General features: G+C 38.3%; 2 protein-coding genes and 1 pseudogene across 4 annotated transcripts; all 3 read right to left on the bottom strand.

Annotated features, from left to right (window-relative positions):
- Window positions 1–23,023: 23,023 nt before the first annotated feature.
- LOC123935012 (transcription elongation factor A protein-like 3) lies at window positions 23,024–26,431 on the bottom strand. Of its 3 annotated transcripts, none has more exons than XM_045995407.1 (3): window positions 26,410–26,431; window positions 25,444–25,513; window positions 23,024–25,082 (listed from the first exon to the last, which is right to left on the bottom strand). In XM_045995407.1, the coding sequence occupies exon 3, from the start codon at window positions 25,052–25,054 to the stop codon at window positions 24,452–24,454; it is 603 nt and encodes a 200-aa protein (XP_045851363.1). In that variant the 5' UTR covers window positions 25,055–25,082; window positions 25,444–25,513; window positions 26,410–26,431; the 3' UTR covers window positions 23,024–24,451. The 3 variants fall into 3 exon arrangements, with proteins under 3 accessions (XP_045851363.1, XP_045851361.1, XP_045851362.1); XM_045995405.1 differs by lacking the exon at window positions 26,410–26,431 and adding an exon at window positions 26,061–26,234; XM_045995406.1 differs by lacking the exon at window positions 26,410–26,431 and adding an exon at window positions 26,049–26,234.
- A 14,680-nt stretch (window positions 26,432–41,111) lies between these two features.
- Window positions 41,112–43,354, bottom strand: BEX5 (brain expressed X-linked 5). Its single transcript, XM_045995542.1, has 3 exons — window positions 43,190–43,354; window positions 42,016–42,082; window positions 41,112–41,735 (listed from the first exon to the last, which is right to left on the bottom strand). Exon 3 carries the CDS (start codon window positions 41,704–41,706, stop codon window positions 41,365–41,367), a length of 342 nt encoding a protein of 113 aa, XP_045851498.1. The 5' UTR covers window positions 41,707–41,735; window positions 42,016–42,082; window positions 43,190–43,354; the 3' UTR covers window positions 41,112–41,364.
- A 12,680-nt stretch (window positions 43,355–56,034) lies between these two features.
- LOC123934537 lies at window positions 56,035–56,422 on the bottom strand (annotated as a pseudogene).
- Between the last annotated feature and the right edge of the window lie 15,667 nt (window positions 56,423–72,089).

Consider the following 72,089-nt stretch of genomic DNA (forward strand, 5'->3'; position numbering starts at 1 on the left):
CTGGAGGTTGTCTTTTAGTTTTGTTGACTGTTTCCTTTGCTGTGCAGAAGCTTCATCTTTCAATAGTTCATTTTTACTTTCATTTCCCTTGCCTCTGGAGACGTGTCTAGCAAGTAGTGCTGCATCTAAGGTCAAAGAGGTTGTTGCCTGTGTTCTCCTCTAGAATTCTGATGGATTTCTGTTTCACATTTAGGTCTTTCATCCATTTTGAGTTTATTTTTGTATATGATGTAAAAAAGTGGTCCAGTTTCATTATTCTGCATGTGGTTGCCCAATTTTCCCAGCACCATTTGTGGTAGAGACTGTCTTTTTTCCACTTGATGTCTTTTCCGGCTTTGTCAAAGATTAGTTGACCATAGATTTGAGGGTCCATTCAGGGTTCTCTATTCTGTTCCATTGATCTATGTGTCTGTTTTGTGCCAGTACCATACTGACTTGATGATTACAGCTTTGTAATACAGCTTAATACAGCTTGGAGCTGGAATTATGATGCTTCCCACTTTGCCTTTCTTTTCAACATTTCCTTGGCTATTTGGGGTCTTTTCTGGTTCCATACAAATTTTGGGATTGTTTGTTGCAGCTCTGTGAAAAATGATGGTATTTTGATAGGGATTGCATTGAATGTGTAGATTGCTCTAGGTGGCATAGAATTTTAACAATATTTATTCTGCCAATCCATTAGCATGGAATGTTTTTCCATTTCTTTTTGTCTTCCTTAATTTCTTTCATAAGTGTTCTATAGTTTTCAGAGTACAGATCCCTTACCTCTTTGGTTAGGTTCATTCCTAGGTATCTTATTGTTTTTGGTGCAATTGTAAATGGGATTGATTCCTTGATTTCTCTTCTTCTCTCTCATTGTTAGTGTATAGAAATGCAGCTGACTTCTGTGCATTGATTTTATATCCTGCTACCTTGCTGAATTCTTGTTCTAGCAATTTTTGGTGCAGTCCTTTGGGTTTTCAACACAGATTATCATGTCGTGTGAGAAGAGTGAGAGTTTGACTTCTTCTTTGCCAATTTGGATGCCTTTTATTTCTTTTTTTTGTCTGATTGCCAAGGCTAAGATTTCCAGTACTGTGTTGAACAACAGTGGTGAGAGTGGACATCCTTGTCATGTTCCTGACCTTGGGAGGAAAAGCTCTAAGTTTTTCCCTTGAGGATGATATTTGCCACGAGTTTTTCATATATGGCTTTTATCATATTGAGGTATATTCCCTCTATCCATACACTGCAGAGAGTTTTTACTAAAGCTGGTTCTTCAGAAAGGTTCATAAAATTGACAAACTGTTTACCAAATTTACCAAAGCAAAAGGAGAGACTTGAATAACTAGAATCAGAAGTGAAAGAGGGAACATTACTATCAACTTTACAGAACTAAAAAACAAGAATATAAAGCAATACTAGAACAATTGTGTGCCAAAAAATTAGATAATTTAAATGAAATAGGAAAACTCCTAGAAGGACACAAACTTCTAAAACTAACTCAAGAAGAAAGAGAGACTTCCACAAGATGGCACTCTAGGAAGATCCTAAACTTACCTTTTCACATAGACACATCAATATACAGCTACATATAGATAGACCTTTTTCCTCTGAAGAAGATCTGAAAGCTAGATGAATTGCTTTTTCACCAAAAGGCATGATACAAAGACCATATTGAAATAGGCAGGAGAGGCAGAGAGACTCACCAAAAACCCTACCCCCAGTATAGTGATACACAATAGGGAGAGATATCACCAGTCCTGTATATCTCCTGCATATCTCCCACATCAGGCACCCTAACCTCTGGGATGTGCACCAGAGACAAACTCCCAAAGTGTTTGGTTTATCAAACAAATGGGGCTGATGCCCACAGGACCCAATGGGCTATAGGAAACTGAGATTCTCCTTTTAAAGGGCTCACATGTTTTCTCATTCATCCTGAGACCCATCAGAAAAGCAGCAGTTTGAAAAGCTCCTAAACTGTATGTGAAGAAGATTCATTTGCTTATCTAAAAGCATCTGCTGAAGTGGCAGGGGAAAGTTGAAGCACTTCACAGAGATGGAAGCACTGGGAGATGCCATTTTTTGCACTGTCCATCTACCCTGCTAGCACAGGTGGGTAAACTCAGGTGCAGAACCCTCCTGCCACCTTGATAAGACAGGTAGGGGTGAGCAGTTGAGGCAATATCCCACTGCTTTGCTGAAGCTGGAGAGCATGGGTGATTACGACACTCCCCCTACTACCTGGCTTGTGCTAGGGAGTGAAGGCAATCATGGCATTCTTGTACTCTCAGCTTAAAGTTGGCACATGAATACAGAAAAGGCACTGTCCTGATGTATTCCTAAAGGCAAAGACATGCACAGTCAAGACATTTTCCCACTGCCTTTCTGAAGCCAGCAAACATATCCCACCCCTGTACACCCCAGCTGCCCTGCTAAAGTCAAAGGGTGAATGCAATTCACACAGTGGATGCTTCTTGAATACCTTGTCCTGGTGGCCAATGGGACTGGTGTTCCTGAACTCCATGTTTTTTTTTTTTTTTAAGATTTTATTTATTTATTTGACAGACAGAGATCACAAGTAGACAGGCAGGCAGAGAGAGAGAGAGGGAAGCAGGCCCGCTGCTAAGCAGAGAGCCCGATGCGGGACTCGATCCCAGGACCCTGAGATCATGACCTGAGCCGAAGGCAGCAGCTTAACCCACTGAGCCACCAGGGAATGTAACAATCAGAAAGACAGTTTCTGGCTGGTCCCTTTGCCCAGGGCACAGCACAGAAAGCAGACTGAAACACAACCCATACTTCCTATGAAAAAAGCCTATTTGCTTAGCCTGGAGCTTAGCTTGAAGGACAGGCTTCAGGTTTGCCACACATCTAGGGACTGAGGAGGTGCTCCCAGGAAATGTAAGCAGAGAAACTATCTTTGCACACCCTCCTGGCCTAGTTTCCACGTGATGAGACCTCTCAGAAAGGAGTCTATCTACATATCTGAAACCCTGATTTTTGCAACTCTTGCCCAAGGGAAATTTCCAGATTTCCTGGTATGGAAGACAGGGGGATTATAATTACAGCGTGACATAACTGTATATGTTTCCATAATTTAAAAGCTGCTGCTTGCCTCTGGTTTCCATTCAGTCTGAACTAGGTGCTAAGTGAGATTCCCTCTTTTGGAGCACTGACAAGTCTTGACACACTTCCAAAAGCAGGGACACTTCAAGACTAAATCAGGCAGTTTAGATAATCACAAAGATTCAAGAGAAAAACAAGAACTCGTGCAAAGTTGAACTAGAACTTTCATCAACTACACAAAGCTAAGAGGCTCCTTCAAGACTAAGAGGGGTAGATATTTTGCCTAATACATAGAAATAAACACAAACTCAGGAAAAATGAAGAAATGGAGAAATATATTTCAAATGAAAGAACAAGAAAAACCCTCAGGGGAAAAAAACACCTTAATGTACTGAGATAAGATAAAGAATTTAAAGTAATTGTCATAAGGAAACACTTGGGCTCAGGAGAAGAGTGAATGAACACAGTGAGAACTTTAACAAAGATACAGAAAATATAAAGTAAGTGCCAGAGTCATACAACTGAAGAATATAATAACTGAACTAAGAAAAATACACTCAAAGTATACAATAGCAGACTAGATGAAGCAGAAGAACCAACCAGTGAGCTGGAAGACAAAGCAATGGAACTCATCTAGACAGAACATCAAAAAGAAGGACAAATTTTAAAAATGAAGGTAGCTTAAGGGACCAATAGGACAACATCAGTCAGAAGAACATTTACATTGTAGGGGTACCGAAAGGAGAAAAGAGAGAAAGGGACAGAGAATTTATTTGAAGAAATGATGGCTGAAAACATCCTCGCATAGGAAATGAAACATACATTCAGGTCCAGAAAGCCCAGAGTGTTCCAAATAATGTGAACTCAAAGAGATCCATGCCAAGACACATTAAAATTAAAATCTCAAAAGTTAAGGATAAAGAGAATCTTAAAAACAACAAGAGATATACAACTTGTTATATAAAAGGGAAGCCCCATAAGGCTGTCAGAAGATTTCTCTGCAGAAACTTTGTGGGTCAGTGTGTAGTGGCAAGACATATTCAAAGTGTTAAAAGGAATAATTTCTACCTGGAATAATACTCTACCTGGAAATGTTATCATTCATAATTGAAAGGGAGATAGAGAATTTTTTTTTTTACACAGGCAAGAGCTAATGGAGTTCATCATTACTAAACCAGCCTTCTAAGAAATTAGGGGTACTTGGGTGGCTCAGTCGGTTGAATGTCTGCCTTTGCCTCAAGTCATGATCCCAGGGTCCTGCAGTTGAGCCCCACATTGGGCTCCCTGCTCAGTGAGGAGCCTAATTCTCCCTTTCCCTCTGCTGCTCCCCCTACTTGTGCACATGCACTCTTTCTCTCTGTCAAGTAAATAAATAAAATCTTTAAAAAAAACAAGAAATGTTAAGGAATTTCCTTAAGCTGAAAAAAATGACACTAATTAATGACAAAAAAATGAAAGTAAAAATCTTACTGAAAAGGTAAATATATAATAAATATACATCAGTCACTTAGAAAGCTACTGTAAAGGCTGGAAACAAGAGCCCAGCACCTGATGGATTCCCTGGGGGAATTCTATCAAACGTTCAAAGAAGAAATAACACCTATTCTCCTGAAGCTGTTTCAAAAAACTGAAGCAGAAGGAAAACTTCCAGACTCTTTTTATGAAGCCAGCATTACCCTGATCCCCAAACCAGGCAAAGACCCTACCAAAAAGGAAAATTTCAGACCAATATCACTGATGAATATGGATACTAAGATTCTCAATATGATCCTAGCAAACAGGATCCAACAGCACATTAAAAAGATTATCCACCATGACCAGGTGGGATTCAGTCTTGGATTACAAGGATGGCTCAACATCTGCAAATCAATCAATGTGATAGAACAAATCAATAAGAGAAGAGAGAAGAACCACATGGTCCTCTCAATGGATGCAGAAAAAGCATTTGACAAAGTCCAGCATCCGTTCCTGATTAAAATGCTTCAAAGTATAGGGATAGAGGGAACATTCCTGAACATCATAAAATCTATCTATGAAAGACCCACAGCAAATAACATCCTCGATGGGAAAAAACTGACAGCCTTCCTGCTGAGATCAGGAACACGACAAGGATGCCCACTCTCACCACTCTTGTTCAACAGAGTATTAGAAGTCCTAGCAATAGCAATCAGACTACAAAGAGAAATAAAAGGTATCCAAATTGGCAATGAAGAAGTCAAACTCTCTCTTCGCAGATTCTTTATATGGAAAACCCAAAAGACTCGGCCACCAAACTACTAGAACTCATACAGCAATTCAGTAACCTGGCAAGATACAAGTCAATGTACAGAAATCAGTGGCTTTCTTATACACTCACAATGAAAATACAGAAAGGGAAATTAGAGAATCAATTCCATTTACTATAGCACCAAGAGCCATAAGATACCTTGGAATAAACCTAGCCAAAGAGGTAAATGATCTGTACTCGAGGAACTACAGAACACTCATGAAAGAAATTGAAGAAGACACAAAAAGATGGAAGACCATTCCATGCTCTTGGATTGGAAGAATAAACATTGTTAAAATGTCTATACTGCCTAGAGCAATCTATACTTTTAATGCCATTCTGATCAAAATTCCACCAATATTTTTCAAAGAGCTGGAGCAAATAATCCTAAAATGTGTATGGAATAGAAGATACCTCAAATTTCTAAGGAAATTTTGAAAAACAAAAATAAAACTGGCGACATCACGTTACCTGATTTCAAGATTTACTACAAAGCTGTGATCACCAAGACAGCATGGTACTGGCATAAAAACAGACACATAGACCAGTGGAACAGAGTAGAGAGCCCAGATATGGACCCTCAACTCTATGGTCAAAAAATCTTCGACAAAACAGGAAAAAATATACAGTGGAAAAAAGACAATTCTCTTCAACTAATGGTGCTGGGAAAACTGGACAGCTCTATGTAGAAGAATGAAACTCGACCATTCTCTTACACCGTACACAAAGATAAACTCGAAATGGATAAAAGACCTCAACGTGAGACAAGAATCCATCAGAATCCTAGAGGACAACACAGGCAGTAACCTCTTTGATATCAGCCACAGCAACTTCTTTCAAGATATGTCTCCAAAGGCAAAGGAAACAAAAGCAAAAATGAACTTTTGGGACTTCATCAAGATCAAAACCTTCTGCACAGCAAAGGAAACAGTCAACAAAACAAAGAGGCAGCCCATGGAATGGGAGAAGATATTTGCAAATGACAGTACAGACAAGTACAGACAGTACAGACAAAAGGATGATATCCAGGATCTATAAAGAACTTCTCAAATTCAACAGACACAAAACAGATAATCATATCAAAAAATGGGCAGAATATATGAATAGACACTTCTCCAATGAAGACATACAAATGGCTATAAGGGACATGAAAAAATGTTCATCATCACTAGCCATCAGGGAGATTCAAATCAAAACCACATCAAGATATCACCTTACACCAGTTAGAGTGGCCAAAATTAGCAAGACAGGAAACAACGTGTGTTGGAGAGGATGTGGAGAAAGGGGAGCCCTCTTACACTGTTGGTGGGAATGCAAATTGGTACAGCCACTTTGGAGAACAGTGTGGAGATTCCTCAAGAAATTAAAAATAGAGCTTTCCTATGACCCTGCAATTGCACTACTGGGTATTTACCCCAAAGATACAGATGTAGTGAAAAGAAGGGCCATCTGTACCCCTATGTTTATAGCAGCAATGGCTATGGTCGCCAAACTGTGGAACGAATCAAGATGCCCTTCAACTGACGAATGGATAAGGAAGATGTGGTCCATATACACGATGGAGTATTATTCCTCTATCAGAAAGGATGAATATCCAACTTTTGTAGCAACATGGACGGGACTGGAAGAGATTATGCTGAGTGAAATAAGTCAAGCAGAGAGAGCCAATTATCATATGGTTTCCCTTATTTGTGGAGCATAACAAATAACATGGAGGACATTGGGAGATGGAGAGGAGAAGGGAGTTGAGGGAAATTGGAAGGGGAGATGAACCACGAGAGACTATGGACTCTGAAAAACAACCTGAGGGTCTTGAAGGGGCGGAGGGTGGGAGGTTGGGGGAACAAGGTGGTGGGTATTAGGGAGGGCACATATTGCATGGAGCCCTGGGTGTGGTGCAAAACCAATGAATACTATTACACTGAAAAGAAATAAAAAAAGAAGTGAAAAAAATCTGTAAAATGTGACATCAAAAACAAAACATGGGGAGGGGACAAAGGTGTAGTATTTTGGAATGTGTTCAAATTTAAGTTTCTATCAAATAGAATGTTATTTACATAGGATGATCTATGTGAAACTTATAGTAAATTCAGAGCAAAAGCTTAAATACACAAAAGAAAATGTGAGAAAATTTAAACATAACACTAACGGAAGTCATCAAACCACAAGACAAAAGAGTGAGAAAAAAAAAGGAACAGGGATGAACTACAAAAACAGCTAGAAAACAATTAACAAAATGGCAATCAGTAAAACCTTGTAATAATTATTTGAATGTAAATGGACTAAATCCTCTAATTAAAAGACTTAGAGACTATGGACTCTGAAAAACAACCTGAGGGTTTTGAAGGGTCAGGGGTGGGAGGTTGGGGCAACCTGAGGGTTTTGAAGGGTCAGGGGTGGGAGGTTGGGGGAACAGGTGGTGGGTAATGGGGAGGGCACGTTTTGCATGGAGCACTGGGTGTTGTGCAAAAAGAATGAATACTGTTACACTGAAAAAATAAATAAAATGAAAAAAAAATAAAAGACTTAGAGTGGCTGGATCGATTAAGAAGAAAGAAAAAACTTATCTATGTGCTGCCTAAAGAGACTCACTTCAGAAGTAAGAACACACACAGATTGAAAGTGAAGGGATAAAAAAAGATATTCCATGCAAATGGAAACCAAAAGAAAGTGGGTGTACCTATACTCATATCAGACAAAATAGACTTTAAAACAAAAACTGTAACAAGCTGGAGGAGGGAAGATGGTGGAAGAGTAGGGGACCCTCACTTCATCTGGTCCTTTGAATTGAGCTAGATATCTATCAAATCATTCTGAACCCCAGATTGAATTCAATCTGAGATCTAAGAAAGGAATTTCTATAATTCTACAAATAGAAAAGTGACTACTTTTCACGCAGTAGGAGGTGAGGAGAAGTGATTCTGAGGGAATGTATTGGAAGATAAACTCCGGGGGGAGGGATCTGCTGTTAACTGGCTACCAGAAAGTGATATAACACTGGAGTACAAAATCAAAACTTTCAAAAGTCTGCTTCAGTGAGGGATGTCCCTGCCTGAAAGGTTCTCAAGATGTGAAGTGGGGCAGAATCCCAAGTGCTACAGTGTGGTCTCAGGATCCCTGGTGTCAGAGTTAGAACAGGGTTGCCTGAGTGTGCCAGAGTTCCCAAGCATTGGAGTGGGGACAGCAGCTATAATCAGCAAGGCCAGGAGTGGGATCTCAGCTTGGTGTTGCCATAAACTGTGAACCATGACATGATCAGGTGACCACTCTCCAAGCTGGGGCCCAGCAAACAGCATCTCTGTGGCAAGACCCTCCTCCTTCCTTCAGGAGGAGTGGTGTGGGTGTACACACAATCAGGGAACCACTCACTGAGCAAGATCTAACAATTATAAATATTTATGCTCCTAACGTGGGAGCAGTCAAATATATAAACCAATTAAAAACAGAACTAAAGAAACACATTGATAATAATACAATAATAGTAGGGGACTTTAATACCCAACTCAAAGCAATGGACAGACCATCTGGACAGAAGATTAACAAGGAAATAAAGGCTTAATAAGGAAATAATGACACATTGAACCAGATGGACTTCATAGATATATACAGAGCATTCCATCTTAAAGCAACAGAATACACATTCTTCTCAAGTGCACATGGAACATTCTCCAAAATAGATCACAGAGTGGGTCACAAATCAGGTATCAACCAGTACAAAAGATTGGGATTATCCCCTGTATAATTTCAAGCCATAATACTTTGAAACTTGAGCTCAATAAGAAGAGGAAATTTGGAAGGAACTTCAACACTTGGAGGTTAAAGAGCATCCTATTAAAGAACAAATGGATCAACCAGGAAATTAAAGAAGAATTTTAAAAATTCATGGAAACTAATGAGAATGAAAACACAACTGTTCAAAACCTTTGGGATGCAGCAAAGTTTGTCCTAAGAGGACTTTTTCAAGAAACAAAAAAGTATCAAATAACATCTGAACCATACACCTAAAGGAGCTGGAGAGAAAACAGTAAATAAGGCCTAAAACAAGCAGAAGACAAGAAATAATAAAGATCAGTGCAGAAATCAATGAAATAGACACCAAAAGAACAGTAGAACAGATCAATGAATCTAACATCTGGTTTTTTTTTAAATTAGTATTTTTTTAATAGCAACAGGCAGCAGGGATGCTCATAAACAGTTTTCTAAATGTTAATCTTCCCGAGGGATATATTCTGGAGTGTCTCCACTTCACAAATTCTCTATAGGAACCTGATCCCATACATTCCCAGAGAATTTCTGTATTAGTTTTCTCTGTTTTTCTTCTTTTAATTTGTTTTCTTTATTTCTTTTCAGTGTTCTAGACATCATTGTTTATGCACCACACCCAGTGTTCCATGACATACATGCCCTCCATAATACCCACCACCAGGCTCAGCCAACCTCCCACCCCCTGCCCCTCCAAAACCCTCAGATTGTTTTTCAGAGTCCACAGTCTCTCATGGTTCGTCTCCCCCTCCAATTTCCCCCAACTCCCTACTCCTCTCCATCTCCCCATGTCCTCTGTGTTATTTCTTATGCTCCACAAATAAGCAAAACCATATGATAATTGACTCTCTCTGCTTGACTTAATTCAATCAGCATAATCTCTTCCACTGCTGTCCATGTTGATACAAAAGTTGGATATTCATCCTTTCTGATGGAGGTATAATATTCGATTGTCTGTATGGACCATATCTTCTTTATTCATTTGTCTGCTGAAAAGCATCTTGCTTCTTTCCACAGTTTGGCGACCGTGGCCATTGCTGCTATGAACATTGGGGTACAGATGGCCCTTCTTCTCACTACATCTGTATCTTTGGGGTAAATACCCAGCAGTGCAATTGCAGGGTCATAGGGAAGCTCTATTTTTAATTTCTTAAGGAATCTCCACACTGTTTTCCAATGTACCAACTTGCATTCCTAACAACAGTGTAAGAGGGTTCCCCTTTCTCCACATCCCCTCCAACACACGTTGTTTACTCTCTTGTTAATTTTGGCAATTCTAACTGGTGTAAAGTGGTATCTCAATGTGGTTTTGATTTGAATCTCCCTGATGGCTAGTGATGATGAACATTTTTCCATGTGTCTGATAGCCATTTGTATGTCTTCATTGGAGAATTATCTGTTCATGTCTTCTGTCCATTTTTTGACATGATTATCTGTTTTGTGTGTGTTGAGTTTGAAGAGTTCTTTATAGATCCTGGATATCAATCTTTTGTCTGTACTGTCATTTGCAAATATCTTCTCCCATTCCATGGGTTGCCTCTTTGTTTTGTAGACTGTTTCCTTTGCTGTGCAGAAACTTTTGATCTTAATGAAGTCCCAAAATTTCATTTTCACTTTAGTTTCCTTTGCCTTTGGAGACACCTTGAAAGAAGTTGCTGTGGCGGATGAAGTCCTAGCAACAGCAATCAGACAACAAAGAGAAATAAAAGGTATCCAAATTGGCAATGAAGAAGTCAAACTGTCTCTCTTGGACAATGACATGATTCTTTATATGGAAAACCCAAAGGACTCTACCCCCAAACTACTAGAACTCATACAGCAATTCAGTAACGTGGCAGGTTACAAAGTCAAGGTACAGAAATCAGTGGCTTTCTTATACACTAACAATGAAAATACGGAAAGGGAAATTAGAGAATCGATTCCATTTACTATAGCACCAAGAACCAGAAGATACCTGGGAATAAACCTAACCAAAGAAGTAAAGGACCTGTACTCGAGGAACTACAGAACACTCATGAAAGAAATTGAAGAAGACACGAAAAGATGGAAGACCATTCCATGCTCATGGATCAGAAGAATAAACATTGTTAAAATGTCTATACTGCTTAGAGCAATCTATACTTTCAATGCCATTCCAATCAAAATTCCATTCCAATAAAAACTCCACTGGGAGGGGAGGAGTCAAGATGGCGGAGAAGTAGCAGCCTGAGACTACATCAGGTAGCAGGAGATCAGCTTGATAGCTTATCTAAACATTGCAAACACCTACAAATCCAACGGGAGAGCGAAGAGAAGAAGAACAGCAACTCTAGAAACAGAAAATCAACCACTTTCTGAAAGGTAGGACTGGCGGAGATGTGAATCTAAAACGACGGGAAGATAGACCGCGGGGGGAGGGGCCGGCTCCCGGCAAGCGGCGGAGCAACGGAGCACAAAATCAGGACTTTTAAAAGTCTGTTCCACTGAGGGACATTGCTCCAGAGGCTAAACCAGGGTGAAGCCCACGCGGGGTCACAGAAGGATCGGGGGTGTCAGAGTGTCGGAGAGCTCGCAGGTATTAGAACAGAGAAGCCGGCTGCAGAGACAGAGCTGAGGACTGAACTCTCAGCTCGGGGTTACCTTGAACTGGTCGCGGGCTGGGTGAGCTCAGAGCGCGGCTACAGGCTGGGGATACGGGAGTGATTGGGTGCTGTCCTCTGGGGGCGCACTGAGGAGTGGGGCCCCAGGCTCTCGGCTCCTCTGGGCCTGGGACTGGGAGGCCGCCATTTTCATTCCCGTCCTCCGGAACTCTACGGAAAGCGTTCAGGGAACAGAAGCTCCCAAAAGCGAACCGAGCCGATTACTTAGTCCGGCCGCAGGTAAGGGCGGTGCAATCCCGCCTCGGGCAAAGACACTTGAGAGTCACTACAACAGGCCCCTCCCCCAGAAGATCAACAAAATATCCAGCCAGGACGAAGTTCATCTATCAAGGAGAAAGCAGGTTCAATTCCTAAGACAGCAGAGCAATTCCAGAGGAGGAGAAAGCAAAGCACGGAACTCATGGCTTTCTCCCCATGATTCTTTAGTCTTGCAGCTACTTCAATTTTTTTTTCTTTTTTCAATTTTTTTTTCTTTCTTCTTTTTTCTTCTTCTGCTAAATTTTTTAAAACTTTTACCCTTTTCTTTTTTAACATTTTTTGACTAGTTCATCTAAATATATATATTTTTTCTTTCTTTTTTATATTTTTTTATTTGTTTTACTTTTTAAATTTTTTCTTTTTTTTTCCTTTTTTTTTCTTTTTCTTTTTTTTTTTCAGAACCTGTTTTTATCCCCTTTCTCCCCCTCACAATTAGGGGTCTCTTCTGATTTGGTTACAGCGCATTTTTCTGGGGTCTTTGCCACCCTTTTAGTAGTTTATTTCCTCCTTCATATCCTCTTATCTGGACAAAATGACAAGGCGGAAAAATTCACCACAAACAAAAGAACAAGAGACAGTACCAAAGGCTAGGGACCTAATCAACACAGACATGGGTAATATGTCAGATCAAGAGTTCAGAATGACGATTCTGAACATCCTAGCCGGGCTCGAAAAAGGCATGGAAGATATTAGAGAAACCCTCTCTGGAGATATTAAAGCCATTTCTGGAGAAATTAAAGAACTAAAATCTAACCAAGTTGAAATAAAAAAAGCTATTAATGAGGTGCAATCAAAAATGGAGGCTCTCACTGCTAGGATCAATGAGGCAGAAGAAAGAATTAGTGATATAGAAGACCAAATGACAGAGAATAAGGAAGCCGAGCAAAAGAGGGACAAACAGCTACTGGACCATGAGGGGAGAATTCGAGAAATAAGTGACACCATAAGACGAAACAACATTAGAATAATTGGGATTCCAGAAGAAGAAGAAACAGAGAGGGGAGCAGAAGGTCTATTGGAGAGAATCATTGGAGAGAATTTCCCTAATATGGCAAAGGGAACAAGCATCAAAATCCAGGAGCTGCAGAGAACCCCCCTCAAAGTCAACAAGAATAGGTCCACACCCCGTCACCTAATAGTAAAATTTACAAGTCTTAGTGACAAAGAGAAAATCCTGAAAGCACCCCGAGAAAAGAAGTCTGTAGCATACAATGGTAAAAATATTAGATTGGCGGCAGACTTATCCACAGAGACCTGGCAGGCCAGAAAGAGCTGGCATGATATATTCAGAGCACTCAACGAGAAAAACATGCAGCCAAGAATACTCTATCCAGCTAGGCTATCATTGAAAATAGAAGGAGAGATCAAAAGCTTCCAGGACAAACAAAAACTGAAAGAATTTGCAAACACCAAACCAGCTCTACAGGAAATATTGAAAGGGGTCCTCTAAGCAAAGAGAGAGCCTAAAAGTAGTAGATCAGAAAGGTACAGAGACAATATACAGTAACAGTCACCTTACAGGCTAATAATGGCACTAAATTCATATCTCTCAATAGTTACCCTGAATGTTAATGGGCTAAATGCCCCAATCAAAAGACACAGGGTATCAGAATGGATAAAAAAACAAAACCCATCTATATGTTGCCTACAAGAAACTCATTTTAGACGCGAAGACACCTCCAGATTTAAAGTGAGGGGGTGGAAAACAATTTACCATGCTAATGGGCATCAGAAGAAAGCTGGGGTGGCAATCCTTATATCAGATCAATTAGATTTCAAGCCAAAGACTATAATAAGAGATGAGGAAGGACACTATATCCTACTCAAAGGGTCTGTCCAACAAGAAGATCTAACCATTTTAAATATCTATGCCCCTAACGTGGGAGCAGCCAACTATATCAACCAATTAATAACAAAATCAAAGAAACACATCAATAATAATACAATAATAGTAGGGGACTTTAACACTCCCCTCACTGAAATGGACAGATCATCCAAGCCAAAGATCAACAAGGAAATAAAGGCCTTAAATGACACACTGGACCAGATGGACATCACAGATATATTCAGAACATTTCATCCCAAAGCAACAGAATACACATTCTTCTCTAGTGCACATGGAACCTTCTCCAGAATAGATCACATCCTGGGTCACAAATCAGGTCTCAACCGGTATCAAAAGATTAGGATTATTCCCTGCATATTTTCAGACCACAATGCTCTGAAGCTAGAACTCAATCACAAGACGAAAGCTGGAAAGAACCCAAATACATGGAGACTAAACAGCATCCTTCTAAAGAATGAATGGGTTAACCAGGAAATTAAAGAAGAATTGAAAAAATTCATGGAAACAAATGATAATGAAAACACAACAGTTCAAAATCTGTGGGACACAGCAAAGGCAGTCCTGAGAGGAAAATATATAGCGGTACAAGCCTTTCTCAAGAAACAAGAAAGGTCTCAAGTACACAACCTAACCCTACACGTAAAGGAGCTGGAGAAAGAACGAGAAAGAAACCCTAAACCCGGCAGGAGAAGAGAAATCATAAAGATCAGAGCAGAAATCAATGAAATAGAAACCAAAAAAACAATAGAAAAAATCAATGAAACTAGGAGCTGGTTCTTTGAAAGAATCAATAAGATTGATAAACCCCTGGCCAGACTCATCAAAAAGAAAAGAGAAAGGACCCAAATAAATAAAATCATGAAGGAAAGAGGAGAGATCACAACTAACACCAAAGAAATACAGACAATTATAAGAACACACTATGAGCAACTCTACGCCAACAAATTGGACAATCTGGAAGAAATGGATGCATTTCTAGAGACATATAAACTACCACAACTGAACCAGGAAGAAATAGAAAACCTGAACAGGCCCATAACCAGTAAGGAGATTGAAACAGTCATCAAAAATCTCCAAACAAACAAAAGCCCAGGGCCAGACGGCTTCCCAGGGGAATTCTACCAAACATTTAAAGAAGAACTCATTCCTATTCTCCTGAAACTGTTCCAAAAAATAGAAATGGAAGGAAAACTTCCAAACTCATTTTATGAGGCCAGCATCACCTTGATCCCAAAACCAGACAAGGATCCCACCAAAAAAGAGAACTACAGACCAATATCTTTGATGAACACAGACGCAAAAATTCTCGCCAAAATACTAGCCAATAGGATTCAACAGTACATTAAAAGGATTATTCACCACGATCAAGTGGGATTTATTCCAGGGCTGCAGGGTTGGTTCAACATCTGCAAATCAATCAATGAGATAGAACACATTAATAAAAGAAAGAACAAGAACCATATGATACTCTCAATAGATGCTGAAAAAGCATTTGACAAAGTACAGCATCCCTTCCTGATCAAAACTCTTCAAAGTGTGGGGATAGAGGGCACATACCTCAATATTATCAAAGCCATCTATGCAAAACCCACTGCAAATATCATTCTCAATGCAGAAAAACTGAAAGCTTTTCCGTTAAGGTCAGGAACACGGCAGGGATGTCCATTATCACCACTGCTATTCAACATAGTACTAGAAGTCCTAGCCTCAGCAATCAGACAACAAAAAGACATTAAAGGCATCCAAATTGGTAAAGAAGAAGTCAAACTATCACTCTTTGCAGATGATATGATACTATATGTGGAAAACCCAAAAGACTCCACTCCAAAACTGCTAGAACTTGTACAGGAATTCAGTAAAGTGTCAGGATATAAAATCAATGCACAGAAATCAGTTGCATTTCTGTACACCAACAACAAGACTGAAGAAAGAGAAATTAAGGAGTCAATCCCATTTACAATTGTACCCAAAACTATAAGATACCTAGGAATAAACCTAACCAAAGAGACTAAGAATCTATACACAGAAAATTATAAAGTACTCATGAAAGAAATTGAGGAAGACACAAAAAAATGGAAAAATGTTCCATGCTCCTGGATTGGAAGAATAAATATTGTGAAAATGTCCATGCTACCTAAAGCAATCTACATATTTAATGCAATCCCTATCAAAATACCATCCATTTTTTTCAAAGAAATGGAACAAATAATCCTAAAATTTATATGGAACCAGAAAAGACCTCGAATAGCCAAAGGAATATTGAAAAAGAAAGCCAAAGTGGGTGGCATCACAATTCCGGACTTCAAGCTCTATTACAAAGCTGTCATCATCAAGACAGCATGGTACTGGCACAAAAACAGACACATAGATCAGTGGAACAGAATAGAGAGCCCAGAAATCGACCCTCAACTCTATGGTCAACTCATCTTCGACAAAGCAGGAAAGAATGTCCAATGGAAAAAAGACAGCCTCTTCAATAAATGGTGCTGGGAAAATTGGACAGCCACATGCAGAAACATGAAATTGGGCCACTTCCTTACACCACACACGAAAATAGACTCCAAATGGATGAAGGACCTCAATGTGAGAAAGGAATCCATCAAAATCCTTGAGGAGAATGCAGGCAGCAACCTCTTCCACCTCAGCCATAGCAACATCTTCCTAGGAACAACGGCAAAGGCAAGGGAAGCAAGGGCAAAAATGAACTATTGGGATTTCATCAAGATCAAAAGCTTTTGCATAGCAAAGGAAACAGTTAACAAAACCAAAAGACAACTGACAGAATGGGAGAAGATATTTGCAAACGACATATCAGATAAAGGGCTAGTATCCAAAATCTATAAGGAACTTAGCAAACTCAACACCCAAAGAACAAACAATCCAATCAAGAAATGGGCAGAGGACATGAACAGACATTTCTGCAAAGAAGACATCCAGATGGCCAACAGACACATGAAAAAGTGCTCCACGTCACTCGGCATCAGGGAAATACACATCAAAACCACAATGAGATATCACCTCACACCAGTCAGAATGGCTAAAATTAACAAGTCAGGAAATGACAGATGCTGGAGAGGATGTGGAGAAAGGGGAACCCTCCTCCACTGTTGGTGGGAATGCAAGCTGGTGCAACCACTCTGGAAAACAGCATGGAGGTTCCTCAAAATGTTGAAAATAGAACTACCATATGACCCAGCAATTGCACTACTGGGTATTTACCCTAAAGATACAAACATAGTGATCCGAAGGGGCACGTGTACCCGAATGTTTATAGCAGCAATGTCTACAATAGCCAAACTATAGAAAGAACCTAGATGTCCATCAACAGATGAATGGATAAAGAAGAAGTGGTATATATACACAATGGAATACTATGCAGCCATCAAAAGAAATGAAATCATGCCATATGCGACGACATGGATGGAACTAGAGCGTATCATGCTTAGTGAAATAAGTCAATCGGAGAAAGACAACTATCATATGACCTCCCTGATATGAGGACATGGAGAAGCAACATGGGGGGTTAGGGGGATAGGAGAAGAATAAATGAAACAAGATGGGATTGGGAGGGAGACAAACCATAAATGACTCTTAATCTCACAAAACAAACTGGGGGTTGCTGGGGGGAGGTGGGATTGGGAGAGGGGGAGGGGGCTATGGACATTGAGGAGGGTAAGTGCTATGGTGAGTGCTGTGAAGTGTGTAAACCTGGCGATTCACAGACCTGTACCCCTGGGGATAAAAATACATTATATGTTTATTAAAAAAAAAATTTGGAAGGGGAGGCAAACCATAAGAGACTATGGACTCTGAAAAACAACCTGAGGGTTTTGAAGGGTCAGGGGTGGGAGGTTGGGGGAACAGGTGGTGGGTAATGGGGAGGGCACGTTTTGCATGGAGCACTGGGTGTTGTGCAAAAAGAATGAATACTGTTACGCTTAAAAAATAAATAAAATGGAAAAAAGTAAAAAAAAAACAGAAAAAAAAGAACACAGAAGATAAATTTGTTCTCACAGTATTGAGAAATGAAGTAACTCAATAGAAAAATAAATAGATCCAAAAGCTAAAAAAAAAAAAAAAAAATTCCACTGGCATTTTTCAAAGAGCTGGAGCAAACAATCCTAAAATTTGTATGGAATCAGAAGAGACTGTGAATTGCTAAGGAAATGTTGAAAAAGAAAAAGAGAACTGGGGGCATCATAGTGCCTGATTTTAAGCTTTACTACAAAGGTGTGATCACCAAGACAGCATGGTACTGGCACAAAAACAGACACATAGATCAGTGGAATAGAGTAGAGAGCCCAGATATGGGCCCTCAACTCTATGGTCAAATAATCTTTTACAAAGCAGGAAAAAATATCCAGTGGAAAAAAGATAGTCTCTTCAATAAATGGTGCTGGGAAAATTAGACAGCTATGTGTAGAAGAATGAAACACGATCATTCTCTCACACCATACACAAAGGTAAACTCAAAATGGATAAAAGACCTCAACATGAGACAGGAATCCATCAGAATCCTAGAAGATCTGGTTTTTTGAAACAATCACTAAGACCTATAGACCCCTAGCAGACTTATCAAAAAGAAGAGAGAAAGGACACAAATAAAATCATGAATGAAAGAGGAGAGATCCCAACCAATACCAAGAAATACAAACAATTATAAGAGCATATTATGAACAACTATATGTCAACAAATTAGGCTATCTGGAAGAAATGGATGCATTCCTAGCGAGGTATAAACTACCAAAACAGGAAGAAATAGAAAACTTGAAGGGACCCATAACAAGCAAGGAAATTGAAGCAGTAATCAAAACTCTCCCAATAAACAAGAGTCCAGGGTCAGATGGCTTCCCAGGGGAATTCTACCAAACATTTAAGGAACTAGAGTGGTGCAGCCACTATGGAAAACAGAACTGAATTTTCTCAAAAGATTAGAAACTACCATGTGATCCAGAAACCCCATTATTGAGTATCTGTCCAAAGAAAACAAAAACACTAATTCAAAAAGATACATTTACCCCTATGTTCATTGCAGCATTATTTACAATAGCCAAGATATGGAAACAAACTAAGTGTCCATCAATGAACGAATGGATAAAGAAGGTGTGATACACACACACACACACACACACAAACACACACGGAGGAATGCTAGTCAACCATAAAAAAGGAAATTATTTTCATTTGTGACAACATGGATGAAACTTGAAGGTATTATGCTGATGAAGTAAGTCAAACAGAAAGACAATTACCACATGGTTTTACAGATATGTGGTGTCTAAAAAGCAAAACAAACAGAACCCAGACTCATACATACAGAGAACAGATTAGTAGTTGACTGAGAGGAGCAGGATTGGTGGGAATGGGTGAAAGAGATCAATAAGTAATGTTTCCAGTTATAAAATAAATAAGCCATGGGGAGTGTAGTTAATAATATTGTATTAACCTTGTGTGGTAACAGTAAGTAGATTTAATGTAGTGATCATTTTGCCATATATGCAAGTGTTAAGTTAGTATGTCATTCACTTGAAACTAATATGACATTGTATGTCATTTATATGTCCACAAAAAAGAAGAAATAGATTATACAGCTAGACTTATAACAGGGAAGAGATTGCATTAGTCATAAAAAATACCCACGAATAAAAACCCAGAGGCAGATGGCTTCACTGCTGAATTTTACCAAACATTCGCAAAAGAATTATTACCAAATCTTCACAACAAGAGAAGTCAGAATTAGTAAATTCTGTAAGATTTAGCCCATTTCTTTTGTATTTTGTAGCAAAGTTAATTCCTTGGTTGGATATGATTTTGGTGATTTTGTGTGTGGCACTATTCAGGTGACTGAGACATGCTTATGCTGATAGAAGTGTTATGGAGAGTAATGTCAATTCCTTATCTGATATTCATGTCTATTACTGTAAGGAAAAATATTTTGACTCCTCTGGGAAAGAAGGGCTCCCGTAATCAATTTACCACTTGGCAGCTAGTTGGTTGCACCAGGAAATGTTGCTAAATATATGGGTCAGCATTGTTCCCTGCTGTGGGAGTTTTGGACATCTGGTAATAGATAGTAGCCAGGTCAGCCTTTGTAATAGGAAGGCGATGTTTTGGATCCCAGTCATAGTATCTAACTCGGTTACCATGGCACTTAATGTATGGCCCCATGGAGTTTCAGATGGAGAGTAATATCTTCAGGAACTGTACTTAGTGTATTATGCCTAGGATCCTCATTCACATCTGGTTTAGATGATTTAGATGATGAGATTTTGACTTTTGAGCTAATGCTGTAATGAGATGGAGTTCTTGTGAACCTCTTGTGAACCTTGGGGGAAGGTGAATATGTTAACCTTGGGAGGTGAATATGTTTTGCATTTGGGAAGGAAATGAATCTTCAGGAATCAGAAGGTGGACTGTGGAGGCAGAATTTTAAGATTGCCTACCACATTGCCAACTGGCATTACATACATACCTTCTTCCAGTTATTTAATCAAACACTAATCCACGTGTTTCTGTGAATCCATCTGTAGATAGAATTGGGGTCTTAAATCAGTTGACTTTAACATGAGAAAATTTTGTAGGTGGCCCTGACCTAATCACATCATCTGCCCTGCTTTTTTTAGAGAGGGAGGAAGGGAAGGGGAGGGAGAGAGAAAATCTTAAGCAGGCTTCATGCCCAGTGCAGAGAACAATGCCAGATTTAATCTCACAATCCTGAGTTCATGAACTGAGCCAAAATCAAGGGTCAGATGATTCCACCCAGGCACTCCATATTATCCCTTTAAATAGTGGTCTAGAGTCAGGTACAGAGAAGTCAGAAATTAGAAGCATGAGAAAGAGTCAATGCACTATTGCTGGCTTGAAAATGGAGTGAGCCTTGTGGTAAAGAATGCAAGATATTATAAGCTGAAAAGAGCTCAGCTGATAGCCAGTAAAAAATACGCAGTACTACAGTCCTACAGCTGCAAGGAACTGAATTCTGAAAACATGTGAGACCCTGAGCAGAAAGCATAATCATGCAGTGCAAGACCTCTGGTCTACAGATGTGTAAACAAATAAATGAATGTTTTGTTAACCTCAGTGTGTGGTAATTTGTTATGCAATAGTAAATTATTATATCATGGGACACAAAATCTGCAGTTAATAATTTTCCAATTTAATTCTTTCCAAAATCCTTGATCAATCTTTTCATCATTACATATGGGTCAGAATAGATCCATACCTACATCTATGAAGAGTTATACAAAGACCCATGTGAACCACATAGCATTCTACTTACTGGCAGCATGTTTCTTGCCCAGTGTTTTTCCAAGTCATTCTTTAGACATCCGTTTACACCTACTGTCAACATACCAAGAAGATACATTGACAAACTGGATGATTGTTTTATCCTTTTTCTTCTAACTGGTTATGAGGCCATACATAATGGTGGAGAGATAGAGACAATGAAATAGCAGGAATAAGTATATGTAATTTACTTGTGCCACTTTGATGTACCCAAGACCAGTTTTATAATCCATTTGCCAGTGCTCACACAAAACTTTACTATTTAACAGAGTAAATAGAAACAAGTTCATAATGGGTGTCTCATTCATACAGAAAATTAAATACCTCATGGCCAGGTGTTAAGTCTCTACCAGGGTCTTGTAGCAAGCCCAAGTGAGCGCCTTCTCAAATGGAGACTAACTGCTGAAAGAAGAGGGCATGGTTTGTTCAAAAACCCTAGGAGTATGTTTTTTAATTCTATTATTGGGGATTTTTAAGGCTACATAGACTCTGTATAGCAAGGATATAATAAAATTGGGTCTTCAGGGTCATGAGACTGAAGCGTCAGAGAAACTAGCACTATAGCTCGGACCTGCTGTAGATCTTTTCCTTTCTCTGGGTACCACTTAAAATTGGAGACCATATGGAGTCCAAGCACAAAGCCAATATGATATACGTTGTCTCTAAGATCTAAGATCCTGATTCCCACAGGCTAACTGGAGAAAGATCACCTGCAGGTAAATCAACTGTTATCCCTCCATGGCAGTTCCTTATCCTGGCTTCCCACCCTGGCAAGCATACTCTTCCTTTATGACACTGTGCTCCTGTGACTAACAGTCTTCCACTGGATCTTTTTACAGCACAGATACCACAGTTGTTTAGTTTCACTTTACAGAGCCTGTCTTCCTGGGGTTGAGAAGTTCCACTCCAGCCAAGGAGTTCTCCTTGGTGCTGGTAAAACATGTTAGACAATTAAAATTATTTTTCCAAAGTTAATTATGTAGATAGGGGCTAAATTTGGGGAACAATTTAAGGTTCCCAAATTAGTCCTTATTATTTATACTTTTATTAAATACCTACTATTTGTTGGGTACTGTCTTGGGGCACTCGATGTACAAATATAAAATGGGCTGGATATGTTTTGCGATGCGAAGAATCCAATAAAGTGTTTCTCAGGTTTTTAAAACCACAGCCCACAGTGAGAAATATATTTTTGTATCACAACTTGTGTTACACACACACACACACATCTGAAATATAAATTTCATATAATATTCATGATACTGGCAATTTGATATTTTCTATTTGCCTTTATTTTATCTTATTTCCTTAACAATTTGCAAGTCTTGATCCACTGAATTAATTTCAAGACCTACCAATTCATGGGAGAGTGTGTATCTGATATGGTACATATATTTATATTTTCAGGTACATATTTGATGGGAAGGTGGGAGTGGAGAGCCTGAAAAGAGTCTCCATCTAAGCCACTTGTTCTCAAACTTAAATGTGCACAGAAATCATCTGGGAATCTTGTTAAAATGACCCTAACTCAATAGTTCTGAGGTAGGGCCTGAGATTCTGCATTTCTAATTAACTCTCAAGTGATACTGATGAGCTGCTCCATGCACCACATTTTCACTAATAAAGATCTAAAAATCAGATATGTTTAAGTGTTGACTGAACTGCTAAAGTGGGGCCTGACAAGTTTCCTGGGAGAGAACTCCACCTAGGAGAGAGTGCAGATATTAACCTATAAGAATAGCACAACTTAAAAAAAAAAGATTTTATTTATTTATTTATTTGAGAGAGAAAGAGCATAAGTGGGGGGAGAGGCAGAGGGACAAACAGACTCCCCACTGAGCCCTGAACTCAACATGGGGTTCTATTCCAGGACCCTGAGATCATGACCTGAGCCAAAGTCAGACACTTTACCAAGTGAGTCACCCAGACACCCCAGCACAGCTTTATCAGATATTTTTTCCTTCCCTAGCATGTAATATCTGAATTTGATGAGGATATTCATGTATGCAAAAATGCACAAACTGAAAAAAATACACATAAATTATCATTTTGCAAGTAGCACTAGTGGGATACTCATAGGTAACTGAATAACTATAACTCAAGTGAGAAAAGAGCTTTGTTCACACTTCTATAAGGGTCAAGGATGGGTGGGCATTGGCTCTAGAGAAACTGATAGGGCTTTGGCACCTTAAGGCCTCCAGATCATTAGAGAGTATCAGTAATAAGTACAGAACCCAGGAGCAAGGGCACAGTGCCCAGCAGACATGGATGTATCCAGGAGACAATGGCATTCATCTTCTAGCTGCCTAGACTTGTTACTGGCCACAGATGAGACCTCTTTCAGTCCTGCTCCAAGTGTCTGAATTCCATCCATATACCTGCAGCTGCATGGGAATAGTGTGGGAGCCACCCCCCTCCCCCCCCCACACACAAGTATCTGGTAGAGGCTGGGTTACAACAGAGCTCACATAACTCAGTACCTCATTTGATCCGCTTGGCAGGCCCATAAAGCAAGTAATATCCCCATTTTACAGATAACAACACTGACCCTTACAGCAGTAGGTATAACTGCCAGGTTGATTCCTCTAGCTATTAGTCCTAGAAAATGTGAGTTTTACCTATTTTTTCATGTTCTGACAACAGGAATTTTGTCTTCACTGCCTTCTTAAACTCACGGAACAGTTAAATCACTTACCATGTATTCTTTTCAGCTTTTAGTTATTTTTAAATTATGACAAACATAATTCATATATTTAGGAAAAAGAGATGAGTGACTACATAAAAAGAATCACACCATGGTGGAAGCCATAGGATGATACAGGACTCAGAAGGAGCAGCAGTGCTTATGGACATGGTTACAACTAGGGGAAGATATGCGGTTGGGCACGCCTGCAGAAGAATGCCATGGAAGTACCTAACCATAAGGTGATTGAACTCATTTCTGAGTATGGGTGAGACCTATTCTGGCTATCATGCAGGAAAAAACCACTGCCTACTTTTTAGTGTAACACACTTTCAGAGTTTTCTCTGTGCACAAATGCATTATGCAAGTATTATATTTTTACAAAAATGGGCTGATACTGCATATGCGGTTCTGAAATTATTTTAGCTTTATTATTTTTGCAATGTACCATGAACATCTTTTCCATGCACATGGATGAAAATTCTCTACTGAATGGCAGAGAGCATTATAGCTGGATCAAAAGGCTGCTGGTAACAAGAGTGACACCAAAAGCAAAGTATCAGCTTAAGGTTAAAGCACATAGCCTGGCAAATGCCTACCAGGGAAAGCAGCATCAGCAATATTCTCATCAGAGAAAACAAAATTGAAGGCCAAAGGCATTAAAGATATGGGATATCATGTAAGCCTCTTTGGCCTCTACCTCCACCCCTCACTCCCCTGGCACCTCGTTGCCCCCTTGGGGCAAATGGGTCCTGTACATCTCTTTGCATCCAGTGAAAACCACCCATTTTCTGTTTTTTCCTTAGCTCTTCCTGAGCCCTTGACATATCTCCACATTCTCTCATCATCTCCTCACTGCCCAAGTGCCTTTCCTGTAAGTCCTCCTGGTAGTCCTTGGGGGAATCATCTGTCCCTCTGTCTGTTTTTCTTTTTGCTTTCCTGGGCACGTAATCTTCAGCTGGGCGCTTTTCTGCAGCCCGTGGTTCACTCTCAGGCTTTGCCAGGGATTCTGGATTGCCCTCACCATGTGGTTTTCCCTCATTGTTGGACATGCCCTGCTTTTCTTGCTTTCCCTCATCTTCTGGTTGCCCCTCATCATCTGGCTGTCCCTTATTCTGGAGCTTTCCCTCATGCCCTGGCTTCCCCTCCACTTCCAGGTTTTCTTCCTCATCTGATTTTCCTTTGTCTTCAGGCTCAACTTCATCCTCCGGCATTCCCTCGATTTCCAGTTTTCCCTCACTTTCACTGTAGAGTTTTTCCATGTTGAGATTTCCCCTTCTTGTTCTTGTCCTGGGGCAGGGGTGGGGTGGGAAGGGGAAGAAAAGACAAAGGAGACAAGGCAGACTGAGGAATTGGAGGTGGAATGCAGATGTTGATATTACTGGCATTCTTCCCCTTGGCTGGGTTCGCCTGACTTCCCAAGCCCTCCAAGTGTGTCTTTGGCCCACCCTTTACCCCACAATTCATCCCACATGTGAGAGCTAACCATTTCCCTGGCAGGCCCTACCACCTTCTATATCATCCATCAGCGTGGTGGGGTGGGCGCAATATATGTGGTATGGAGGATAGGCAGTGGGGTCCTCAAATTCTGCCCAAACTGTGCCCTCCCCCCACCCCGCGTCCTGTCCAATGGTCTCCCCCTTTCACTAACCTGCAGAGGTTCTGGACAGGTTCCTCCTCCTTTTCTAGCTTTGCAGAGTGCTGGGGACAGACACACAGACCTGCAGACAGACAGGAGACAGGGGCAGGGCCTGTGCACTCAGCCTACTTAAGTTTCTTTCCTGAATCTGAGTCCTGCTCAAGCAACATTTCCCTCTCCTACCCCCCCCCCCCCCCCACCATCGCAGCCGCCATTAATTTTCAGGCCTCAGATTCCAGACCAAGATTCTTTCCAAATGGTTTGGGTCTCTGTGTCTCCTCCCCTGCAGGCATGCCGCCCACCCTCTCCTCTTTTCCGCGGAGGTCAGTATTTCCTTTTAGGTACAGTGTGTGAGAGCGGGTTATTTCTAGAATATGTCTACATTTCACTGTCGCACTGCAGGGACACCTCCCCGCATTTCAGGTCCAAAAATGGATGCAGGGCGCGGAGGAGGGGCGTCGAGGAGGCGGCGATGGGGTGCTCCCTCCCCACCTGCCCACGTCCACACTGCATCCCCCTCCTCACCGACCTCCCGGACCCCCATCCCACGCTGCGCTGCTCCCAGATCCTACTCCCATCCACCCCCACCTCTGCCCGGGGCCGCCGGCAGCGCCCACCTTCACACTGACCTGCGGGGCCCCAGGGCAGGCCTGCGCCTCCTCGGGCTCGCTGAAGCCCGCTCACCCCTCGCCCGCCGCCCGGGCAGCTCAGGGAGCTGGTTCCGCGCGGGCGACGGGAGCGGAGGGCGCAGGGACCGGACCGCAGGGCCGGCGAACGGGCGGGCGCGGGGGCTGCTGCCCACGTCCGCGCCCAGCCAGTCACGTGAGCGCCGCGTCACGCGAGCTCGGTCCCCTACCCCGCCCCCTTACCCCCATCCTCAAGGGACCAAGCAACCACACACGGTGGGGGGCGGGGTGGCAAAGGGAGAATCAAGGAGAGAGCAGGAGCCGGGAGGCTTCCAGACCACAGGTGCTTTACCTGGCGCATCTCAGGCCCTCGCACTGCATCCCTCTGCGATATACGTAATTGCAAGGTGTGACCACTGATCACAGGGACGTACCCGACTTTGCCAGGAGCGCTCAACAACTGAGTCCCACAGGCTGCTTTCAAGACCCGCTCTGCCTGACTCCAGAGCCCAGACAGTAGTACCGCCAGGAAGCGGCGCTGCCACCTTGAGCAGCTGTGTTCCTGGACCTCTTCTCTGTACCCATGTTCTCTCTCCCTGAATGATTTCTGTTCATTGCCCCCTAAGTACAGATGATTCTCAAATCTCCATCTCCAGGCTGTTCCCTCCCCTTAGCCCCAGATCTTCTTTGCCAACTGTCCATTGGATACCACTGCATGAATGTCCCTGAGGGACCTCAAAATCCTTACACCCCAACCCTTTTTTCGGCTATTCCTTCTCAGCTTCTCTGTTCACTTCTCTTCACACTTGAAACTTGCGCTCTAATATTGGACCGGTTCTCATGTAGAATGTCAGACAGCTAAAAAAGAAAGCATTAAGGTATTTTTTAAAACTTGTCACAGATGAACCGATTTATCATAATCCTTAGTCTACAACACAGTCTTAGCATCTACCTTTTGTCCCTCTTTTCTTTCCTTTCTTCCCCTTCCCTTCCCTTTCCTCTTTCATACCATGAAATCACCACCCAACTCAAAAACTAGAAAATTGCCAAAACTATAGTTGTTACAGTGTAACAGCATATACTTGGTTTTGACAATGTGACTATAATGTGTCTTGATTTGGATCATGTTAATCCTGATTGGAAATAACTGAACTTCTTGAATACATAGATTAGTGTATCCCTTTATGAATAATTTTCAGCTTTTATTTGTTCAAAAATTCCTTCTTCTTGTTTCTATCTCTTTTCTCCTTCTGAGATTCCTATCATGCATATGTTAAATCTGCTTCATTGTTTCTCCTGGTTCTTTTAGGTTTTGTTAATTTTTCCTCATTCTTTTTACTTTTTGCTCCTCAGACTGGATAATCTCAATTCATCTATCTTCAGAGTAACTGATTCTTTCTTCTACATGCTCAAATATGCTGTCAAACCCCTCTAGTGAGCTTTTTACTTCAGTTATTTTCACTCCAGAATTTCTATTTTGTTCCTTTTTATAATTTCTATCTCTATATTCTCTCTCTCTGCTGATAGTTTGTATCTGCTGAGGGATTTTTTTCCCTCATTTCCTTAGTGCTTTGTCCATGGCTTCCTTTAGCTCTTTGAGCATATTTAAGAAAGTTGATCCAAAATTTTTTTCTAGCTTGTCTAGTACATGAACTTTTTTATACTCATTCTAATAATTTTTTCCTTTCCTAGAAATAGACCATACTTTCTTGTTTCTTCATATGCCTTACAATCTGTGTTGGAATTTGGACATTTTGTGTATTAGAAAATGTCAATTCTGTAAATTAGATCCTCTTGCTTTTCAGGTTTTGTTGTTGTTCTTTGTTGTTGGTTGTTTCTTTGTTTGTTGACTTTTCAAAGTACTTTTTGTAAATTCTGTATTCTTTGTCATGTGAGGTCACTGAAATCTATACCAGATTAGCTCAGTAATCAATTGGTATTTGGACAGAGTTACTTTAAATGTCTAGAGCCAACAGAAGAAAAATGCTTTCCCAGTCTTTGCAGATGTGCTCCAAGATATTTTGAGATATTTTGAGATATTTTTAATGCTTTACTTTCTGCTTTTTCAGATCTTAAGACCAGCCCAAGGTAAACATTTAGGGTCTTCTCTGGCCTTTGCTGAGCGTGTGTCCAATCTTGGTATGGACATATAGTATTTGATTTCTTAATATATAAAATTTTTAAAAGTGCTTGTTTCTCCATGTATGTCATTTCCCCAGCTTCTCATGCTTATACTTGTCAGTCTGTCCATTTTTTTTTATCCTAGCCCCAGGCTGCTTTGGTCAATACCTATGACCTTAAATGCTTTTGGCAAAAGTTACTCAGGAAGCTGTCCCAGTCCCAGTCTGAGGAACGCTCTGTCTCATGTGACAAATGGAAGTTTTTGTGTTGGTCCTTGAGAGAACTGCCAGGTAGACTAAGACTCACAACCACAATTCTATAAGAATAGAATTTGAATTCTTCCCTCAGGCACTAGCAGTCTAAATCAGGATATTAAGCTGTCATGTACAGACTGTTGAAAATCTGGGGCATGGTGGATGGTAGGTAAACAATTTAAAATTTCTTACCACAGAGGAGTAGTAGAAATTTCACTAAATTTCTCCTGAATGTTATAATTTTTATTTTACTAGATTCCAGAGTTCTACAGAAGTTGATTCTGATACTTTTTGCCAGCTTATTAGTTGCTTTTAGGAGAGGGATCAAGTCTCAGAAGAATTCCATTGCCATTTTCAGTAAGTTTACTTTTCTTTCTATTTCTATTTATCAGTGTTGATAGTTTGTGTCTTTATTGGAATTTCTCCCTTTCATCTATCTTGTCTTACTTACTGTCACACAGCTGTTCATGGTATTACTATATAATCCTTTGTAAACCTTTGGAGTTAAGAGTCATGTCCCCTCTTTCATTTCTGATTTTAATAATTTGAATCCTTATCCTTTTTTTTTTCTTGGTAGGTCTTGCTATAGCATTGTCAGTTTTGTTTTTCTTATATTTTCAAAGAACCAGCTTTTGGTTTTAGTGATATTCTCTATTGTTTTACTATTCTCTATTTCATTTATTTCCACTCTAATCTTTACTATTTCCTTCCCTATGATTTTTTTTTGTTTTAAGCATTTTTTTTCTAGTGCTTTGAGGTGAGAATTTAAATTATTGATTTGAGATTTTCATCTTCTTTTTTTAAATTAAATTTATTTATTTACTTTTTCAGCGTAACAGTATTCATTGTTTTTGCACAACACCCAGTGCTCCATGCAATACGTGCCCTCCCTATTACCCACCACCTGGTTCCCCCAACCTCCCACCCCCGCCCCTTCAAAACCCTCAGGTTGTCTTTCAGAGTCCATAGTCTCTTATGGTTCGCCTCCCCTTCCAATTTCCCTCAACTTCCTTCTCCTCTCCATCTCCCAATGTCTTCCATGTCATTTGTTATGCTCCACAAATAAGTGAAACCATATGATCCTTGACTCTCTCTGCTTGACTTACTTCACTCAACATAATCACTTCCAGTCCCATCCATGTTGCTACAAAAGTTGGGTATTCATCCTTTCTTTTTTTTCTTTTTTAATAAACATATAATGTATTTTTATCCCCAGGGGTATGAGATTTTCATCTTCTTAATATAAGGATTTACATCTATAATAGTCCCTCAAAGCACTGCTTAACTATATCCCAAAAGTTACAGTTTGTTGTGTTTTCATTTTTATTCATCTCAAAGTAGTTTCTAATTTCTCTCATGATTTCTTCTGACTAAATGAAAATATGCTGTTTAATTTATACATGTTTGTAGATTTTTCAGATTTCCTCAAGCTTTCAATTACTAACTTCCATTATTGTCAGAGAATATTATTTGTATGATTTCAATCCTTATAAATTTATATGGTATTTTGTTATCACCTACTATATGGTCTATCCAAGAGAAAGTTGGATAGAATATGTATTTTGAAGCTGCCTGGAGTATTTTATAGATGTCTGTTATTCTAACTGGTTTGATTTTATTCAACTGTCTTCTTTTCTTTTTTAAAAAAGATTTTATTGGGGCGCCTGGGTGGCTCAGTGGTTTAAGTCTCTGCCTTCAGCTCAGGTCATGATCTTGGGGTCCTGGGATTGAGCCCCGCGTCGGGCTCTCTGCTCAGTGGGGAGCCTGTTTCTCCCTCTCTCTCTGCCTGCCTCTCTGCCTACTTGTGACCTCTCTCTCTCTGTCAAATAAATAAATAAAATATTAAAAAAAAATAAAAAAGATTTTATTTATTTACTTTTCAAGAGAGAGCGAGTGAGCATGAGTTGGGGGTGGAGAGGGAGGGGCAGAGAGAGAAGCAGACTCCTATCTGAGCAGGGAGCCCAATGCGGGACAATCCCAGAACTGTAGGATAATGACCTGAGCTGAAGGCAGATGCTTAACCGACTGAGCGACCCAAGTGCCCAACTGTCTTATTTTCTTATTGATATTCTTCCTACTTGTTCCATCAAGTTTTTGAAGTGTCATTTTGAAGTCTCTAGTTACTATCATCATATTGTCTGTTTCTCCCCTTTCTTTTTTGGCAGTTTTTGCTTCATGTATTTTGACATTTATGTATGTTCACACATGTTTTAATATATTCTTGATGGGTTGACATTGTCATTATGAAATACCTTTCTTGTTCTCCGATAACATTTTTGTCCTAAAGTCTATTTTACCTGATATTAAAATATCCTTCTCATGGTATATATTTTTCCATCTTTTCACTTTCATTCTGTTTATTTCTTTGAATCTAAAAGTCTTTCTCTTTATAGACATCTAGATAGTATGCAGTTGGATTAATTTGTATTTAATGTAATCATGGGTAAGGTAGGATTTACATCTGCCATTTTACTATTTGTTTTCTATATGCCTATTGTCTTTTTTGCTCTTTTATTTCTCCACTATTGCATTCTTTTTAAAAGACATTTTTAGTATGCCATTTTAATTCTCTTGTTTTTTTTTTAAAGATTTTATTTATTTATCCCACAGAGAGAGAGCTCACAAGTAGGCAAAGAGGCAGGCAGAGAGAGAGGAGGAAGCAGGTTTCCTGCTGAGCAGAGAGCCGGATGCAGGGCTCCATCCCAGGACCCTGGGATCACGACCTGAGCCAAAGGCAGAGGCTTTAACCCACTGAGTCACCCAGGTACCCCCTCTTGTTGTTTTTTAAGAAGATTTAAAAATTATTTTCTTAGTGGTTACCCTAGGAATTAAAATTAACATCTTAAGACAATCTAATTTTGCCAATTTTAACTTAACCTCAGTACTATTAAAAAGTTTGTTCTAATATATCTCCATGTTCTCCTTCCTCTTTTGTGCTATTATTGTCATAGAAACTACACATTTAGCCATTGTATACCCATAACGACTGTTTTATAATTATTGTTTTTATGTAGTTTTCCTTTAAATCAAATAAGAGTCACAAACATACATTTATACTCTCTGTATTAATTTTTTATTGCTGCTGTAACAAAGTACCACAAAGTTCATGGCTTAAACAACAAAAGTTTATTCTCTTACAATACTGGAAGTTATAAAAATTTTTAAAGATTTTTATTTATTTATTTGACAGAGAGAGATAGAGATCACAGGTAGGCAGAGCAGCAGGCAGAGAGAGAGAGGGGGAAGCAGGCTCCCTACTGAGCAGAGAGCCCAATGCGAGGCTTGATCCCAGGGCCCTGAGATCATGACCTGAGCCAAAGGCAGTGGCTTAACCCACTGAGGCACCCAGGTTACCCTGGAAGTTACAAATTTGAAATAATCTTATGGGGTTTAACCAAGGTCTTAACAGGGCAATACTGCCTGTGGAAACTTTAGGGGAGCATCCATTTCTTTGCCTTCTCCAACTTTTATAACTGCATTTCTTGATTTATGTCCACTGTCTCCATCTCCAAAACCAGCAGCATACCATATTCAAATGTCTCTGCTTCCATCATCACATTGCTTTCTGCTTCTTCAATGTCAAATTTCCTTCTGTTTTTCTCTGATAAGAACACGTGTGATTGCACTTGGGCCGCATCCAGAAAAATCCAGTATAATCTCTCCATCTTGAGATCTTTAACTTAATCCCAACTGCAACGTCTATTTTTGCCAAATAAGGCAATATTTATAGGTTTCAAGGTTTGGATGTGAGTATCGGTGTAGAGGCCCTTATTTAGCCAACCAGTTTGTCTTTTATATTTACCTATTTTAGTTACCTGGCCAGTGGTCTTTATTTCTTAATGTGGATTCAAGTTACCATCTAGTGCCCTTTGATTTGAGCCTTAAGGACTCTGTTTAATATTTCTTATAGAACAGCAAAAATGTTTAAAAATTCTCTCAATATTTGTTATCTGAGAATGTCTTAATTAATACTTAATTTTTAAGGGAGAATTTGTTGGTTAAGAAATCTTGGTTAATATTGATTTTCTTCTGCATTCTGAAGATGAATTCCTACTGTCTTCTGATTTCCATGATTTCTGATTAGAAGACCACTGTAGATTAGTGTTTTTCATCAAATTTGAGAAGTTTTGGTTATTGTATTTTCAAATGTATTTCCTGGTTGCTTACTTTTTCTCATCTCTTTCTGTGATTCCTGTTATGTCTATGTTGGTGTACTTGATAGTGTCCCAAGGTTCTGTGTATCAATATACTATCACTAATTTTTGTTTCATTTTTCAGACATGAAATCTTTATTTACCTATTTTTAAGTTTAAGGATTCCTTCTTCAGCCAGCTCAAGTGAATTTATCATTCCCATTATTTTCTGTTCAATGGGGAAAATACTATATTTTCAATAAATAGTGTGGATATCCAGGGAACTGGATATCTACGTGTGAAAGAAAGAAGTTGGGCACCTACCTTACACCACTTACAAAAAGTTAACTCAAATGGATCAAAGATTTCAATGTAAGAACTAAAATGGAAAATTGTAGAAGAAAAAGGTGGAAAAAACTTCATGTCATTGGATATGGCAATGATTTCTTGAATATGATACTCAAAGCATAGGCAACAAAAAGAAAATAAGGTAAATCAGTGCTATGGACTGAATGTTTGTGTCTCACCAAAATTCACATATTGAAGCATGCTAGAAAAAGCCATTGTTGCTCTGAGAGGATTGTTAAACTTGATTGTGGTAAGGGCTCAGAAAGGAAAGAAGAGTACTGGAAATAAAGTTTTCATCTTCTTAGTAATACATAATCATGTACAGAATGTTGGTAGTGATATGGGTGGTAAACACCATTCTGTGAGGTCTCAGAATGTGGAACATATTATTGGACAATGGAGAAAAGACAACCCTTGTTATTAGGTGGCAGATAAGTTGGCTGAATTGTGTTCATATTTGAAGGTAGTACTTGCAAGCAACAAAAATGCATTTTTAGCTGAGGATATTTCTAGGAAAAGTGTGGGAGGATCATCTTGGTTCCTCCTGACTGCTTATTATACAATGTAAAAAGAGAGAAGTGATTGAAGAAGGAATTTTTTAAGCTAAAAAGAACCAGAGCTTAAGGATTTGGAAAATCCTTGGCCCACCAAAATTGCAAAAATTTAAGAAAGGAAGTTCTAAGGGTATGGTGGAGTAATAATTTGATAAGGAGATTAGTATGGGTGTGAACCACAATCCTAATCAGCCACCCCAGCAGAAACACTGCCAATCTGAACTAAAGATGACAAAGATGTTGTAGAATGAAGGAAGCTTTTCAATTTCTTAGATTCTTCAGAACAGTTTAATAAATCTATTCTACTATGAACTTGCACTATTCAAGAAAAGTAAAGAATGGCCATGAATATAGTTCAGAGATTATCAAGATCATCATCTTCAGTGTTGATAGGTCAGATAGTCTCTAACCAAAGCCATGGGTAGTCCAGAACCAAGGAACACAGCTCCCATCTGCAGACTACTGGGGATTTGTTCCTCGCCTCTCAGAGCTAATATGTGGGTGGGGACCCTGAAGACAGCTGATATGTAGGAAGGGTTACCACAGAGCTATAGCAGAGACAGCAACTCTAGGAACTACAGGAATGATGTTGCCACTTCAGAGGGCCTGAAGGGCAGGACACTGAACCAAAGATTATTCTCATGCCTTAAGATCTAATGGGATTTGTCTTGCTAGGTTTTTGACTTGCTTGGGACTCATCACTCCTTTCTTCTTTCCTGTTTCTCCCTTTTGAATGGACATGTCTACCTTATACCTGCCCCACTATTATATTTTGGAAGTACATAACTTATTTGGTTTCATAGGTTTGTAGCTGGAAAGTAATTTTGGTTTAGGATGAATTATACCTAGAATCTCACCGACATCTCATTTAGATAATATTTAGAAGAGATTTTGGACCTTTGACTTTAGAGTTTCTGTGAAATGAGTTAAAGCTTCTAAGGCTGTTGGGATAGAATGAATGTATTATGCATGTGAAAAGGACATGAATACTGGGGGCCAAGGTTGGACTACTATGGTCTGAATGTTTGTGTCCTCCTGAAATTTATATTTTGAAGCCCGAATCCCCAATGTGATGGTATTTGGAGATGAGATCTTTGGGATATAATTAGATTTAAAAGAGGTCATAAGGGTGAAATCTTTAAACGGGACCAGTGTCCTTATAAAAAGAGGAAGAGACTTGAGTTCTCTCTCTTTACAATATGAAAGGATCAGCAAGAAAGTGGGCATCTGCAAACCAGGAAGAGGGAACTCACTGGACACTGAATTTTCCAGAACCCTTGATCTTAAACATCTCAGCCTCCAGAATGGCAGGAATAAAATGTTTGTTGTTTAATGCACCAAGTCTAATGCATTTTGTTACAGTAACCCAAACTAATACGATTGGAATTCATCAAAACACATTTTGTGCATCAAAGAACACTATCAAGAGAGCGAAAAGGCAACCTAGAGGATTGGGGAAAATATTTACAAATCATATGTCTATTTAAGCAGACTATATAAAGGTCTCCTACAACTCAGCAACAAAAAGAACCCAACTAAAAAATGGGCCAAGAACTTGAATAGACATTTCTTCATAGGAGATATGCAAATGGACGAAGCATATAAAAAGAAGCTCGGAGCGGGCTATGGACATTGGGGAGGGGAGGCGAACCATAAGAGACTATGGACTCTGAAAAACAACCTGAGGGTTTTGAAGGGTCAGGGGTGGGAGGTTGGGGGAACAGGTGGTGGGTGATGGGGAGGGCACGTTTTGCATGGAGCACTGGGTGTTGTGCAAAAAGAATGAATACTGTTACGCTGAAAAAAAATAAATAAATAAATAAAAAGGGGGAAAAAAAAAAGAAAAAAAAAAAAGATGCTCAGCATCGCTATTACAGAAATGCTAATCCAAACAACTGTGAGATATGACTTCACACCCATTAAGATGGCTATTATTAAAAAAAATTGGAACACTTGTACACAAAACAAAACATATCATTATCGTATGTTCCAGAAATTCACTTCTGGGTATATACCCAAAATAATTGAGAGCAGAGGCTTAAATAGATATCTGTACTCCCATGCTCATAGCAACATTAGTCACAATAGTTAAGGGAGAAGCAACCCAAGTGTTGCTTGGGAAATAAATGGACAAGTAATATGTAATATATACATTCAATAAAATATGATTCAGCCTTAAGAAGGAATAAAATTCTGTTACACACTATAATACAGGTGAACCTTGAAAATATTATGTTAAGTTAAATCAGCCAGACACAAAAAGACAAATACTGTATTATTCCACTTATATAAGAGTCCTACAAGAGTCAAATTTATACAGACATAAAGTAGAATAATGGTTACCAGGGCAGTGGGAGATGGAGAATGAGAAGTTATTGTTTAAAGGGTATAGAGTTTCAGTTTGAAATGATGAAAAACTGCTGGAAATGGATAGCAGTGATTATTCCACAACAATGTGAATGTACTTAATGCTACTAAATTGTACACTTAACAATGATTAAAATATAGATATGGCATTATGTATATTTTTTCTACAATAAAAATTAATAACATGAACCATTTCAAAGTGAACAATTTAGTAGTATTTAGTGCATTCACAATGTTGTGTAGCCACCACTTCTATTTAGTTCCAAAACTTTTCTATCACCCCAAAGTAAAACTGCTTACTCACTAAGTAGTTTCCCTCCTTTACTCTATCTACCCAGTCTCTGGTCACCAATTTGTGTTATATCCTGTCTTGGTCTTCTGATTCTGCCGTACAAAATACCACAGATTGGGTGACTTAACGGAAATTAATTTCTCATAGTTCTGGAGGTTAAAATTCCAAGATCAAGTTGTCGACAGGTTTGGTTTCTCTTGAGGCCTCTTTTCTTGGTTTGCAGATGGCTGCCTTCTTGCTACATCTTCATATGGCCCTTTTCTTTTGAGCAAACCCTCTTGGTTGTCTCTTCCTTTTCTCAGGAGAATACTTATTTGATTGGTGGCCCACACTTAAGACTTTATTTAACCTTATATAACTCCTTAAAGACCCAGCTCTGCATACAGTCACATTGGGGGTTAAAGCCTCAACCTATGAATTTGGAGGGGACACAGTTCAGTACCTAACATTCCACCCTCTGGCCCACCAATACTCATGTCCTTCTCATATAAAAAATATAAAATACATTCATCCCATTCCAACAGACCCCCAAATCTTAATCTATACCAGCATCAACTCCAAAGTCTCATCTATCTAAATTAAGTCTTGGTGAGACTAGAAATATGATTCATCCTGAGGCAAAAATCCTCTTTAGCTGTGAGCTTGGGAAACTAAAAAATTTAAGTGCTTCCAGATGTGTCAGTGGATAGGCATGCAAAATATATTCTCCTTTCAAAAGGGAGAAATCCATGATCATGAAGCTTTTACCATGCTTTCATCTAAGAGTTAAGGTTTTAGCTGCTAGGTTTATGTTTTTGACCCATTTTGAGATAATATTTGTATATGGTGAAGTTAAGCGTCCAGCCTTATTCTTTTGTATATGAATATGTAGTGTTCCCACCACCACTTGTTGAAAAGTATATCCTTTCCCCATTGAATGTTCTTGGCACCCTGGTTGACAATCTTTTGACTATGCATGTGCGGGTTTATTTTTGAGATGTGTATTTGATCTCATTGTCCTCTATGTCTGTCATTATGTCAATACTACACTATTTTGATTATTGTAGCTTTGATAACAGTTGCACTGCAATGAATGGATTCTTCTGAAGAGCTTCCAGTGGGAGCATTATCCTGCCCACACATTAATTTCTGACTTCTGGTCTCCAGACCTGTGAGAGAATAAATTTGTATTTTGGTAGCTTTGTTTGTTTGTTTACAGCAGCTACAGGAAACTGATACAAATGAATATTTATGCTTATTTTCAACTTTCCACCTTTCCCCTGAAACAAGGAGATAAACACTCCCTAATAATGGGATCAATTCAAAATGGCTAGGATGGACTCTCACAACCAATGTTTTAAATTGGCAAGAGGAATGAAATTTTTATTCATTTTGATAAGGGAAAAAATCTGTGTTCTAAGATGGCTAACTGAGTTAGCAAAAGAGTCCTAGCTCCTGCCCCGGGCCTCTTCTGGGTTCTTCTTTCTGCCCTGCTTCCTGTGCGTGCCAGAAGTACCAAGTATGGGAAAATAGAAGGATATAAATTATCCTCTTTGTCTGTGCTTGGAGCTCAGACCTTTGGAGATCATTCTCCTCTGAGCCCGCAGGTGTTAAATAAACCTGTGATCCTCCAAAGTTTCCGAGTGCCACTTGGTTCTTCCATCAGGACCCAGACCAGGTTCTGTAACAATTTTATTGTTTATATGTTACCCATATTGGAATGAGAGAAAAGCATTACATAGTTTTCAGTTGAGGAAATCATCTTAAGACATGTGAACCCTCCTCTTTAACTTTTATTTACAGTAGTGCTGTATTTTGCATAAGGTTTAATATTTTTTACATAGTAAGTATCAATCTTTCCCTTTATGGTTTCATCTTTTATTTTATTTTTTTAAAGATTTTATTTATTTGACAGACAGAAATCACAAGTAGGCAGAGAGGCAGGCACAGAGAGAGGGGGAGGCAGGCTCCCTGCCGAGCAGAGAGCCCGATTCGGGGCTCGATCCCAGGACCCTGAGATCATGACCTGAGCCGAAGGTAGAGGCTTAACCCACTGAGCCACCCAGGCGCCCCAGGGGATTCTGTATTTTAAACAAGCTCCACATGTGATCCTGAAGCATTTGATACACTAGCAAACTTGAAGGAACACTCACGTATATTATTTTTTAAGATTTTATTTATTTATCTGAGAGAGAGAGTACACATAGAGGGAGGAGCAGAAGGAGAAGCAGACTCCCTGCTGAGCAGGGATCCTGATGCAGGACTTGATGCAGGGCTCCATCCCAGGACCCTGAGATCATGACCTGAGCTGAAGGCAGAGGCTTACCAACAGACAGCCAGGTGCCCTCACATATACTATTTTGAAAGGATCTCATGTGTTGATTTTGGGGTATAATTCTTCCTCTTTGATACGTATTTCACAAGATCTATATGCTAGATAAGTGGAATGAATTGCTAAGGGTCACACAGTCAATCAGGGGTAGTGCAGAGAAAATAAACCAGAGATACTTACGTCACAGATTATACTCAGTTGTTCTAAATTCTACATGTACATCAGAATCACTGTGAGTTTTTACAATGTAATGATCCTTTGGTCTCATTTCCAATGAGTCTGATTCAACTGATTGGGAGTAGATCCTGAGTTCCACTTCAAAATCTCAGGTAATTCAAACCTGCTGCCAAGGTTGAGAAAGACAGTTGTCTCTTTTTAAAAAGGGCACAGTCTAGTGGAAAAATACAGCCTGGTATATATGGGTTAATTAAGGTTGTAAGTGTTCCTCAGAATAAGTATTACTTAAAATATAACCCATGAGAAATTACACTAGTTACCAAGCATGCTTAGATATAGCCTTATGAAAAACATGTACTGGCAACAGGCCTCTGGGGGAGAGAATGATATCCATCCTTAAAGCTGAGCAGCTGGGGATGCCTGGCTGGCTCAGGGTGGAATGCTGCTTGCTTCATTTTTTCTGTTATCTCCCCTACTCCAGAGACCACCTGTGGCTAGTTAGATGATCCCTTTGAATGTGCTTGCTCAACTATGAATTTTATATTGCTTGACCAGACATATCCTACTTTTTTTCTTGCTTATCTATAAGACTTATAATCAATGTATTACTCCTATTCCTTCTTGTTTATCTACAAAGCATAAGATTAATGTATAGCCTTCTTTGGCTCCTTTGTTGATTACTGTCTAATATCTAATAAATACGGGACTGAGGAGTTGTTCAGGGTGACAGTCTTTTCTACTGTCGACCCCTGCTTCCTCTCTCTTGCGGCTGATTGGTTTGTGCTCATTCTTCTCCTGTGCGCTGTCAGGAAGCGGCAAAGGCACTTAAAAAGTACTTTCATATATACATGAGGAGGGGAGTGCCCAAACTTGAACTAAAGCTTGGGTCTTCACTTTATCTAAGTCCAGAGATGTCTGATGAACTTGCAGGATTTAGTGGGTGTGGAGTTAAACCTAGTTGTCTGAATTTTTAGCCAGTTCTTCAGGTGATTATGATGCAGTTGGTCTTTACAGCACATGTTGATTAAGACTGACTTATGTAACATTACAGTAAGCCCTTGTATTGAAATTGTTGTATAATGCTTTCTCTGTTGTGTTCCTTTTTCAATTGCAAGCTACAATCTGTAGGGAAAAAAATTACTTGCCCATAAATGATCAGAGGCAAACCTGAGCCTGGATTGCAGGACTCTTGACTCAGCTATCCTTAACTGTTGTACCCTACAACTTACCAGTCTCTACGCTATAAACCAAGGGTACCAGGACAAATTGGGCAATATATTTACTATTAAAGGTACAGTCTACTTAGGAACCACTGATTACTGGGTGATGGAAAATACTCTAAAACAAGGGTCCACCTACTAGGTCTCCGGTCTCAGCCAGTTTCCCATTGTTCTGTGATTTTAGGTTTATTGAGCACAGCAAAAGTCAAAGTAAAGAAGAGGAAAACTCCTTTGGATCCATATAGGTTAGTATGAATAGACTTCTGGGGATTCTAGGGTTAGGATGTTATGGACATAAAGCCACCCCCACACCTATGTATGTTCAAAGTGAAACCTGTAGTAGTGTCTGCACAGAAAATGGAGAGTCAAGGAAATCGGCCATATTCATCAGAGGATGGAAAGGGTAGTCCAATTTTGAACACACTATAATGAGTGTCACTCAGATTTATCTAGGGGAAGGGATAAGGAAGAAAGTCTGAGAAAAACCATAAAGGGCTATTTGGGTTCCTAAGCAGTACTAGGGAAGTACCCACCTGGATTAAGTATAACTGCAAAGAAGGAAAGGGCATTCTCCACATTTCTGAAAGGGCAAAATGGAAATTCAGACCACTGAATGTTCAAGAGAAATCAGTAGGTCTTTGTCACTTTTAAGACTCCAGCACATCAGCAGTGGTGGGGACCAGTGGCATAGGTATAGAAAGGTGTTACCCAGGGGTGCCTGGGTAGCTCAATTAGGCATCTGACTTCAGCTCAGGTCATGATCTGGAGGTCCTGGGATGGAGCCCTGTATTTGGCTCTCCACTCAGCGAGGGGTCTGCTTGTCCCTCTGCCCCCCCCACCCCCGCACTTGTGCACACACTTTCTCAAATAAATGAATAAAATCTTTTTTTTAAAAAGTTGTCACCCACTTGGCATTCAATTAGACTTGATGGTAGACTTACTTCATGGGCCCTTCTCTAAATGTGAAGAGCACCTGAAGGGTGCATCTGTTATCTTCATTTATAGATTAATAGGCTGACTATAAAGAAATGTATCTGTAATAATGATGAGGTTTGTGCTTCTAAATAAAAGATCTTATTATAAGAGGTAATAAAATATTTATGTGTCTTTAAATTATGTCTCAAGTATTTATTTTCTCCATTCCCTTTATAAGCCAACTGGCAAGTTTTTGTCCTCTTCTTTTCTGACACATATAACATATGCATTCATTTTAGAAAATGAGAAAAAACAGGCAATCAAGAAAAATTAAATAAGAAAAAAACATTCTGATACATATATATAATATGCGTGCTTTTAAATGAGATAGTATATTTATAGACTGCTTTTGAAACTGCTTTATTACCTTCACAGTTGTAATAAACATCTTTCCATGCAAGCTGATGAAACTCCCCTGCTGACAGAAAAACTTCCAAAGTCAGAATGAAATTTTCAATCAGAAAAATGACAGAACACCACATGTTCACAGCAAAGGGTACATCAAGAAAATGCAACTTTGGGAAGCAGGGGGTTTATTATTATTAACCTCAGCATTCAAGGCATAAGGCAAAAGTCATCATGATGGTCATGGTGAGGGGGATCGCCTATAAGAATACGCAAACTGTACCTCAACTGAAGCTCCCTAATTTTCCTCCTTAGCTCTCTCATCTCCTCCATGAACCGTTCCATATCATCTGCATCTCCATCTATCATGTCAAGGTTATTGACAAGCCTATTGGGCATATCCTCTCTAACATCATGGGCAGGTGGGGCCCGACCCGCTCTAATATTTCCTCCAGGCTCCTGGTCTTCACCACCTCCCAAAGGGTGAGCTTCGTTTTCATTCTGCACCAGAGCATGCTCGTCTCCTTTGCTTTCCTGGGGGATATTTTCCATTTTGAGATTTTTTTTCCTGCTTATTCTTCCTAGGAGATAAAAAGCAAGAAGAAGGATGGAATGCTTTGTAACAACAGGATTCAGAGCTGTGTCAGAAAAGGTTTTCCCATTTGAGCGACTTCTTGCGCCCTCTAGGGGACGCCCCATACCCAGCCCTCCTCCAAAGTCCACCATTTTCCCCGTAAATTTTTCCTTAGGCCACTCCTCGAACCTCCTGCACTTAATTCGGGCAGGAAGGGCAGTGAGTCCTCCAGATTCCTTCTTAATCCCTGATAACCCTACACCAGAGGTTTCCAAGCAGCCCCCTACCTGAAGGGATCAGAAGCAGTCTTCCTCTCTTAGCTTTGAAATCTGCTCCACCAACCAACCTAAAGACCTGAAGACAGAAATGCGACAATGATCAGGACTGATCATTTGATTAAAAGACCAGTATCAGGGACAGGCACCAGGTCCGTTGTTGATTCAGGCCTCCGTTAATCAAGTATTGCTACCGTCTCTTTCTCCTCCCTCCTGTATCACGGCTTCATTTCCTGCCCCTTGATGTGCTAACCCCGCTCTCCAGAAATAGGCATTGTAATCAAAGATGATTATATCCAAACCGGTTTCACCTCTTCTTTAGCCCCTTAACCCCGCCTCATCCATCCTGTCACCTAATTACCATTTCTCGAATGCAAATGGACAATTTGCTGGGCGGGGGAGTCAAACACCTTGCCGGATGGTGACGTGGTTTATTTATAAAAAAATTCAGTGTGGTTGGGACCCACTAGACTTTCTGGAATTCACCCTCCTTTTACTGCACCATTTTATGCATCAAAATGGACGAAGGGCGAAGAGGTAGTGTGGGCATTGCAAACCTGGACCCGCTGAGGTCTCAGAGCTTTGTCTTGCTAACCCCAGGGTCTGCAAGCAGCGCCTACGCTCACACTGACCTGCAGGGGTCAGAAACAGCTTCTTGCTTCCCGACTGTATCAGTCAAAAAGCTTCCCCTCGATGTCGTCCTCCGCAGAAGGAAAGTGTTTCCCGAACCTAATATCTGTCCCTATCCTCTGCAGCAACCATCATCTCCGCCCCGCTCCCCTCCCGCCCCCGCCACCCCTGCCAATTTGCCGCAGCCCACCATTTCCGGCTCCAAAATGCACGGACGGTGGAGAACAGATTCCAGAACCGAGGCTTAGACCCGCGGCGGAGTCCGCCATCCCAGGGTCAACGGTTGCGATCCTCTCCGGTCGCCCTGGAAGAATCAGGCTGTCTCCTCGCTGTCCCCTTCTCGGACCCTTCCCTTCCGGACGCCGGATCGCCCAGCTCATCTCCACTCCTAGGACGTCCTGATACCCATTCCAACCCTTGGCCCCTCTCGATCTCCTCCCACCAAGCCCTCCATTTCTTGAACCGTATAAATGGGTACTGGGTAAGGGGTAGAGAGAATCCAGTCTTGAACTTGCTCTGGTTTTAACCCTCTACCATCCAGTCAGCGCCCACTAACCTGCAGCGGATCAGGGTCAGCTTCTACGACTTCCTCCTTCTTCCCTGGGCTACAGGCTCGCCTGCCTTCAAGGGAAGAGTGAGACAGCGCACAGCTACAAACGACTACCAGACTGCAACTAGGAGGAGACACGGATCCACGCGTCAGCTCTAGGTCTTGTAAGGGCCACGTCACTGTGAACTCAGATACCCAATTATGGTTCCCACCTGCATTGCGGCAAGAGGGTGGGGGCGGGAGCGTGGGCGGGGCCATCTTTTTCTTCATCCCTGCCTTCTCGCCACTACAACCCATCCCTATTTTTTTCCCGTTTAGCAATCTTTAAGACCAAATGGGTCAAGATATTTTGTAGTGTATATTTGCCTTTCCCCTGATTTCTGCTGGAGCCTTTAAAGAATTACTTCTTTATCTCCTAAACCATTAAATGCCCACTTCTCTCCCCTCCACTCCCCAGCAAGTAAAACCCAGAATTACCGGTTAACAGCGAGGCAAGGAATTCTGGAAACCATAGAAAGTGACAAAAACAAAAACAAAAACAAAAAACTTTTACTTTATTTCCCTTTTATTTTTAAGGGAAAGAGTGATTATTTCTGTTTTGTTTCCCATTAGCATGCATTACATTTTTGGTTGTTATAATTAGACAATACGATTATTTTCAGTCAAAAAATAGGATTTCGAGTTGTAAAATCTTGACAACCTCCTTCTCCTGCGGGTGGAATCACCCTGTAAATATAGACCCTTCAATAGCGCCTCCTATTAAGGACTTTAAATTATAAACTTAAGCTGATGGTTCCCCTTTTAAAGGGTCTCTTGAGGTCTTTCCATGAGGTGAAACGGTGAGTATACACACACATATACAATATATCAGCTTTATTCCTGCCTCAAGAAATATACTACATTTTACTCTAAACCAGTCCAAATATTTTCCTTTAAAATAAAGATAATATACACACATCCATTCCAATATTTATATGTATTTGGGCTATTTGTAATTTTCGCTATGACAAAGTGTTGACTGAACTTCTTTGTACATAGTTTTTAAAATACTAATATGTATTAAATTAAATTCCTAGGACTGTCATTGAAATGACTATGGATGCTTTTAATTGTGATGGAAATCAGCCTTGAAAAATATTGTCTCAATTTGGCATCTATAATATATGAGCATTCTTTTTTTTTCTCATGAGTATACCAACACTGCGTATTATCTGGTTTATTGTATTTTAAAAATTTTGTTTGATTTTTGTTTGATTTTTTCTTTTTTAATAATTTTGTATTATGTTATGTTATTCATTTATTTTATTTGACTTGTGGTGAGCATAGCATAACATATAGAGAAGCTGGATCATTATATTCCACACCTGAAATTAAAGTAACATTGTGTGTCAAGTATACTCAAGTAAAAAAAAAATTACCATCAGGTAATGTTTTTTAAACCTGCTACATCCTAACAGATACTGAGATTATGATTCCTAGACTTTTCCCTGAAGATTCTTTTTCAATAAATTGGAGCCAGCTCTGGGACCCTGTATTTAAGTTCCATACACAATTCTTTTTTTAAAAGATTTATTTATTAATCTCAGAGAAAGAGAGATTGCAAGCATGCAGGGGTTGGGGGAGGAGCAGAGGGATAGGGAGAAAGAGAATCCTATGCAGATTGCCAACTGAGTGTGGAGCCTGAAGTGGGGATCAATTCTATGACCCCGAGACCACCTGAGCTGAAATCAGATGCTCAACTGACTGAGCCACCCAGGTGCCCCACAATTCTTAAAATCAGGTAGGTTTGGGAATCATGTCATAGACAAAAAGAACCAAAACTAAATAAAAAAAAAACCTTCCATTATGTAAGTGTTTTTTTTTTAAAGAACATTACAATGAAATAATTTCAAAGCCCCACAAGGCCTTCACTGTATTCCCTACCTGTTAACGTTTTACTACATTTGCTTTATTATTTTCTCTCCATGTAGGACACATTATTTTTTTTTCTGAATCATTTGAGTCAGTTGAAGACTAAATGATCATTTAAAATTCTTTAGTTTGATTAATTGCATATAAAATTTTCTTAAATATTAGTTTTTCTTTGACTTTGGAGGTTTCTTATATAAAATTTGAAATATATATAAACTTGTAACATTAAGATAAATATTTTAGTATATGATCTTACTAAATGTTCTCTATTCATTATTCTAATCATATAATTAATTTATGCTTCTATTTTAATGTAATAGTATACTATTTTTTCAGGTTAGTAACAATTAAAGCACTCTACCTGTTTTTGATGTTTCAAGAGTGTTCAAATCATCTTAATGTATTTCACAAACCTCCAGTTGATTCATATTGGTATTATTTCAATATATTTACAGTTTTTGACCTTGTTTCAATAAATGTATACATGCAGATTGCCCTCAAAAATATTATCTGTTCACTCCTTCACCAACACAGGTTGTAATCAATCATATTAATTTAGGAAATATTGAATCATGCAAAACAAGTTTGAGAGAATAAAGCATTCATCCATGCTTTTACACTATATATAGTTTGAAAATATATATAAATACATGTTTATATACATACAGACACATACAGACATTTTAATGTATTTTAAATGTATGTATATGCATGTAAATACATATATATGTGTACATATACAAGCACATAACTTGCTTTTGTTACAAATGATGTTTTTGAGATTCATCTATGTCAAATAGGTAGATGTAGGTTTTTTAACAGCAGTACAGTATTCCATTGTATGTCTTGTTCATTTTTTGTTTTCCTATTGATGCACATTTAGATTTTTTCCCTTTCTTTTCTGTTACAAGCATAGATTCAGGAAATATCCTTGTGCATGGCTCCTTTGCACTTCCTTCACTTGAACACCAAAATTTTATATTTATTCTGTTTAACATTTTCAGGTTTTTAAAATGTTTTTTTGTTAATCCTGACCTACCAGGATTTTCCAAATCTACCCTTTCTTGGGCGGTGTTTTAGATGATACCTGGATACAAAGGTTTGTCTTCTGGAGGTTTTAATTTAGTACATCTGGAATAGGACATGACAGTTTGTATTTTATGAAGTACCCCAGATAATTTATAAGATCAGGCAAGTTTGGAAACCCTTTAATGAGTTTTAAAAATTATTTCTTTAATTTGCTCTTTAATTTTATTTAATTCTTAGCATAGTTCAACATCTATTCTTAAATATCTTTATTTTCCCTAATGATTGTGCTTTTTAAAAAATACAGTTATGGGGTGCCTGGGTGGCTCAGTGGGTTAAGCCTCTGCCTTCAGCTCAGGTCATGATCTCAGCCTCCTGGGATTGAGCCCCACATCGCATCGGGCTCTCTGCTCGGCAGGGAGTTCGCTTCCCTTCCTCTCTCTCTCTGCCTACTTGTGATCTCTGTCTTCCAAATAAATAAATAAAAATCTTTAAAAAAATAAAAAATACAGTTATATGGTTATATGTAATGTAGAAAGTGAATGAATTTGCCATATATTTTTCTGAAAGTTTCTTTTGTATGCATATATGTATAGGAATAACTTTCTTAGCCCAAGCAAAGATGAAGTAATACTTAAAATTGTTCTTTAACATTTGTTCCAAAGGCACAATAGAGCTTTCTTTCTGTGCACGGTTCAAAGTAAAGTACAATCTGAGTATAAAAAAATTGTTCTTTAATATTTAAGATATTATTTAGCTTCTGTCAAGAGTAATATTTAACAAGATTTTAGGTTGATGAGAAAAGTTTCAAACTGAATATATTTCTCCAACTTTTTGTAAAAGCAAACAATTTTGCTAAACCCTGAAATTGGCACACACTCCCTCATTGATCTGTAATTTCCATTTCTTCCATTTTGTCTGTTCTTTCTAAAAACATATTTTTAAAATTTAATAATTGTTTTCCAAAAATAAAACAATCCAGTTTGATGTATATTATTGGAAATAATTTTCCATGCATATACTTATGTAAAGAAAAAACTTTATTCAATCTGGGAAGAATTACATCATAAATGTGAGTTTCTCCTTTAAGGTTGGTACAGAGTTATGCTTAACAGAAAGATGAAAGTTTGAAAAAGAATGAAGTTTTAGAGTCACTACATTTTTCCCATTTACTCTGAAAAAGAACCTTTTGTTCACCACTCAACTAAGTTTTTTTTTAAAAATGAATACAAATTTTTTCTAATGCTAAAAGTCGCAAAAATTTCACGGTCATAAGATTATTTCTTCTATTGTTATTTAAAATGTTTTAAAATATTTGAAACATTGTAATATAGCATGAGTCACACAGTAATTAGTGGGAAAGTTATTGTTTTTTAAAAATTCTATCAGCTGATATAACACATCCCTTTTTAGGTTTAGTAAGCTTTGTTAAACAAAGCTTTGTACTGAAATGTTACTAAATCTCAGTTTTTCTTGATAATACTAGTAAGAATGGTTTAAGATAAATCCCCCTTCTATAGTAGAAATAAAGATGATTCAAATGGCTTTTCTAATCTTAGACACATTAGGAAAGCTGTTTTCTTTATTAAAATGTTATTAAAAATAACACATCATATATATGTGCACATATTGTAATTGAACCACATATACTCTTCTGGGACTTAAGTTTTTTAAACTTAACAGTATATTTGGACATATTTCCATGTCAGTAAAAACAGTAAAACGTTTATTAGTTTCCCATTGCTGTTAACAAATTACCACAAACTTAGAGGCATATACAGCTAAATTTACTGTCTTATAGTTTCTAGAGGTCAGAAATCAGGCACAGCATGGCTAGGTTCTCTTCTCAGACAATCACAAGGCTAAAATCAAGGTGTTGGCTTGCTGTGTCCTCATCTAGTGGCAAACCTAGAGGAAAAAATCTGCTTTCAAGCACATTGTTGATACTGACAGAATTCAGTTCCTTGGGAATTTAAGACTGGGCTCCCAGTTTTCTTACTAGTATATACCCAGGAAGAGCTCTTAGCAACTAGAGGTTCTTCTCATATTTAATCACATGGTCCCCTTATTCCCAGCAGGAAAAAAACTACACTTACTTTAAATCCCTTGCATACTTAGAATTTCTCTAACTGCTACTTCTGCAACCAGCTGCATAAAATTGTCTACTTTTGAATGGCAGGTGTGATTAAGTCAAATCCACCCAGATACTATCAATGTTTTAAGGTCAACTCATTTGGGACTTCAATTCCATGTACAAAATTGAATCACAGAAGTACATTGATTAGCATTTGACTGAATAGCCAGGGGCATGTAATCTTCCTTGTGGTGGGGTTTGGGAGCAGTTTTGAATTCCCTCTGTCACACTATCTGAATCATATTTCTTTTTAAATTGAGGTAAAGTTACCTAACATAAAATTCAACATTTTGACCATTTGAAAGTGCATTGACTCAGTGGCAGTTTGTACATTTACAGTGTTTTCTAACCATCACCTCTATCTAGTTTCAGAAAGTTTTCACAACCCAAGAGAAAACTCCATGTATATTAAGTAATCAATCCCCAGTACTCCCTCCCCACAACCTTTGGCAACCACAAATCTGCATTCTCTCTTTACAGATTTTCGTATTCTTGATATTTCATATAAATGAAGTCATGTGATTCAAAACCTCTTGTCTGTGGTTTCTTTTGCTTAACATAATGTTTTCAAGATTCACCCATGTTATAGCATATATTTGCACTTCATTCCTTCTTACATTTTATAGATATGCCACATTTTCCTTATCCATGTAGCAGCTGATGGACATTTGGATCATTTCTATCTGCTGGCTATTGGGAATAGTGCTGCTAAGAAAATCTGTTTGCATATTCTTGTTGAACACCTGTTTTCAAAAAATTTTTTCTGGCATATATCTAGGACTGGTATTGCTGGGTCATATGGTAATTCACATTGGAATTCTTGTCAAGATAGATTTAAAGTCACTATTTTGTTCATTTCTTTCTTAAATTTGTTTATTTCTGATACAATATTTGTTATGTCTTTCTATCTGTTAGTTTTTGGTTTATTGTACCCTTCTTTTTATTTTGTTTCCTTTTTTTGTTTTAGTTTTATTTTTTTTCTTATTTTTTAAATTTAAATTCAAGTTAGCTAACATATAGTGTAAGATTGGTTTCAGGAGTAGAATTTATTAATTTATCACTTACATATAACACCCAGTGCTCATCTCAACAAGTGCCCTCCTTAATGCCCATCGTCCATTTAGCACATCCTCCCAACCACCTTTACTTCAGCAACCCTCAGTTTGTTCTCAATAGTTAAGAGTCTCTTAAGGTTTGCCTCCCTCTCTGTTTTTATCTTATTTTAATTCTCCTTCCTTCCCCTATGTTCATCTGATTTGGGTGAAATCATATGGTATTGTCTTTCTCTGACTGACATTTCACATACCATAAAATGCTCTAGTTCCATCCACCTTGTTGTAAAGAGCAAAATTTCATTCTTTTTAATGCATGAGTAATATTCCTGTGTGTGTGTGTGTGTGTGTGTGTGTGTAACACTTCTTTGTTATCCATTCATTGGTTGATGGACATTTGGGCTATTCCATAATTAAGCTATTGTTGATCATGCTGTTATAAACATTGGAGTACATGTACCCCTTCAAATCAGTATTTTTGTATCCTTTGGATAAATATACATTGTGCAATTGCTGTGTCCTAAAGGTAGTTCTATTTTTAACTTTTTGAGGAACCTCCATACTGTTTTCCAAAGTGGCTGTACCGGTTTGCATTCCCACCAGCAGTTAATTTTAGCCATTCTAACAGATGTGAGGTAGTATCTCATTGTGGTTTTGATTTGTATTTCCTCAATGATGAATGATGGTGAGCATCTTTACATGTGTCTGTTAGCCATCTGGATGTTTTCTTTGGAAAGTGTCTGTTCATGTCTTTTGCTCATTTATTAACTGGATTATTTGGGGGTTTTTGGGTGTCGAGTTTGAGAAGTTCTTTATAGATTTTGGATACTAGCACTTTATCAGGTATGTCATTTGTAAATATCTTCCCCCTTTCCATCAGTTGCCTTTTAGTTCTGTTGATTCTTTCCTTCACTGTGCAGAAGATTTTTATCTTGATGAATTCTCAATAGTTCATTTTTGTTTTCATTTCCCTTGCTTCTGTAGATGTATCAAGTAAGATGTTGCTGTGGCCAAGGTCAAAGAGGTTACTGCCTGTTTTCTTCTCTAGGATTTTGATGGTTTCCTGTCTCATAAATAGGTCTTTCATCCATTTTTGTATATGGTGTAAGAAAGTGTTTTGGTTTCACTCTTCTGCATATTGTTGTCCAGTTTCTCCACAACCACTTGTTGAAGAGACTCACTTTTTCCATTGGATATACTTTCCTGCTCTGTGAAAGATTAGTTGACTATAGAGTTGGGGGTCCATTTCTGGGTGTTCTATTCTGTTCCGTTGACCTATGTGTCTGTTTTTGTGTCAGTACCATACTGTCATGATGATTACAGCTTTCTAATGCAGCTTGAAGTCTGGGATTGTGAAGCCTTCCATTTTGCTTTTCTTTTTCAACATTACTTTGGTATTTGGGGTCTTTTGTGGTTCCATACAAATTTTATAATTGTTTGTTCTAGCTCTGTGGAAAATGCTGATGTTATTTGATTGGGATCTCATTGAATGTGTAGATTGTTTCGGGTAGTATAGACATTTTAACATTTTTTCCCCCAATCCATGAGCATAGAATGTCTTTCCATTTCTTTGTGTCTTCTATTTCTTTCATAAGTGTTCTATAGTTTTCAGCATACAAATAAAACTTTTACCTCTTTGTTTGGGTTTATTCCTGGGTTTCTTATGATTTTTAGTGCAGTTGTAAATGGGATCAATTCCTTGATTTATTTCTGCTGCTTCATTATTGGTGTATAGGAATGCAACAGATTTCTTTACATTGATTTTATATCCTGCCATTTTGATGGATTCATGAATCAGTTTTAGTAAGTTTTTTGGTGGAGTCTTTCAGGTATTCTACATAGAGTATCATGTCTTCTGTGAAGAGTGAAATTTGGCTTTTTGCTTCCCCTTTTGGGTGTCTTTTTACTTCTTTTTGTTGTCTGATTTCTGGGGCTAGGACTTCCAGGACTATATTGAACAACAGTGGTGAGAGTGGATATCCCTGTCATACTCCTGACCTTAGGGGAAAAGCTCTCAGTTTTTCCTCATTGAGGATGATATTAGCTGTAGGTTTTTCATATATGGCCTTTATGATGTTGAGGCATGTTCTTTCTATCCCTACTTGAGGGTTTTTTATCAAGAAAGGATGCCATACTTTTCAAATGCTTTTTCTGCATCTATTGAGATGATCATATTGTTCTTATTCTTTCTTTGATTAATGTAGTGTATCATGTTGATTGTTTTGCAGATATTGAACCACCCCTGAAGCCCAGGAATAAATCTCACTTGATCATGGTGAATTGTCCTTTTAATGTACCATTTGGTTTGATTAGCTAAGTATCTTGTGAATTTTTGCATCCATGTTTATTACGGATATTTGTCTTTAACTCTCCTCTTAGTGGAGTCTTTGTCTGGTTTTGGGACGAAGGTGATGCTGGCCTCATGGAATGAGTTTGGAAGTTTTCCTTCCTTTTCTATTTTTTTTTTAAAGATTTTATTTATTTATTTGACAGACAGAGATCACAAGCAGGCCGAGAAGCAGGCAGAGAGAGAGGAGGAAGCAGGCTCCCCGCTGAGCAGAGAGCCCGATGCGGGGCTCGATCCCAGGACCCTGGGATCATGACCTGAGCCGAAGGCAGAGGCTTAACCCACTGAGCCACCCAGGTGCCCCCCTCTTCTATTTTTTTTTGAAACAGTTTTGGAAGAATCAGCATTGTTATTATTATTATTATTATTATTATTGGTAGATCTCCCCTGGGAGCCATCCGGCCCTGGAATCTTGTTTGTTGGAAGATTTTTGATGACTGATTGAATTTCTTTGCATTTTATGGGTCTGTTTAATTTTTTTCTTCCTTTCTGTTTCAGTTTTGTTAGTTTATATGCTCCTGGAAATTTATCCATTTCTTCTGGATTGCCTAATTTGTTGGCATGTAACTGCTCATAAATTTCTCTTACAGTAATTTATATTTCTGCAGTGTTGATTGTAATCTCTCCTCTTTCATTCATGATTTTATTTATTTGGGTTGTTTCTCCCCCCCCCTTTTTTTTTTGGTAAGTCTGGCGAGAGGGTTATCAGTCTTATTAATTCTTTCAAAGAACCAGCTCCTAGTTTCATTGATCTGTTCTAGTGTTTTTTTAAAATTTCTATATAATTTCTGCTCTGATCCTAATTATGTCGCTTTCTGCAGGTTTTAGGTATCAGTTGCCGTTCTTTTCCCAGCTGCTTTAGGTGTAAGGTTAGGTTGTGTATTTGAGACCTTTCTTGCTTCTTGAGGAAGGCCTGTATGAGCCACCCAGGCATCCCTGGACTGTTGCATTTTCATTTTTGTTTGCCTATATATTTTTAAATTTTCTTATTTAATTTCCTGCTTAACCCATTCATTCTTTAGTAGGATGTTATTTAACCTCCATGTATTTGCAGTATTTCCTATTTTTTTATTGTGGTTGACTTCAAGTTTCATAGCGTTGTGATCTGAAAATATGCATGATCTCAATCTTTTCATACTGGTTGAGGGCTGATTTGTAACCCAGTTATTTATTCTGGAGAATGCTCTACGTGCACTCGAAAAGAATGTGTATTCTTCTGCTTTGGGATGAAATTCTCTGAATATATCTGTTAAGTCCATCTGGTCCACTGTCATTCAAAGCCAATGTTTTCTTGTTGAATTTCTGCTTAGATGATTTTTCCCATTGATGTGAGTTGGGATTTAAAGTCACCTTTTTAAAAAAAATTTAGTTTTATTTATTTTATTTTTTTAAAGATTTTATTTATTTATTTGACAGACAGAGATCACAAGTAGGCAGAGAGGCAGGCAGAGAGAGAGGGGGGAAGCTGGATCCCTGCTGAGCAGAGAGCTTGATGTGGAGCTCGATCCCAGGACCCTGAGATCTTGACCTGAGCCAAAAGCTAAGGCTTTAGCCCACTGAGCCACCCAGGCGTCCCTTAAAGTCACCTTCTATTATTATATTATTATCAATGAATTTCTTTAAGTTTGTTATTAATTAGCTTATATATTTGGCTGTTACCAAGTTGGGAGCATAAATATTTATAATTGTTAGAACTTCTTGTTGGATAGACACCTTTATTGTGATATAGTGTCCTTCTTCATTTCTTATTACAGTCTTTGGTTTAAAATCTAGTTTGTCTGGGGGTACCTAGGTGGTTCAATTGGTTAAGTGGACGCCTTTGGCTCAGGTATGATCCCATGGTCCCAGGATTGAGCCCCACATCAGGCTCCTTTCTCAGTGGGGAGCCTGCTACTCCTCTGCCTGCCGTTCCCCCTGCTTGTGCTTGCTCTCTGTCTCTCTGTCTCTCTGTCTCTGTCTCTGTCTGCGTCTCTCTTTCGCCCTTGCTCTCTCTGTGTCAAATGGATGAATAAAATCTTTAAAAATAAATAAATAAATAAATAAATAAATAAAATCTAGTTTGTCTGGTATAAGTATGGCTACTTCAGATTTCTTTTGATGTCCATTAGCACAATAGATGTTTTTCCACCCTCTCACTTTCAGTTTGGAGGTGCCATTGTAAATGGGATTACATTCTTAATTTTGTTTTAGATTGTTCATTGCAAGTGTGTAAAAGGACAATTGATTTTCACATTTTATTCTTATATCCTCCAATTTTGCTGGAGTCATTATTAATTCTAATAGTGGATTCCTTACGATTTTCTACACAGAAGTTCATATTATCTGTGGATATAGTTTTACTTCTTCCTTTCCAATTCAATTCCAAGGATACCTTTATTTTTCTTGCCTAGTCACCCTGGAAACCTCTGATGCTATGTTGCTCAGCGGTACTTTGTAATTTTTGTAATCTTATAAGGAACACATATAATATTCCGCCATTAGTGTGTTTTAGTTCTGGGCTTTTCAGGAAAAAAACTGAGCAAGTTTTTCCCTTCCATTCCTAGTTTGTTGAATATTTTTTATATCATGAGTAATCTTGGATTTTGTCAAATATTTTTGTCCTGTGTCTAGGGAGATAGTCATGTGGTTTTTATTTATTATTCTATTTTATAATATATTACATTAATTAATCTTGAGGTGTTAAGCCAGCCTTGCATTCTTGAGCTAAATCCCACTTGGTAAGGGTGTATAACTCTTTTTTAGTTTGCTAGATTCTGTTTGTATTTTGTTCATAATTTTTATATTCATAAATTTTATATTCATATTCATAAGAATTATCAATCTTTAGTTTTCTTGTGTTGTCATTGTCTGGTTTTGATATCAGGCCAATACTCCCCGGTTTTTTTTAATAGTTACTAATATTTGCGGGAAAGATTTTTAAGATTTTTATTTGTCCCTGAAATTAACCTCAAGGAGAAGGTGGTAGAAGAAAGATGAATACCCAACTTTTGTTGCAACATGGACGGGACTGGAAGTGATTATGCTGAGTGAAACAATACTCCCCTTTTTAATTGATTTGGGATCTGTTCTCTTTTTATGTTTTTTGTAAGAGTTTGTGAAGTACTGACTATTCTTTAAATATTTGGTATAATTCAGTTCTGAAGTCATTTGGACCTGAGGTTTTGTTTGTGGGTAGTATTTCTTTTTCACTAATTCAATTTCTTCATTTACTACATATGTCTATTTAGGTTGTCTCTCTTCTGGAATAATTTCTATAGTTCATGTCTCTCTAGTAATTTGTTCATTCCATGTAAATTATCTAATTTATTAGCATATAATTGTTCACAGTATTCCTTTATAATCCTTTTAATTTTTATTAAAATCATAGTAATGTCCCAACTTTTATATCTAATTCTAGTAGTTTGAATTTTATCTCTTCCTTCTTGATCAATCTATCTAAAAGTTTGCCAATGAATCTTGGAACACTGAAAAAAATAAAATTAAATAAATATAAATTTCTTGTAGATTAAAAAAATTTAAAAAAAAGTTTTCCAATTTTGTTAATCTTTTCAAAGAACCAGCTTTTGGTTTCATTCATCTTCTTTATTGTTTTCTTTGTATTTGATTTCATTAATTTCCACTCCAGTCTTTATTATTTCCTTCTTTTTTGGCTGCATTATGTTCAGTTTGCTCTTCTTTCTCTAGTGTCCTAAGGGGAAAGTTTAAATCACTGGTTTTTAAATCTTTCTTCTTTATTAATATTAGCATTTACAACAGTAAATTGCCATCTAAGCACTGCTTTATCTGCATCTCATAACTTTTGGTATGTTGTGTCTTCATCTTCATTTATCTCAAAGTATTCTGATTTCCCTTTTTATTTTTTCTTTTATTCATTGGGTACTCAAAAACATAAACTTCTGAAAGTGTGTTGTTTGATTTCCACATATTTATGAGCTTCCCAAATTTATTTTTCTGTTATTGATTACTAATTTCATCCTTTGGTGACCAAAGAACTACACTGAATTATTTCTATACTTTGGAATTTTTTGAGGTTTGTTTCATGGTCTAACATAAGGTCTATCCTGGAGAATGTTCCCAACGTTCACTCGAGAAGAATGTACATTCTGTTGTTGAATGGTGTGTTCTGTAAATGTCTATTAAGGCTAATGGCTCAACACTAATTAGTATGTTCAAGTCTTCTTTTTCTATGTTGATTTCTGCCTAGTTGTTTTTATTTATTTATTCAGAAGATATCACTGGTTAATCATTACCAGCCAATTTTATTTATACATGAGTCATAATCAATATGAAAATTAAGCAAAGACATTTATCCTCTTATGTGTGAGGATATGCAAAATAAATCAAGTGTGAGTTATATCTAAGTATGTATGTAATCTTACTTTCATTTCTCTGGTGGATGTCCAAATTCATACTTCTCCCTCACATTAGAGACAACCATATCCAAATGGAGCCAGTGAACCTCTTCTGACCACAGGTGACTGAGGCAAAATCCATAGCAGGCCATGTGCTTTACTTTGTGACTGTCCGCTGTCTTCTGAAAGATGCCTGGATATCACTAGCATCTCCATGCCTGGTAATACTGGCCCAAGTGGCTGGTTCACTGCTGTTTTCAAAATAAAACACCTTCAACAATTGCTCCATTGCCTCAGGGGAACGTTCCGCTCCAGTACCCAGGTGAATACTGGTACTCAAATTCAGTGAGTGATTCAAGTTTGGGTCAAGGTGAGCAGCTGCCATTATTTTGTTAGATGCTCTGTATCTGTCATGCTAGTTCCAAAGGCCACAGTAACTCTGTGAAGTCAAAGGACGATTTAAAAAAAATGCTCCTAGTTTCTCTATTCTCTTTCCATAGTAGCCTGAGAACTCGAACCTTGCTGGGCACCTGGAAGTGAAGGTAGCCGACTTCGAGGTGCCACCACGAATAGATCTCCGTGCTCCTTCTCAAGCCTCACACCATAGGTGCACAGAGATCCCTCCTCTGGGGCGATGGCAGCCAAGGCAGCTGCCAACATGCACCCTCCTGGGTGATACTGTGTTGGCACGGGCCCTGCATGACTGGCGACTGTCTGTGATTCATGACCCTGCCACTGTCTGGTTGTTTCTTTTTGGGGGGGTTGTTTTATTATTGAAAACTGGATATTAAAATCTCCAATACTATTGTATACTTATTTCTCCCTTTAGTTCTGTCAGTGTTTACTTCCTATACCTTCATACTCTGGAATTTAATTATATATGTTTATAACTGTTATATCTTCTAAATGAATTGATTGCTTTGTACACTTGTTTTGAAAAATAGATAATGTCCTTTTTTATCTTGAACAGTTTTTCTGTTTTTGTGGAATGTGTCTTTATATTAATATCGTCAATTCAGCTCTCTTTCAGTTATTGTTTGCATGTGATACATTTTCTATCCTTTTATTTTCATCCTAGTTGTGTCTTTGAATCTAAAGTGAGCTCGTTGTATACAGCATATAGTTGGATCATAATTATCCATTCTGTCAATGTCTGTCTCTTAACTGGTGGGTTTAATGTGGTTATATAGCATGTAACTAATTATAAAAACTAAATTATTTCTATTTTTTTATGTCTCATGGTTTTTTTTGTTCTTGTATTCCTTCATTACACCTTTCTTTTGCGTTAAGTGAGTATTTTCTAGTGAAATATTAACACTTCCGTATTTTTTTTACTCTATATAGTTGTTGCTGTAGTGCTTACCATATACATTGTATCTTATCAGATGCATATTTGTATTAGTTAAATTCCAGTGATATATAGAAACATTACTCCTATATAGCTCTATTCCCTTTCTCCTCCCCTTTTTGTCATCTTATTATTGTACATACTACATCTATTAATATTACATAATATTAATTATTATAATTGTTATTTATTATCATTAATACTTCACCATCTGTAGTCATTTCTTTAGCCCAATACAGCTTTGATCCACCCAACTCTTTTGAATTATTATTGGTAAACATATCACAAGTATATTACATTTTTATATGTTATAGATCCAGTCATATATACATATTATTTAATACAATTGCTTTTCAGTCAAAGAGAAAGGAGAAAATATGCATTTGCATTGTCTTTTATAATTACATAATCATCTTTACCATTATTCTTTAAGTTTTCATTTAAATTTCAGTTAGTTAATATACAGTGTAATATTAGTTTCAGGTATACAATACAGTGATTCAATATTTCCATACAACACCTTATCCTTATCACAAATGCACTCCTTATTGCCCATTACCTATTTAACCCATTCCCCCACACACTTTCCCTATGGTAACTATAGTCTAAAGTCTGCTTCTCGGTTTGCCTCTCTGTCTTATACTTATCCCTGTGCTCATTTATTTTGTTTCTTAAAATTCCACATATGAGTGAAATGGTTTGTCTTTCTCTGACTGACTTATTTTGCTTAGCATATTAGTCTCTATTTTCTGTTTGCATTTGAATTACCATTTGTTGTCACTTGCTTTGATCCTGAAGAAATTCTTCCAGTATTTCTTATAAGAATGGCCTGCTAAAAATAAATTTCCTCAGTTTCCTTTATCTCGAAATGCTTTTATGTTGCCTTCACTTTTGAGAGATAGCTTTACTCTATATAGGATTATGTGGTTGTGATATTAACTTGTATATTTAATAAAACCAGTATAGGTATTTAGGAAGTTTAAATAAACTAAATTCTGCATGAGAAAACAAAACCAACTCTTCCAGAAAACAAAATATGTACTTTTATTAAATTCCATATTATAATCAGAATGAAGAAATGTATCTGTGTATAAGCTAAAATTATCAAACTAGTCTTATTTGCTTAAGAATTCACATAAATATGGATTATTACTAAAAATGATTCTAAGATCTAGTTTCTTTGAGAAAGGTGATTTTCTTTTTGTCTGTCTTCCTGAAAGGCTGGCACATTTTTAAAGTAGCAGATTTTTAAAATCTGCTTAAATTTTTTATTTTTTTATTTTTTAAAAGATTTTATTTATTTGACAGACAGAGATCACAAGTAGGCAGCGAGGCAGGCAGAGAGAGACGGAAGCAGGCTCCCGACTGAGCAGAGAGCCTGATGCAGGGCTCAATCCCAGAGTCTCAATCCCAGGACTCTGGGATCATGACCTGAACTGAAGGCAGAGGCTTTAACCCACTGAGCCACCTAGGCGCTCCAAAATCTGCTTAAATTTTTTAAAGTAGCAGTTTTTTTTCCCTCGGAATTATTGTATTTAAGCATTTTTTAGAATCAATAATTCAAGAAGACCAGGGTTCGAACTAATTTTAAGAAAATTATCAAATTTATTAAACTTTCCAAACATAAAAAACCTATGCCCTCACATACTTAGGAGGAAAGACTTTCTTTAGAGACACACCAAGAGCTTGCAGCTTCAGCTCCACAACCTAAGGTCAAATGCAAATTCAGACACAATGACATATTCCAACAAACTTCGCAAAAGAAAAAAATATTATTGCAAAATGGTGATTGAGAATGGATACTTCGTAGCTTTAATCATTAGCATAGGAGTTTTCTGCAATATTCAAAGAGTCTTTTCATTCTCTCCTATTCACTCAGGAATGACATTCATTAAACAAAAGAAACGCAATGTTCCTTTTACATTTTGAAGGTTTCACAGGCTTTCAGTCTTGAACCTTGTTATCAAAGCCAGGGCACCAGTCTCTAAACTGGAGGAAAAGTTTATCGTTTCTCCTCTGGAGTGGGCACTTACAACATCATCCAGTCTCCCTAGCTGGGGAAGCCCAGTGAAGGCAGCTGGCTGGAATCCCAATTGAGCGGCCTGGTCAGAGCATCCTCCCCTCAGGTAAGACTTCTATTTGACTAACCCCATGTATTTATAGGGCAAATGATGGGGTCTGAAGTTAAGCATTTGTTTGCCTACATGCAGTTTGGAGCGAGCTACATTCCTATGTTATCATGTCTTAACGTATTCAAGGAGCCTGGCTATGTGTGCATGCCTCCCTTCCCGGATTCCTTTCTGGTGGCGGGGCAGGGGGTGTGCAGCCCAGCCTGGAGCAGAAGGGGGTGTAAGGTGAGATTTATAATTCTTGGCCTCCAGACCAAAAGGGCCAGATCTTACCTGGAGGTCAGCTAATGTCAACTAGTTAGGCTCCTGAAGTCACTTATGCAACACAAATCTCAGAAACAATATTCTTTAGCTTGCCTATGTATGTGCATGTTGGGATGGTCAGGAATGTAGGACAAATCAAAGGAACCTCCACACATACAATACAGATGTAGAGAATCTTATTCTAAAATTTATACGGAAAGGGCGCCTGGGTGGCTCAGTCATTAAGCGTCTGCCTTAGGCTCAGGTCCTGATTCCAGGATCCTGGAATGGAGCCCCGCATCAGGCTCCCACCTTGGCAGGAAGCCTGGCTCTCCATCTCCCACTCCCCCTGCTGCTGTTGCCTCTCTTGCTCTCTCTCTGTCAAATGAATAAATAAAATCTAAAAATAAAAAATAAAATTTATATGGAAATACAAAACACTAGAATAGCTAAAACATAATTGATAAGGAATAAGAAAGTAAAAAGAATCACTTCATGTGATGTTAATCTTACTATATAGTTACAGCAATTAAGATAATGTGGCATTAGAAGAGGTATAGACACATATATCAGTAGAACAGAACATAGAACTAAAAATTAACTTAATATGTCACAGAATTAAATGTAAAGTGTAAAATTATAATAATTTCAGAAAATATCACTGGGGAGAATGGATCTAGACCTAGGCAAAGTTCTCTGATTTGACAATCAAAAGCACAATCCATTTTAAAAAATCAATAAATTAGACCTCATCTAAATAAAAAACTTTTCCTTGTGGAAGATGCTATGAAAGAATGAAAATACAAGCTACAGACAAGAGAAAAATTTGAAAGCCATGTATCCAACAAAATGTACTATCTAGAAAATAAAAATAACTTATAGAGCTCAACAATCAACAACCAAGGAATCCAAGAAGAAAAAGTGCAAAATACAGCAAAAATTTCACCACAGGGGATATACAGATGGCAAATAAGCACAGTAAAATATCTTCAATATCATTAATCATCATTAATCATTAGAAATGCAAATTAAGACTTCAGTGAGAATATTACTACACACATATTAGAACAACTAAAATAAAAAAATGGTAACACCAAATACTGGCAAGGATATGGAGGGAAGCTAGATTGCTTATACATTTCTGGAGGGAATGTAAAATAGGTTTAGCCACTTTATAAGACAGTATGGCACTTTCTTTAAAACTAAATATGAATTAAACATACAAGCCAGAAATCTCACTTGCAGGCTTTTAGACCACAGAATTAAATGTTTAATTTCACACAGAAACATCTACACAATTGTTCACAGCAAACTTACTTGTAAGTCAATGACTGGAAAAACCCAATGAATGAATCCTTGAATGAATGAAACAAATTGTGGTATATCCACATCATGGATCACTACTCAAAATTAAAAAGTAAACTTTTTTTTAAAAGATATTTATTTATTTATTTGACACAGAAAGACATAGTGAGAGAGGGAACATAAGCAGGGGGATTGGGAGAGGGAGAAGCAGGCTTCCTGCCAAGCAGGGAGCCCAATGCAGGGCCCAACCCCAGGACACTGAGATCATGACCTGAGCCAAGGCAGACACTTTAATGACTGAGCCACCCTACTTCCCAAAAAGTAATAAATTCTTGACACCTGGAAAAACGTTGGTAGATCTCCAGGGAATTATGGGGAGTTTAAAAAAAGCCAGTTCTAAAACTTATGTATTTTATGATTCCAATTATATAAGATTTTTGAAATGACAAAAATTTAGAAATGAAGACAATTTAGTAGTTTCCAGTGGTTTGGTATGGAGAATCATTCTAGAAGGAAGATAGGTGTAATTGCAAAATGATAACACAAGGGAGATCATTGTGATGTTGGACTTGTTTAGAATTTTGTCTGTTGTGGTGGAAACATGGACCTACACGTGATAAAACTGCATAGAAGTAAGTATACACACACACACTGAAGTAAAACTGAAACAACCTAAATGAGATCAGTGGGTTTTATCAATGTCAGTATCCTGGTTCTGATAGTATACTATAATTTTGTAATATATTATCACTGGGAAAAATCAGATAAAGTGTACCTTGGATTTCTTTTTTTTTTTTAATTTATTTTTTTTCCCATTTTATTTATTTTTTCAGCGTAACAGTATTCATTCTTTTTGCACAACACCCAGTGCTCCATGCAAAACGTGCCCTCCCCATTACCCACCACCTGTTCCCCCAACCTCCCACCCCTGACCCTTCAAAACCCTCAGGTTGTTTTTCAGAGTCCATAGTCTCTTATGGTTTGCCTCCCCTTCCAAATTTTTTTTTAATAAACATATAATGTATTTTTATCCCCAGGGGTACAGGTCTGTGAATCGCCAGGTTTACACACTTCACAGCACTCACGATAGCACTTACCCTCCCCAATGTCCATAGCCCCCTCCCCCTCTCCCAATCCCACCTCCCCCCAGCAACCCCCAGTTTGTTTTGTGAGATTAAGAGTACCTTGGATTTCTAAGCATTATTTCTTACAGATGCATGTGAATCTACAATCATCTCAGAATAAAATGTTAAAAATATCTTAATTTTTTTTTACAAAAGGAAGACATTTATCTAATTCTTCCTGAATCTATGCTGCACTCATCCAGGGGAAGAAATATCTAGTATATTGCTTATTGAGATTGCATATATCTGAATCATAGTTTTGAGGAAGCAAAGTGGGTTTCCTGTATTTAGCTATCTTACTATAGACCTACCAGTATTAGATTTAGGATTCAGAAGAAAAATACCATACATAGTCATTTATACATTTACTGAAACTGAAAAATTAAATCGTAGTTTTTCTTATAAAGAGTAAATCCTGATCAGACTAATTTTCCAATTGAGTAACATACTCAACATTTCCCATAAATTGACTGAACTATGTTTGTGGCACCAAGATTTAGAAAAAGGATTTAAAGCACATATAAAATATGCAACATACCAGAAATTATATCCTTTGCAAATTAAAAATATGAGGGGCAATGAAATGGACAGATCATCCAAGCAAAAGATCTACAAGGAAATAAAGGCCTTAAATGACACACTGGACCAGATGGACATCACAGATATACTCAGAACATTTCATCCCAAAGCAACAGAATACACATTCTTCTCAAGTGCACATGGAACATTCTCCAGAATAGATCACATCCTGGGTCACAAATCAGGTCTCAACCGGTATCAAAAGATTGGGATCATTCCCTGCATATTTTCAGACCACAATGCCTTCTGAAGCTAGAACTCAATCACAAGAGGAAAGCTGGAAAGAACCCAAATACATGGAAACTAAACAGCATCCTTCTAAAGAATGAATGGGTCAACCAGAAAATTAAAGAAGAATGGAAAAAATTCATGGAAACAAATGATAATGAAAACACAACAGTTCAAAATCTGTGGGACACAGCAAAGGCAGTCCTGAGAGGAAAATATGTAGTGATACAAGTCTTTCTCAAGAAACAAGAAAGGTCTCAAGTACACAACCTAATCCTACACGTAAAGGAGCTGGAGAAAGAACAAGAAAGAAACCCTAAACCCAGCAGGAGAAGAGAAATCATAAAGATCAGAGCAGAAACCAATGAAATAGATACCAAAAAAACAATAGAAAAAAATCAGTGAAACTAGGAGCTGGTTCTTTGAAATAATCAATAAGATTGATAAACCCCTGGCCAGACTCATCAAAAAGAAAAGAGAAAGGACCCAAATAAATAAAATCATGAAGGAAAGAGGAGAGATCACAGCTAACACCAAAGAAATACAGACAATTAGAAGAACATACTATGAGCAACTCTATGCCAACATATTTGACAATCTGGAAGAAATGGATACATTCCTAGAGACATATAAACTACCACAACTGAACCAGGAAGAAATAGAAAACCTGAACAGGCCCATAACCAGTAAGGAGATTGAAACAGTCATCAAAAATCTCCAAACAAACAAAAGCCCAGGGCCAGACGGCTTCCCAGGGGAATTCTACCAAACATTTAACGAAGAACTAATTCCTATCCTCCTGAAACTGTTCCAAAAAATAGAAATGGAAGGAAAACTTCCAAACTCATTTTATGAGGCCAGCATCACCTTGATCCCAAAACCAGACAAGGATCCCACCAAAAAAGAGAACTACAGACCAATATCCTTGATGAACACAGACGCAAAAATTCTCACCAAAATACTAGCCAATAGGATTCAACAGTACATTAAAAGGATTATTCACCACGACCAAGTGGGATTTATTCCAGGGCTGCAAGGTTGGTTCAACATCCGCAAATCAATCAACGTGATACAACACATTAATAAAAGAAAGAACAAGAACCATATGATACTCACCATAGATGCTGAAAAAGCATTTGACAAAGTACAGCATCCCTTCCTGATCAAAACTCTTCAAAGTGTAGGGATAGAGGGCACATACCTCAATATTATCAAAGCCATCTATGAAAAACCCACTGCAAATATCATTCTCAATGCAGAAAAACTGAAAGCTTTTCCATTAAGGTCAGGAACACGGCAGGGATGTCCATTATCACCACCGCTATTCAACATAGTCCTAGAAGTCCTAGCCTCAGCAATCAGACAACAAAAAGAAATGAAAGGCATCCAAATCGGCAAAGAAGAAGTCAAACTATCACTCTTTGTAGATGATATGATACTATATGTGGAAAACCCAAAAGACTCCACTCCAAAACTGCTAGAACTTGTGCATGAATTCAGTAAAGTGTCAGGATATAAAATCAATGCACAGAAATCAGTTGCATTTCTGTACACCAACAACAAGACAGAAGAAAGAGAAATTAAGGAGTCAATCCCATTTACAATTGCACCCAAAACTATAAGATACCTAGGAATAAACCTAACCAAAGAGGCAAAGAATCTATATGCAGAAAACTATAAAGTACTCATGAAAGAAATTGAGGAAGACACAAAGAAATGGAAAAATGTTCCATGCTCCGGATTGGAAGAATAAATATTGTGAAAATGTCTATGCTACCTAAAGCAATCTACACATTTAATGCAATCTTTATCAAAATACCATCCATTTTTTTCAAAGAAATGGAACAAATAACCCTAAAATTTATATGGAACCAGAAAAGACCTCGAATAGCCAAAGGAATATTGAAAAAGAAAGCCAAAGTGGGTGGCATCACAATCCAGACTTCAAGCTCTATTACAAAGCTGTCATCATCAAGACAGCATGGTACTGGCACAAAAACAGACACATAGATCAGTGGAACAGAATAGAGAGCCTAGAAATAGACCCTCAACTCTATGGTCAACTAATCTTCAACAAAGCAGGAAAGAATGTCCAATGGAGAAAAGACAACTATTATATGATCTCCCTGATATGAGGACATGGAGAAGCAACATGGGGGGGTAGGGGGATAGGAGAAGAGTAAATGAAACAAGATGGGATTGGGAGGGAGACAAACCATAAATGACTCTTAATCTCACAAAACAAACTGGGGGTTGCTGGGGGGAGGTGGGATTGGGAGAGGGGGAGCGGGCTATGGACATTGGGGAGGGGAGGCGAACCATAAGAGACTATGTACTCTGAAAAACAACCTGAGGGTTTTGAAGGGTCAGGGGTGGGAGGTTGGGGCAACCTGAGGGTTTTGAAGGGTCAGGGGTGGGAGGTTGGGGGAACAGGTGGTGGGTAATGGGGAGGGCACGTTTTGCATGGAGCACTGGGTGTTGTGCAAAAAGAATGAATACTGTTACACTGAAAAAATAAATAAAATGAAAGTGAAAAAAAAAAAGAAAGTTAACATCTATATCTAACCCAAATAAATCAGTGGCTCCACAGAAAAAAAAAAAAAAAAAAGAGAAAAGACAGCCTCTTCAATAAATGGTGCTGGGAAAATTGGAAAGCCACATGCAGAAAAATGAAATTGGACCACTTCCTTACACCACACACGAAAATAGACTCAAAATGGATGAAGGACCTCAATGTGAGAAAGGAATCCATCAAAATCCTTGAGGAGAACGCAGGCAGCAACCTCTTCGACCTCAGCCGCAGCAACATCTTCCTAGGAACATCGCCAAAGGCAAGGGAAGCAAGGGCAAAAATGAACTATTGGGATTTCATCAAGATCAAAAGCTTTTGCACAGCAAAGGAAACAGTTAACAAAACCAAAAGACAACTGACAGAATGGGAGAAGATATTTGCAAACGACATATCAGATAAAGGGCTAGTATCCAAAATCTATAAGGAACTTAGCAAACTCAACACCCAAAGAACAAATAATCCAATCAAGAAATGGGCAGAGGACATCAACAGACATTTCTGCAAAGAAGACATCCAGATGGCCAACAGACACATGAAAAAGTGCTCCACATCACTTGGCATCAGGGAAATACAAGTCAAAACCACAATGAGATATCACCTCACACCAGTCAGAATGGCTAAAATTAACAAGTCAGGAAATGACAGATGCCGGCGAGGATGCGGAGAAAAAAGAACCCTCCTACACTGTTGGTAGGAATGCAAGCTGGTGCAACCACTCTGGAAAACAGCATGGAGGTTCCTCAAAATGTTGAAAATAGAGTTACCCTATGACCCAGCACTTGCACTACTGGGCATTTACCCTAAAGATACAAACGTAGTGATCCGAAGGGGCACATTCACCCAAATGTTTATAGCAGCAATGTCTACAATAGCGAAACTATGGAAAGAACCTAGATGTCCATCAACAGATGAATGGATAAAGAAGAAGTGGTATATATACACAATGGAATACTATGCAGCCATCAAAAGAAATGAAATCTTGCCATTTGTGATGACGTGGATGGAACTAGAGGGTATCATGCTTAGTGAAATAAGTCAATCGGAGAAAGACAAGTATCATATGACCTCCCTGATATGAGGACGTGGAGATGCAACATGGGGGCTTGGGGGGATAGGAGAGGAATAAATGAAACAAGATGGGATGGGGAGGGAGACAAACCATAAGTGCTCTTAATCTCACAAAACAAACTGAGGGTTGCTGGGGGGAGGGGGGGGTTGGGAGAGGGGGATGGGAGTTATGGACATTGGGGAGGTTATGTGCTATGGAGGGTGCTGTGAAGTGTGTAAACCTGGTGATTCACAGACCTGTACCCCTGGGGACAAAAATACTTTATATGTTTATAAAAAAATAAGAAATAAAAAATTAAAAAAAGATGAGGGGGATGTTTTCAAGATTTGTTTAGGGGATATGAAAAAAAAAACTTAAAATAATTACCTTAAAATTCTGCTCTTGAAAAGTATCTGCTGTTCTGTTCTGCACTAAGTTCCTGGAGGGTTTCTCCTCAGTACAAGTGGGACTCCAATCTGACTTCTCAATTATTTTCTGTTCAGGATTCTCTGCGCAATATTTCACATTAGGCTGGACAAATATCCTGTCCTTTGAGTGAGGAGTAACAGGTTTTCTCATTATCTCTGTGTTTTTCTAGGATTTTTTTCTGGACACCCTAAGCACTTCAACTGTCCATCGCCCTTTAAAAAAGTTAATGATGTTCATGATAAATTAAAAATTTATATCTTAAACCATTTATGGTAAATAATATTGACAGGGCTTATTCCTTTTGACAGAAGTACAATCTAAAGCACAGTGTGACTTAAGGTGACTTCTTGGAAACTTCAAAATAGCTTTAAGAAATAGAGACTGGGAAGAACCCCAGATCTCCTGACCCTCAGTTCTGATAACTTACAATCAATGCTAATTATTAAGTGTTATCTGAATGAACACCAACACCCCCCAACAGCCTTAGGAGGTCACATCTGTTGCTATTTTTATTTTAAGGATGAATAATGAAATCTTGGAAGAGTCAATATATCTGTCCAATGTCATGAAGATGCTAGGTGCTAAAACCATAAGACCAGGGATCCGATCTTAAGATATCTCATGCCATTATCTCCTATATTGAAAGATGATATTGTTCTGCAAAAATTAAAACAATCATGGCCCATCTACTTCTTTACTTGCCATTAGGATAAAAGAATTGTTTAAAAAAAGAGCAGAAAAAGCAAAAAAAAAAAAAAACAAAAAAACTAAAGCAAAGCAAAAACAAACAAAAACGAAACTACGATCATATGGTCAATGTCATGAAGAAGAGTAAGACTTGTCTTATAAGGTGACCTGAAATATGAATTAAGTAAGGAGGTGCTTATAGGGATATCTGAAGGCAGGTTGTTACAGGAAAGCATATAGAAAGGCATGGAAGCATGCCTAGTGAGTTAGTGTTAGAGGAAGGAAAAAGAAGCTAATGTGGCTGGAGAAAATGTTACTTATTCATTCAACAAACATTCAAGTATCCATTGATCTAGGAACTACTATAGGCACTTAGGATACATTAATGAACAATAAACAAAGATTTATGCTCTCCTGGGATTTATATTGTTCCACCACAGGAGATGGGTGATAAAAAAAAGAGCATATGAATAAAATATATTGTATTCCAAAAGGTGGTAAATAATGTGGAAAAGAAAAAGAAACAAAAAGGGAAGAAGTGGAATTAGGAGTGTGGGGTGAGAGAAACTTAAAAAATATTAGCTATTCTTGTAATTGATAGGACTTTTATTGGGTGGAAGTTTTCTCTTTTGTGCTGCTTTTGTCAGGTGTCAATGTAAATGCTATGCTGGCTTCACTACGCAGGGGTCAGAACACATTTTCCCCATCTTTGGTGGGAACTTGACTTGTTTAATATATCAGAACACCAGGGACGCTAATATCTGAGAGCTTTTTGTCATCAAGTGTTAATTTTTAAATTAACACCCACTTCTGTATTGCCAATAAATCTGGACATTGGTTCTCTAGGTTTTTTGACCTGGCCTGGTAGAAACTCTGACCAGGTGCAGACACATTGTGTCTTGCTTTCCACCCACGCAGATTCAAACAGGTGGACTGAGCACATAATCATAACCCTTTCACTTTCGTGGAGGGGAACTGAACTGCATTTTCCGGGCGGGTCAGAAGTCTGGTCCCGCCTTGCAGTACAAAATTGATTGAGTCACAGGGGGTCACGTGGCCTAAATTCTGCCAATGGAAGTCCTCTCCCAGCCAGTTTGACTTTGGAAAGGAACCATTAAGACGCCGAGCCTTAGCAAACCTGTCTCTTGTTTTTAGCAAGTTCCTGGGAGAAAGTAAAGGGCTCCTGTTGCTGAGGTCCTGGATTGCACCCAAGTTTTTTTCCAACTCTTCTTTCAATTAGGTAAATTTCAGCAGTATCCTTTCTATAAATTACACCTATAGTGGAATAATTTATCCAGGGTCAATGTTTAGGGATTAATGAAAAAAAAAGGGCAAAGACAATCCAGTTGGATTACTCAGAGGTCTACTTTCCCCTCCACCCTCTTGTGCATACCCCATCCTAAGGTATGATTCACTTTAGCTGTATGGCTAATCATACCATGTTCTCTCTTAAAACCTCCTAACAGCCTTTCTCTTTTTTTCTCTTCTTCAAAAAAATTATAATTCTCCTTTGCATCTTAATTTTGCTTGCAGTTAGTTTTGATATCCCAGACTTTAAATTGAAAATAGTGAATTATATATATTTCTGTCCATTGCATTTCATTTCTTTTATACTTAAAAATGCTTTTCTCATCTAAAGAACAAATAAATATTCATTTACATCTTGGAGATGACTGCAGTTTCATTTCTCATAATGGACTCCCTAAAGCAGTTTGAATTCATTTTTTAAAATTCATTTTTAATGAATTTTTAATGTGATGTGATATGAGCATTTGTCCATCTTTTTAATGTCCTCCTAACCATATTTCAGTTGATTAGACTGTTGTCGAACAGTGTAGTTTACAGAATAACTCTTCTTTTAACCCTTGATTTTATCTCTTTTTAATTTTGAAATAGTTTTAGACTTACAGAAAGGTTGCAAAAAATAACAAAGTTTTCATCCGATTTCCCTAATGATAGTGTCTTATATAACCTTAGAAAAATTATAAAAACTATGAAATTAACACCAATGCAGTACTATTAACAAATATACATACTTTATTTGCATCTTACCAATTGTTCCACTAATGTCCTTTTCTTTTTTTTTAGTCCATTCCCATTTTATTATTTTTTATTTAATTTTTTTGTTTTTATTAATATATAATGTATTATTTATTTCAGGGGTACGTGTCTGTGATTCATCAGTGTTACACAATACACAGCACTCACCATAGCACATACCCTCCCAGTGTCCATCACCCAGCCACCCCATCTCTCCCACCCTCCACCCCTCCAGCAACCCTCAGTGTTTTTCCTGAGACTAAGAGTCTCTTATGGTTTGTCTCCCTCTGTTTTCAGTCTTGTTTCATTTTTCCCTCCCTTCCCCTATGATCCTCTGTCTTGTTTGTCAAATTCATCATATCAGTGAGATCATATCATAATTGTCTTTCTCTGATTTACTTACTTTGCATAGCATAATAGCCTCTAGTTCCACCCACATTGTTGCAAATGGCAGGATTTCCTTTTTGATGGCTGCATAATATTCCATTGTGTGTGTGTGTGTGTGTGTGTGTGTGTGTGTGTGTGTGTGTGTGTGTATACCGCATCTTCTTTATCCATTCATCTGTTGATGGATAATGTCCTTTTTCTATTCCAGGATCCCATTCAAGATACCACACTTCATTTGGTTGCCATTTCTCCTTAGTCTCCTTGAGGCTGACAGTTTATCAGTCTTTCTGGGTCTTTCACAGCCCTGACATTTTGAAGATACTGGTAAAGTATTTTATAGAATATCTGTCATTTTGGATTGGTCTGATGTTTTCTTATGATTAGATTGAAGTTACACATTTTTGGCAAGAATACCTGTTTTATTCTCTTCCCCTCCACCCCGTTAATAATGGAGAGATCTTTCCATTCTATTGTTATGGGACTGGCTGAGCACATGATGCTGGACACTGAACAGATGAATTCATAGCAGGTTATTAGTAACATTTACTCATTGTCTTGGGGAAGAAGACACTACACGCCAGGTAGAGCCTCACAGGTTATGCTCTGGAAGAGGGTGAACAATTGGAGCTGTTGGGGGGCAGTTTTGTAGTTACAAGAGGATGAAGTGACCCTTGGTTTACATGGAAAGTTATGATTTGTTTATTTGAATAATTGTGGTGCAGAACTATGCCCATTATCAGGGATAAGCAGGTATTGTACATAGTTTCCATGATAAGGAGGGTTCTTTGTCAAGGGGGCCTTATTTGTGGGAGCACAATAGGGAAGGGAGCATTGTTTAGGCCATTTGAGGCCCTCTGTGTTTCCCCCAGATGTCAAGGCATACATATGACTGAGACTTAACTTTAGGTGTTATACACTGTACTGCGCATGTTATTCTGTTCCCTTTCCATGCATCATGTCATGGGGTACATGATGTCCATATGTGGTATTACTAGTCATATTTATCTTGATCACTTGATTAAGGTGATGGCAGTTATGTTGCTCTATTGTAATGGTGTTTTTCCCATTTGTAATGGGAAATATTGTGTAGGAATACTGTGTAAGAAATACTTTGAGTATAAAGATATTGTTTCTTCTGAATCTTTTACTCACTACTTTTAGAATCTAAGGATCTTGATAACAACAGTTACTACCAATGGTGACTTTCTATTTTCCTCACTCCTACTACATTTATTGGAATTCTCCTGAAAAGCCATTTTTTCTCCTCCATTTATTTTTATGTTTTAAATTATTTATAGAAATTATTTTATAAAATGTATTTCAAAATATTGATTCAAATAATTTATATCAATGTTGACTCATGAATCACTATGTTGCACATGAGTTATAGTCAAATTATATGATTATTTTATTCTTCAAATCATTCCAGATTTACTCATTGGGAACTTCATTTGCTTGGTTCTATGTTCCTTCAAAATGACCCTATCCTTTTTTGTGTACTTCTTTCTTTACTGGCATAATAACATGTTCATATTCATCTTGTGTTTTTTTTTTTCTCACCCCAGTCCTGGAATCAAGCTCTTTCTTTAAGGAACCCCATTTTCTTTCTTGTAGAATGACATTTGGAAACCAATACCTCAAAGTGTGTTCATTGCTACTAGGGTTTCATTGCTGCTAGGTCCTCTCCATCAACAAAGGTAGGAAATATATGGTATGTATATGCCCCTACTTATAGATATAGCTGTATTCATTTCTGTACCTACCTATATGTATAGATATTCAAATTCAGGAGCTGATAATTCTGATTTCAATCCATTCTAGCTTTATTTATAACTACTTTCTCTGATCTAGCTCTCATTATCTACAATATTTACTCATTTGTTCATTCCTGGTGTAGTTATAAAGTAGCTGGGGAGGGGCACCTCGGTGGCTCAGTTGGTTAGGCATCTGCCTTCAGCTCAAGTC

Source organism: Meles meles, chromosome X (assembly GCF_922984935.1).
Source record: "Meles meles chromosome X, mMelMel3.1 paternal haplotype, whole genome shotgun sequence".
NCBI lineage: Eukaryota > Metazoa > Chordata > Mammalia > Carnivora > Mustelidae > Meles > Meles meles.

Coding starts and splice junctions, on each gene's coding strand:
- LOC123935012 (XM_045995407.1), bottom strand. CDS start 25,054: ATGGAAAAACTCTACAGTGAAAGTGAGGGAAAACTGGAAATCGAGGGA.
- BEX5 (XM_045995542.1), bottom strand. CDS start 41,706: ATGGAAAATATCCCCCAGGAAAGCAAAGGAGACGAGCATGCTCTGGTG.